The following is a 72,089-nucleotide window of genomic DNA, read 5'->3' as shown; positions in this document are numbered from 1 at the left end:
CTCCCCACACTTCAGTGCACTTTGACATTATTTCTTGATTGATGGATTCGCTGCCCTCCCCACCATCCTCTGAGGAGGAAGGAGTGGCTTTCTTCCAGGGTGCTAGACCAGGATGTAAGGCTGACACATGACTGTCGCTGTTACATTCAGTGCAGTATAATTCAGCTTTGCAGTTTTTGTATATGATCTGTTGAAGAGCAGCACCTGAAGCATACTGAATATTCCTTGAGAATCTGCTTACGGTCTTCAAAGCTCTTCTCTCTAAATCCTCTACACCTTTTCAAAGGGTGAGGTTTGCAGTGGATTAAGCAGTACCAACTAGGATCTGCTGATTTTTTTCTGTCAACCATATCTTTTTCCTCAGACATGCTTACTTGGGTTTTGTGAACTGCTATAGAAGCTTGCCTGTATCTGTCTGGTCTGTCTCTCTTGTCATGTGATGCTAGAGAAAAGTAGTTAAAGCTGAGATCTATCTTGCCTTAGCTTCTGTATGAGTGAAGTCAGCAAACACAGAGAATGGTGGGAAAGCCACAGAAAACTTACGTTTGTACTTGGATACATAAGATATCCATTTCTTCTGGATATTGTGAGGAACTTTTTCAACAGTGGGGCTTACTCCACGAGTGGTGTCAAAACAGGACAACCCTGGTAGATAGTCATCTAGCTTGGCTGCCTGTATCTCTGTAAGTATGTCTCTTAGGTCACGCAGCCTAAATGGATCTTTACTCATTATTTTAGGCAAGCTCTCCAATTTGGTGAAAAGAGCTCATTCAATGGCTTCTAGCAAGCCATATGTTTCCTGTTGTCTCTCCCAAGACATGTGTAAGCCCTCCACTTGGTGCCTAATGTTTACTGCTTTCATCCTTTGAGCCTGTTCGGAGTATTCTTTTCCAAGATATTTGATAAGCAAATATATTTCTTCCTCTGGCTTGAGGTCGAGGTCTGCAATAGCACTTCTGAAAGATGATTTCCAAGCCCAATAATTCATAGACTTGTCATCCAAGGAATTCAACCCAGAAGTCACTACCTGACTACATGCAAGGAATTTAGCAAGGTCAAAAGTATTCTTTTTATGCTCAGGACTGCTTTGAGGGCATCTGCTAGGCACTTCAGCAGCTCGGAGAATAAGGGTCTCCCGAGGCAAACAGGTCTGGAGTGAAGATCCAGACTAACACAATCCAAAAAAACCCCTATGGAAAATGGGAACAAAAGATCATTTACCCTGCCCGGAATAGGGTCACCGGGACCTACCCCTGGAACCAGGCCTGGAGGGCGGGGTGGCACATGGCGTCACGGCCCTTCACGACAGTAACTGGCTTTTAGCACATGGAATGTTACCTCACTGGGGAGGGAGGAGCTGGAATTGGTGCGGGAGGTTGAGAAATACCAACTAGATTTAGTTGGGCTCACCTCCACTCATAATGTTGGCTCTGGAACCAAACTCCTCGATAGGGGGTGGTCCCTCTCCTACTTAGGAGTTGCACGGGGTGAGAGACGCCGGGCGGGTGTGGGGATACTCACAAGCCCCTGGCTGGCTGCCATACAGTTCGAGTTTATCCCGATGGACCAGCGGGTTGCTTCAATGTGACTTAGGGTCGCAGAGAAGAAAACTCTGTCTGTTGTGTGTGCTTATGCACCAAACAGCAGTTCAGAGTATTCACCCTTCTTGGAGAAGGTAGGAGGGGTTCTGGACAGGACCCCACCTACAGACTCCATAGTCCTGCTGGGGTACTTCAATGCTCACGTTGGCAATGACTGGGAAATCTGGCGGGGGGTGATTGGGAAGAACAGCTTGCCCGATCTGAACCCGAATGGTGAAATGTTATTGGACTTCTGTGCTAGTCATAGCTTGTCCATAACAAACACCATGTTCAAACACAAGGTTGCTTGGTACCAGTGCTCCTTGGGCCAAAGGTCAATGTAACAAAGGAGGCCGAGACGGTCATGTGCAGTGTTCGTGAGCAGGGGTTTTATTGAAGGGAAGGTGTGTCACCAGACAGAGGGACGGGGGAAAAGGAGGCATAGGGAACTGGTGTCTGGGGGGTGCTCGGGACGAGGGTTTGTGGTCAGGGAGGTTTTTTGCCTCATGTTTCCTGACGTCTCGGCGTCGTCTCCGGCAACGAGGTCACACGCGATCTTTTTCTCTTACTGGTCCAACCGAGGGAAGAAATAGAAGTCTTGATTAGACTTAGGTGCCGTTGCTCCACCCCATGCTCCACCCGGCCTTCAGTCGGCCCTAGCGTGCTACAGTCAATGATCCACTTTGTAGTCGTTTCATCTGACTTGAGGCCACATGTTCTGGACACTCGGATGAAGAGAGCTGCTGAGCTGTCAACCGATCATCATCTGGTGGTGAGTTGGAACAGATGGCGGGGGAAACTGATGAACAGACCTGGTAGGCCCAGACATTTAATGAGGTTGTTCTGGGAAGGACTGTTGGAGGACCTTGTCCGGAATGATTTTAACTCGCACCTCTGGGAGAGCTTTGCCCATATTCCAGAGGAGGTAGGGGACATGAAGTCTGAATGGACCCTGTTAAAAACCTCCATTGTGGAACCAGCCAGGCACAGCTGTGGCCAAAAGCTTGTTGGTGCCAGCCAGGGAGGCAACCCGAGATCCCGCTGGTGGACACTGGTGGTGAGGGAAGCCGTCAAGCTGAAGAAGGAGGCCTTTAGGGCCTGGTTGGCTCTGGGGACTCCTGACTCAGCAGACAGGTACCGGCAGGCGAAAAAGGCAGCAGCGGCAACGGTTGCGGTTGCGGTTGCAGAAGCAAAATCCAGAGCATGGGAGGAGTTTGGAGAGGCCATGGAAAACGACTATCGGTCGGCTTCAAAGGGGTTCTGGAGAACCATCCGGCAGCTCAGAAGGGGTCGGAGGAGCTTTGCTTAGGCTGTGTTCAGCAAGAAACTCTGAGCAGTTTGAGGAACTCTTAAACTCGAGCGATATGCCTCCAATCCAGGACTCTGGGCCAGAGGCTTCCAGGCTGTCAGAGTCCATTTCCCTGGTGAAAGTCACTGAGGTAGTTGGTAAGCTCCACGGTGGCAAAGCACCGGTTTTGGATGAGATCTGCCCTGAACTGCTTAAGGCTCTGGATGCTGCAGGGCTGTCATGGCTGACACACCTCTGCAATGTTGCATGGACCTCGGGGACAGCGCCTTTAGATTCGCAAACTGGGGTGGTGGTCCCTATCTTTAAGAAAGGGGACCGGAGAGTGTGTGCCAACTATCAGGATATCACACTTCTCAGTCTCCCTGGGAAAGTCTATGCCAGGATGCTGGAAAGGAGGCTCTGACCGATAGTTGAACCTTGGATTGAAGAGAAACAATGCGGATTCCATCCTGGCCATGGAACAGTAGACCAGCTTTTTACCCTCTCACAGATAATTGAAGGGGCATGGGAGTTTGCTAATTCAGTCTACATGTCTTTTGTGGACTTGGAGAAGGCCTATGACCGTGTTTCCCCAGAAATTCTGTGGGAGGTGCTTAGGGAGTATAGGGTTCTGGTGCCACTACTGCGGGCCATTCGGTCCTTGTACATACGGAGTGAAAGCTGTGTCCACATACTAAGTATTAAGTCAAGCCTGTTTAATGTTGGTGTTGGACTCTGCCAAGGTTGTGCCTTGTCTCCACTCCTGTTTGTGGTCTTCATGGACAGGATATCAAAGCACAGTTGAGGCTAGGAGGGCATTCTGTGTGGGAGTTGGCAGGTGACATCTCTGCTTTTTGGGGATGATGATGTCCTTTTGGCACCGTCACATGGTTGCCTCTAACACGCACTGGAATGGTTTGCAGCCGAGTGTGAAGTGGTTGGGATGAGAATCAGCACCTCAAAGTCTGAGTCCATGGTTCTCTCATGGAAAAGGATGGTATGCCCCCTCCCAGTAAGGGGAGAGAATTTGCCCCAGGTGGAGGAGTTTAAGTATCTTGGGGCCTTGTTCACGAGTGAGGGGAGAAGGGAGCATGAGATCGGCCGCAGACTGGGAGTAGCGGCAGCAGTAATACGATCACTGTACCGGACTGTAGTGGTGAAGGGGAGCTGAGTCATAAGGCGAAGCTCTCCATTTACTGGTCGATCTACGTCCCTACCCTCACTTATGGTCGTGAACTTTGGGTGATGACCGAAAGAATAAGATTGCAGATACAAGCAACTGAAATTAGTTTTCTCCACAGGGTGTTGCGACTCACTCTCCGTGATAGGGTGAGGAGTTCGGACATCTGGGAGGAACTCAGAGTAGAGCCGCTACTCCTCCACATTGAGAGGAGCCAGTTGAGGTGGTTCGGGAACCTGATAAGGATGCCCCCTGGGCACCTCCAGGTATACCAGGGACGGCCAACTGGGACGAGGCCTCAAGGTCAGCCCAGCACCTGCTGAAGGGATTATATCTCATAGTTGGCCTGGAAACAGCTGGGGATCCCCCAGGCTGAGCTGGAGGAAGTTAAGGGGGACTGGGGTGGCTGGGCCTCTCTGCTCTCCCTACTGCCACCGTGACCCTATTAGGACAAGCGGGATAGAAAATGGATGGATGGATGCAGCTTGGTTTTTGTAACAGTGATTAATAGTCCTGTGCACTGCTATAACTGTCTGGTTTGGCTCGGCTACCAAATCGTACTGAATGAGGCTGCAAAGAAAGGTCAAGACAGCTGAGAGGATCATTGGTGGACTCCTGTCTACCCTTCAGGTCTTGTATGAGACCAGAAAGAGGATGCAGGCAGGCAAAATCATCACTGATTCTATTCACCCTGGGCACAAACTCTTCATACTTCTCCCCTCTGGCAGGCCTTACAGGGCACTGTATGCCAGAACAACAAGACACAAGTTTTTTCCCTCAGGCACTCACCCTCATGAACAGTTACACTCCCCTATAGGTCTCCTATCAGTACAGTATATCCCATCCCTTTTGTAATTAACTTTTTCTTTGTATTTATTCATTTTACTCAGTAAATATGCTATTTATTTATTTATTTATTTATTTATTTATTTTTTATTCATTCATTCTGTGTTTGTGTCAGCTGTCTGTCTTGTCTATTGTCTGTAATACTGTAGCAATAAGCACCAAAGCAAATTCCTTCTATGCATCAGCTGTAGCGTCCGGACGGGAGTCCGACACGGACGCACGTTGCTATTACGTCCAAACACAGACGAAATATATAATGACTTCACGTGCAGTGTGAGGTTAGACGTGTACGGTGAGTATTGTAAGACACTCAGTGGAAGTGAAACAAGGAACACGAGACCAGGAAACACACACGGTGTTGGAACTACGGTGAACAGTGAAATGCTAATCTGTGAGTCTGACCGCAACCCTGAGACGTGACGAAATACCGGACAGGAACGATGGACCAGGACTGAAGAACAAGAGGCAGGAACTGACGGGACGGGCACTCGGGACTGGAACATGCACACCTAGGAAACAGACTGAGGGAACAAGAGACTACCAATCGCCAAAGAAGCACAAGAGAACTGCTGATTAAGAATCCGCGACTAGTTCTGCTCCGCTGGCTCCTTTTATACCTCCATGTCCTACGAGACTGTGAGGTGATAGGTAAGCGTTAGCTAGCGGCACTGAGTGGCGCCGCCTCTGACCAGGAGGGGCAGTGACCCCGTGGGATGTGACAGTACCCCCCCCCTCCAGGGGCGGCTCCAGCCGCAGAACGCCGGCGGGTAGGCGGTCGCCCCCGCCGTCGCGGAGCAGGCCGATCTGGATGACACTCATGGAAGTCCTCAATAAGAGCTGGGTCCAAGATGTCCCGTGCTGGTACCCAAGACTGCTCCTCCGGCCCATAGCCCTCCCAGTCGACCAGATAGTACAGCGTACCCCGTCTCCGTTTGGAGTCCAGGAGGGCCCTGACGGAGTAGGCAGGAGAACCATCCACATCCAACGGTGGAGGTGGAGAGACTGCTGGGCTCTGCAGGGCGGAAACACAATGGGGCTTGAGGCGCGAAACATGAAACGTGGGACAGATACGATAATGTGAGGGCAACTGAAGACGGTAAGAAACCGGGTTGATCCTCTTCAGGATCTTGAATGGGCCGATGAAACGGGGGGCAAGCTTCCTCGAGGGCAAATGTAGTTTGAGATCCTGGGTGGACAACCATACTCTCTGCCCTGGCTGGTACAATACAGTCCTACGCCTTTTGTCGGCCTTCTCCTTTTGGCTGGATACCACCTCCTGGAGACGGACATGTGCGGATTCCCACACCGACTCACTCCTCTTGTACCAGTCGTCCACAGCTGGCAACCCACTGGTCTCCATCGTCCACGGGAACAGCGGAGGCTGGTAACCGAGCACACACTGGAAAGGAGTTAAGTTTGTGGACGAATGGACCAGGGAGTTCTGGGCGTACTCTGCCCAGGGGAGGTATCTGCTCCAATCCGCTTGATTCTGAGCACAGTAACTCCGCAGGTAACGTCCAACCTCCTGGTTGAGGCGTTCCACTTGCCCATTAGACTGTGGATGATAACCAGAGGAGAGGCTGACTGAGACTCCTAAGCGGGCAAAGAAGGCCTTCCAGACCCTTGAGGTGAACTGGGGTCCCCTGTCCGAGACGACATCCTCTGGCAGGCCATACAGCCGGAAGACATGTTGGAACAGCAGTTCCGCGGTCTCCAGGGCTGCAGGTAGACCTTTCAGAGGAATCAGTCGACAGGCCTTGGAAAAGCGATCTATGACGACCAATATGGTGGTGTTTCCATCAGAACACGGAAGATCAGTAAGGAAGTCCACCGCTATATGGGACCATGGACGGTTGGGAATCGGGAGTGGTTCTAAAAGCCCTGCTGGCAGCTGCCGTGGGACCTTGGCCTGGGCACATGTGGTGCAGGCAAGGACGAAGTCTCGTACGTCCTGTCTCATGGATGGCCACCAGAAGCGTTCAGAGAGAAGCTTCAAGGTTCGGTTGACCCCTGGGTGTCCTGTACTTGGACCATCATGGGCCCAGTGTAGGAGCTCGGACCGAACAGTGGACGGGACGTATTCTTTGTCTTGGGGCTGCTCGTTGGGACCGGGTTCTTGACGTTGGGCTGCTTGGATATCGTCCAATAAAGCCCAACGGATAGGAGCCACAAACTGCGTCGGGGACAAGATGGTGTCTGGTGGGGAGAGCTGAGGCGATACCTCGAACAAACGGGACAGGGCATCGGCCTTGCCGTTCTTGGAGCCAGGACGATAGGTCACCGTGAAACGGAACCTGGTGAAGAACATGGCCCACCGCGCCTGTCTGGAATTGAGCCTCTTTGCCTTCTGCAGATACTCCAGGTTCCGGTGATCAGTTAACACTAAGAATGGGTGCGTAGCCCCCTCTAACCAATGTCTCCACTCTTCCAAGGCCATCTTTATGGCTAAGAGCTCCCTGTTTCCTACATCATAATTCTGTTCAGTAGGCGACATCTTGTGTGAAAAATACGCACATGGATAGAGCTTCAGGGGACTTCCCTGGCGCTGTGAGAGCACTGCCCCTACCCCGGCCTCAGAAGCATCAACCTCCACAATAAAGGGCAGTTTGGGATCAGGGTGCTTCAGGATTGGGGCAGAAGTAAAACGCTTCTTTAGGTCTTCAAAGGCCTGACTAGCCTCAGGAGTCCAGGTCAGGCGCCTAGGGGCTCCTTTTAACAGAGCAGTCAACGGGGCTGCAACGGAACTGAAGTTCCTTATGAAGCGCCTATAGAAATTCGCAAAACCTAGGAACCGTTGCAGGTCCTTTACTGTCTTTGGCTGGGGCCATGACAGAACTGCCGAGACCTTCTGTGGATCCATCGTGACCCCGTTGGGTGTTAGGATGTACCCCAGGAAATCCACAGAGTGCACATGGAACTGGCACTTCTCCCCTTTCACGTACAGCTTATGTGCTGCCAGCTTTTGCAACACCTCCCTGACATGTCCAATATGCTCCTCACGGGACCGAGAAAAGATCAGGATATCATCCAGATACACTAATACTGAGCGATTAATTAGCTCTCTGAGTACTTCATTAACAAAAGCCTGGAATACGGAAGGTGCATTCGCCAGGCCAAAAGGCATGACCAGGTACTCATAATGGCCGAGGGCGGTGCTAAAAGCGGTCTTCCACTCATCCCCTTCCCTAACGCGAATCAGGTTATATGCGCTCCTAAGGTCCAGTTTCGTAAAGATGGTAGCACCGGAAACCTGTTCGAGGGCCGACGTGATAAGAGGCAAGGGGTGCGGGTACTTCACAGTAATGGCATTTAGCCCCCGATAATCAATACACGGGCGCAAACCCCCGTCCTTTTTCTCAACAAAGAAAAAGCCAGCGGAAGCTGGAGAGGTAGACGGCCGGATGAGTCCGGCTTCTAGTGCCTCCGTTATATAAGCCTCCATTGCCTGATGTTCAGGTTGAGAAAGAGGGTATACCCGCCCCCTAGGGGGTGTAGCGCCAGAAAAAAGATCTATAGCACAATCCCAAGGCCTATGAGGAGGCAGTTCTGCAGCCTTGTGTTTGCTAAACACCGCCACTAGATCTGCATACTCCCTTGGCAGCTGCAGGGGCAGATCTGCATTAGGGCTCTCTATGGATGTGGAGTTACAAGACGTCTCCAGGTGTTTGGGACACTGCTTTCCCCACGACAGCAGTTTCCCCTCACTCCAAGAGATAATAGGGTCATGGGTGCATAACCATGGATATCCCAAAATAATGGGGTTATCAGGGGACTTAATCAGATAGAACCATATCTGTTCCTTATGGAGTGGCCCTACCTGCATAGTAACGGGCTCTGTGCGCTGCTCTACACGCCCCGACCCGATTGGAGCGCCATCAATAGCTTTAATAGCCAGGGGTTTAGGGCATCGGGCACAGGGCAAGCCCCAGGACGCGGCCATATCATGATCCATGAAATTCCCTGCAGCGCCACTGTCTACCATAGCTTTTGTCTGCTGCTGCTGGAAACCCCAGGATACTGTAACTGGTAATGTCAACAGGGAGATATGGAGAGATACATCACTCACCAGCAAGTCGGTCCGTTGGGATCCACGGGGTGGCCGCACTGGACAGGAAACCTGAACGTGATCCGCAGCCCCACAGTAAAAGCACAAGCGTTGCAGAAAACGGCGCCTCCTTTCCTCCTCTGTCAAACGCCCGTTACTGAGTCGTATTATTCCCTGCCTGACACACTGTTCTTCGAGCCCTGCACAGCTGACAAGGTTGCGTGCTTTAGCCGGCTCATTGTCCACAGGGCTGTAGGGCACCTGCTGCCCTGGCGGCGTCGGGGTCCGGCTGGACCCGGAGTTGCTTCGGTAATCCGGCGAGAACTCCTGAGAGAGTGGTCTTGACAATCGGGGGCTGGATGTCTTCTCCACTGGAGACCAGGAACGCACCTGAAAACTCTTGGTGCTGGGGAAGAACTGTCTCTCTGTCTTTCTGTCTGGGCTAGAGGGTGACTCAGGAGAGTAGGGCCCTGGGAACAGAGAGGCTGGACTGGAGATTGAGTATTCTGTGTAATTCTGGTTCTCATCTCTGCTACCTTGCAAAGCCTCCTGGAAGGGAACGGACAGCTGCTCAGTAGCGCTGATCCCATTGGTCTGCACAGGGCTCGTGGGCTCCGCGCGAGGACCCGAGGAAGCATAAAGACGATCAAAAAGACATGTCCGCCAATCATCATGCGTTTGTGAACCGGTCGGATCGGCGCCCCGCCCACCGTGACTGAGGAGTCGTGTCAACCGCTCCAATTGATCTGTGATGCGGCTAGCGGCGTTTGTGCAAACCAGGAGTTGTTCTTGGTTCGCCTCTGTCAGATCCGCCAGCTCACGCCATTCCGCTGAAGTCATATTAGCAGGCGGATTCTTCTGTAGCGTCCGGACGGGAGTCCGACACGGACGCGCGTTGCTATTACGTCCAAACACAGACGAAATATATAATGACTTCACGTGCAGTGTGAGGTTAGACGTGTACGGTGAGTATTGTAAGACACTCAGTGGAAGTGAAACAAGGAACACGAGACCAGGAAACACACACGGTGTTGGAACTACGGTGAACAGTGAAATGCTAATCTGTGAGTCTGACCGCAACCCTGAGACGTGACGAAATACCGGACAGGAACGATGGACCAGGACTGAAGAACAAGAGGCAGGAACTGACGGGACGGGCACTCGGGACTGGAACATGCACACCTAGGAAACAGACTGAGGGAACAAGAGACTACCAATCGCCAAAGAAGCACAAGAGAACTGCTGATTAAGAATCCGCGACTAGTTCTGCTCCGCTGGCTCCTTTTATACCTCCATGTCCTACGAGACTGTGAGGTGATAGGTAAGCGTTAGCTAGCGGCACTGAGTGGCGCCGCCTCTGACCAGGAGGGGCAGTGACCCCGTGGGATGTGACATCAGCACCCTTGACAAATAAAACCTCATTCTGATTCTGATTCTGATTCTCATACATTCAAGAGAAACACTGATACTGCTGTACACTAACACCAACAGGGTAACAAAATATCATGTTTACAGTTTTACTGTATTTTTTCTGTCATTTTCTCAAATTAAAGAAAATTATGTCCATGGACACATGAAAGCAGCAGTTTGTAGCTTAAATTAATGCCTCACCAATAAAAGCATTTGGCAAGAAGCCCAGGTCATGGAGGACTTTGCCATACTTGTAAACCAATTGTAATTAATGGAAATAATTGGTAGAAAGAGAAAAAGATATCAAGACACAAAAAATAAGAAAAATTAATAAACCATTTGAATATCCAAATTTTTTTTGATGAAATCTCATTGTGTTCTAGACGACCACAGAAATGTTCATAAATCTGAACCAGTGAATTGAACCAGTGAATGCTTTTTTCATGCTTATGATGCTGTCCAAAGAAGACAGCAAATTTGGCAGCCGTTTTTTTCTTAAATGCAAGAGCCCTGACTAATATTTTTAGCACTGGCATACAGTACAGTTAATTACATACAACACAATGAGATGGTTTGTCATGTGTACTGAGTGTACTTGTTGGCAGTGGCAACAGTTTTTCATACTGCACAGCTATGGGAAATGTCATTAGTGCTAATGCATCCCCCAGGGAAAATTACAAGGACAAAAAAATGTATTCATTTGTATTTTTAAGCATATATTAACAGCTACACTTGATATGTGTGTGTTGGGGGGATACTTTTAATGAGAAACACAAGGTTTCAACCTTTGGCAGTGTATTTCTGTTCCATAGTTACTATTAAAAATTTGTGAAACAAGGGTAAAAAGACACAGCCAGAAAGAAGTAGACTAAGAAATTACAGCATTATCATTATCATTAGGTTTGCAATTTGGAAAAAATGTCTAAAATCTTGTTTTCGCTTTGTCATTATGGGATATTGAGTGTAGATGGATGTGGGCAAAAATTAATATAAACTATTTTAGCATAAAGCTGAAATATAAAAAAAAATATAAAAGTGAAGGGATGAATGAACTGTGTGTGTGTGTGTGTGTGTGTGTGTGTGTGCGTGTGTGTATCCAACATCAGTTTTATTTGTGTAATACCTATATACCTATACTCACAGTTGTGAGTGCTGCCAAATATATACTTTATTACTATTATCCTCTCCCAATTAGTATTGTGTCTCACATAACTGTTTGGTTAAATGTTTTGAATTAATTAATTCTCAATGTATTCTCTTAAAGAACTGTATATTTATTAGACACCTTCCACTGAAACAAGAGCCCAGTTACTCTCTTTGTGGGACTTAAGCAACGTTCAGGTTGCAAATCAGGCTCTCCAACTATTGCGACAAAGACATTCTGTTTTTATCTTGGACAGTTGGTTCAAGAACCTTTCTGAGCTATTTTTACAGCACTAAGGTTGGAGAAGACATTAAACCAAGAGAATTTGCTCATTTGGATGGTTTGATGCCAAACCTCCTTGATGTGCTCTGGACTATAACTTAAGAGTTTCTTATCAAAACTCTTACTGCAGATAGACAATTTGATGCCTGTGTGTACTCCCTGAATGGTATTCCTCCAGGTGAGTCTCTGACCGCAGGAGTCTCCTGTGTGATTCGAGTGACACTGTTGGAGGTTCTATTCAGTGTGCTCTCATCTTGGTGAAGTATCGATCACATGACCTTTGTACGTGATGTGTTCTGATGAAGCACGTATGTAAATAAATGTTCTTCTCTTCCGGTTTAAGAAAACCGACGGTGTGAGCGTGTACTTTATTACCTCCGTTAAGTATAATTAATTTACCACTTCTCTAACGCAGAGATGGCTGTGCCAACAGACACCATACCATTCTTTTCAAAGGCATCTGTATATAAAGGGTTAATGGTGTGTAGGAGGTTTTGTGAACATCCCCCAGACAGACATAGACAACTATGATGCGGCTTAAGTCCAGTCTTTGCATAAAGGCGCTGTTGTGAGGGCCATTTCTTTGCTGTCGCACCTTGTGGACTCTTACAATGTCCCTCCCAGGGAGAAGCAGATTTTAAGCAAGTTTCAAGTTCAAGAATTTTCTGGGCTATGACCCATAAGTGAGGGTGGTGAAGTGCAGCTTTACGTGTTGGGATCTAAAATTGTATTAATTTATTTTTTGCTCACAGGGTAGAAAACTGCTGACTGACAATTTGCAACCACTAGGCTGATGTTAGTAAACCAATTGCCTGCATTCCACATGCCTCAAGAGCGCTATAGTAAAAAAAAATTACTAATATAAGCCAGAAATAATACTGCACAGCAGGCGCTTAAAAATGCACTTACACTGTATACTGTATATTGTCACGCCCTCCATCAGCGGCCAACCAGCGACACCTGCAGCCACCCCGGGAAACAACACATAAAAGGACGCCCCAGAAGCACCTCGTCGTGAAACCTCCCTGATGAGCAGCTGCAGCGCTTTCCCCTCATTACTTCCTGTCTGTCTTTCCTGGTTCTGTTCTTTGGCCTGTCGTTGGATTATGAGTATTGTCTCTCCCCTTGACCAACATTTGCTGATCACATGACCCTTCTTGTGCCTAACCTTGACAATAAAAACCAAGAGCCTGCGCTTGTGTCCATTGCTTGTTCCAGGTCCTACCGTGACATATATAGCTACTCCATTTAGCATGGAAGCTAAGGCCTTGTAAGCAAAATGCAGTTAAAATGTAGGCCCTGTTATACTTTTGAGAAGGTTCAATGCAGGTGTGATGTAATTGAAGTAACAACTTGTAATACTGTCTGTATACTAATGGATTCTAATTGTCTCAAGAGATAAATGAACAGGAAGAAATTCCTTCACATTACTGTGTGCTGAGTGTAGAGTACAGTGAGTCTTATAAAATTCAAATGTTTTTGTGAACAGCTAGCCAGTAATATGTTTTTAGATGTGTCATAACTGAACAAAAGAGAGAGCTGTAAAAAACATGCATTTAAAAGCTTTTCATGGTTTTTAACAGCAAATACCAAGATTATGGCTTTTGCTGTTCTTACAAACTGAATGTTATTAGGATATCCTCTGTTTACATTTATTCATTTAGCTGATGCTTTTCTCCAAAGTAACTTACAATGTTAAGGTTACATTATTTACCCATTTATACAGCTAGGTAATTATACTAGAGAAATTTAGTGTAAATACCTTGCTGAAAGGTATTACAGTCAGAGGTGGGGATCAGGCCTGTAACCTTCGGATCCAAAGGCAGTAGCTCTAACCACTGTGCTACCAGCTCTCCCCCCCCTGGAGGGGAAAAAAAAAAAAAAAAAAAAAAAAACATTAAAAAGTGTCTTTATGAATATCTTGCCATGACACACTCATCTTCGGAAGTCCCTAGAGCAGTTTTTTTTTTTTTTCTTTCCAGACAGCATTCTCTGATCAGGACTAAAAAAGCCAGGCCATGGTACTGAGAGCACTAAATCCCGACCACTAGACCACTAGGGATGTTACTGCTCGACAGACAACCATTGGGTAACGGCAGAGTGGAGTCCTGAATGAAGCTGTTAAAAATACAAGTCGGGGTGTGCCACGTGGAGGACCTTGTGTTTTTTCTTATCAGTTCCCCAAATACACCCGTTATCCTAGGGTTTACCTGGTTCCCAGAACATGACTCGATTTTTTCGAGGCACACCAGTGAACTAGTCGCGTGAGGGCCACACTGTGCTGAAACTTCTTTGTCTCTTCTGTGCCGAGCCACCTCTATAGAGAGCCCCAACACAGCTCAGCCCTTTGTGATCCTGAAGGAGTACTAAGACCTTGCTGAAGTCATAAGTAAAAGCAGGACTGCTGCTCTACCCCCAGATAGGCCCTGGGATTGTGCAATCAATCTCTTGCCCGGCACCTCTTCCCGATGAGTGTAAGACTGCGGCACCTCTTTGGGCCACTATGAATATATAATGATGCTGTTTGGTCTTTCAAGCACGCCCTTGGTGTTCCAGGCTTTTGTTAACCCTGCGCTGGGGATATGATAAACTAAGGGGTGCTTGTGTATTTGGATGGCATCCAGATATACTCCTGGTACATGGAGCAACACGTCTGGCAGGTGCGATGAGTCTTACAATGGTTATTGGAGAATCACCTCTTTGTGAGGGAAGGCAGGTGCCTTTTCCACCAATGACAGGTCTCCTTCCTTGAGTTTATTCTGAGCACAGAAGGAGTGGCCTTGGATTCCAAGAAGGTCCAAGCAGTACTGGATTGGCCCTGGCCCACCTCTGTGAAATCCCTGCAAGCATTTTATGGGTTTGTCAACTTTTATCGCAGTTTCATTGGGGATTTCAGCTCAGTGGCTGCCCCCTCACTGCTCTGCTGCAAGAGAAGGGGACTCATCTAATATGCATCTTTGACGTGCTGGAAGCCTTCCAATCCCTTAAGGAGAGGATCACTGTGGCGCCGATACTCCCACACCCAGACCCCATGCCCCCTTTCGTCATAGAGGTAGATGCCTCCGAGGTAGGTGAAATTAGACCCCTGTGCGTATTTTTCACGTAACATGTCTCCAGCTGAGAGCAACTAGGGAACCGGGAATTGTTAGCCATCAAGTTAGATCTGGAGAAGTGGAGACACTGGATAAAGGGAGACGCATACCTGTTCACTGGCAGTTTTTGCAGGAACTCCATTCAGCACAGGAGAGTGAACCTGGGTCAGTGAAAAAACCAGCAGATAAGGAGTATGTCCTAGTCAGCATGAGACCATCCCTACTCCAGTGGGCACACGACTCCCATGCCGCCAGGCACCCCAGCCACCAACGGACTCTCTCTCTCCTAAAAAGGCAGTTCTGGTGGTCCTCCATCCAAGGCGATGTCCAAGAGTATGCGGAAGCTTGTAAGACCTGTGCACAGGCCCAGACCCCAAACAGAAACCCACAGGATTGCTTGAGTCTCTACCTGTCCTGGTGTGGCCCTGGTCCCACATAGTAGTTGACTTCTTGGTGGATCTTCCCCAGTCTGAAGGTAACACCATCATCATGAAAATCATAAACCATTTCTCAAAAACATGTTGCCTAGTCCTCCTACCACGACTCCCTATGGCACTTGAAACCACAGAGGCCATATTCTATGTCTTTTGCTTCTAGGGTCTTACAGAGGACATTGTGTCAGATCAAGGTCCCCAGTTCACATCATGGATGTGGAAGGCATTCTGGTGTAAGTTAGAGGTGTCAGTGAGCCTGATCTCTGGGTACCACCCTCGGGTAAATGGCCAGGTGGAGAGACTGCACCAGGACATAGGCCAGTTTCTTTGCAGCTACTGCAGCCAAAACCAACACTAATGGACCCAGTTTCTGCCCTGGGTGGAATACACCCAAAACTCTATTTCACACACACCTACTGGCTTCTCTCCCTTCCAGTGTATCTTAGACTATCAACCACCCCTGTTCCCATGGCATCCAGGGCCCAACAACATGCCACCTGTCAATGCTTGGTTCAAGGACAGCGAAGAGGCTTGGTGTGAGGTGAAGGACCACCTCCACCAGAGTGCCCACCGGTACAAACAATAGGCTGATAGTCACTGCCGCACCCTTGCCATCCTACCAGGTCAACGGGTATGGTTATCGACCAGGGACCTCAAGTTGTGGCTCCCATCAAGGAAGCTCAGTCTGTGCTATATAGGCTCCTTCAAAATTCTGGCTCCCGCAAATATTGTCCTTGCACCTACACGTATGTCCAACCTTCTGTGTGTCTTTCATCAAAGCATTCAAGACTTCCCTGTTCCAGGCTCCATGAGACACAGCACCTTCCCCTCTGGTGCAGGTAGATGGGACTCCAGCGTACTCGGTCCGCGCACTCCTAGACTCCTGGAGGCAGCACGGGAGCATGCGGTACCTGGTGGATTGGGAGGGAATGACCCAGAGGAGAGATGCTTGGTGCCCATGAGGGACATTCTGGACCCAACCCTGATCTCAGAATTCCACAAGGACCGTCCGGACTGGCTGATGCCCAGGCCCAGGAGAATCCATAGGGCAGCAGGGGCCACCCGTGGGAGGGGGATATCTGTCACGCCCACACCCTTGTGCCAGTCGACCGCACCTGCCCTGAATTAGAGCAGCAGGGTAAAAAGGAAGCTGTACTGGTTCACCTGGTTGTGAAAGCTCATTGATTAAATCTGCTTCTCCTGCAACAGTGAAGAAACCCTATTTACCTTCTTGTCCTTTGCCCTTCCTTCCCTGTGTGCTGCCTTCCTGGTTTCAGATCTCCTGTTTTGTCTGACCTACTTAGATTCCTCTCTTGTCCCAAGAACAACGTCTGCACCTTGAACGACCAACACCAGTCCCCAAGTACAGTCCCTGCTTACTCATTGTTTTGGTTCACATAATAATTGAACCCACATTTGGGTCCACACCAACTCCTCTGTCTCCTGCCCTTGTCCGTGACAGTATTGTTCTTTTTAATAGCAGGTTCTAATTTCAAAGCAAATTGCTTTATTTCAGAGTAACTGTCAAAAAGCCTTTTCCAAAATGCATCTGAATGTAGATTTGCTGATTCAGTGAAACAATGTTCATGTTCATTAGGCAGGATTCTCACAGCAGCATTTTGTACCAACTGTAGCCTGGATACAGTCTGGTATGGACAACCCGACAATAAAGCAATACAGTTTCTCAGCATCCCATCTACATAGGAATCGCTGCAATTTAGCTATGTTTCTTAATTGAAGGGAGCACGACTTAGTCAAAGCATTTACATAAGACACAAATGACATCTTTCCATCCAGCCGCTCTCCACCCAAATCCTTGACACAATCTCTACGTTTGAAGCTAACACCATTTGTTGTAAAGATTGATGTGATTATGTTGAGAGTTTTGGCATCACCACCCACCACAAGTACTTCTGTTTTACTGGCATTTAGAGATAAAAATTTTTACTCGTCCATAATTTTCTACTGGTAAAACAATTAGCTAAAAACACCACATGTGATGCATCATCAGGCTTTAAACAATACATAAAGCTGTGTGTCATCAGCATACGAATGGAAATTCACATTGTGTTTGCGAATAATGTCACCCAATGGTAACATATAGAGTGAGAACAGTAATGGCCCCAACACAGAGCCCTGTGGCACACCATACTGAACCGTAGTTGAGATGGAGGGGGTACAGTCATCAGATTTCAGTACAAATTGTTCACGGTTAGCTAGATACGATTCAAACCACTTCAGAACGATACCGCTTAGTCCAACCAGGTTTCCAAGTCTACTCAGTAGGATACTTTGGTCAACAGGATTGAATGCAGCACTCAAGCCCAGTAACATAAGATCAGAGATCTGGCCAGCATCAGAAGAGATAAGAATATCATTAACAACATGTATGAGCACCGTCTCATTGCTGCGACCACTGTGGAAACCCAACTGAAACTTACATTTATTCACTTACCAGACACTTTTCTCCAAAGCAACTTACAACGGATACCGTGTAGTGCTACTAGCCCACACACCTTGTTCACGAAGGTGACTAACACTGCTAGATACACTACTTACAACGGGTCACTCATCCATACATCAGTGAACACACTCTCTTTGTTGCACTCACACACTATGAGGGAACCTGAACAGCATGTCTTTGGACTGTGGGAGGAAACCAGAGCACCCAGAGGAAACCCACACAGACACAGGGAGAACACGCAAACTCCCCATAGACTGAGCAGGGATCAAACCCACATACTCTCACACCACCCAGAGGCTATGAGCCAGCAGCGCTACCTGCTGTGCCACCGTGCCACCAGTAGATTTTTCAAGTATATTATGATGATTAAGATATTTTACAATTTGGGAAGCTACAATTTTTTCTAGAATTTTGGATAAAAACAGTAGATTGGAGATGGGTCTATAATTACATGGGTTGTTACAATCCAGATCCGATTTCTTTGGTAGGGGTCTAATAACAGGGATTTTAAAAGCTTTTGGAACACAGCCATTTAGTAACGACGTATTAACGATTTTTTTTTTTTTAAACTTTATTTATTAATTTTTTATCAAATATATCAAAACATCACAACACATAAACCAACACATCCACAACCATGTACAAAATAATCTCACACACAAAAAAAAAAAAACCCTCTCCTTGTACATAGTAGTGTCTGCATCCCTCCTTCCTGAACCTGTTCTTTATTCAATAGAAACAGCTAAATTTATCAGAGTAGCCTGCATAATTGACAATCTATGAGAAAGCAATTTATATTGCAAAATCCGTAAACTTTCCTGATATTAGTCACCTTTACAGGTTAAAAAAATGTCCAAGGAGGAAGGAAAAAAAAAAACAAAAGAAATACACACACATTCTCAGAACCGCTTGTCCCGTACGGGGTCACGGGGAACCGGAGCCTACCCGGCAACACAGGGCGTAAGGCCTGAGGGGGAAGGGGACACACCCAGGACGGGACGCCAGTCCGTCGCAAGGTACCCCAAGCGGGACTCGAACCCCAGACCCACCGGACAGCAGGACTGCGGCCCAACCCACTGCGCCACCGCACCCCCTACAAAAGAAATAAATAAAAAATAATCATAATAATAAAAATAGTAATGAATAGCAGGGGGCATTAGGCTATTAAATACCTCATATTCATTAAATTCACTTCTTACTTTGATCACTGTATATTAAGGGGTTGTATTGTTTAGCTGTCACCTGTAGAATTAATCTCCTTGAAATAATCTATGAAGGGTGGCCAAATTCTATAAAATTTTTCTTCTTTCTTTTTCAAGGAGAACCTAATTTTCTCTAGCTCCAAATACTTCATAACCTCTCTCATTAAATTTATATGTGTAGAAAAACAGCGTCAGAAAAACACCTTTCCAGAATGCTGACAATTTAGGGCAGCTCCGAAACATATGGGCCAATGAAGCTGGCGCAAGCCCACAATGGTCACATGAAGGGTCTGTATCTGGAAATATCCTGTTCAGTTTTTGTTTAGACCAGTGTAAACGATGTATTATTTTGAATTGTAAGAGACCATGTCCATCACAGACCGATGAGCTATGAATCTGTTTAAGGGCTGCCTCCCACTGCTCTTCTGCAATTTCTACACCTAAATCTTCCTCCCAGGAAGACTTTAAGTGTTCTAAAGTTGATATACTTGTCAACTGGAATAGCGCTTCATATATATATATGAAACACCCCCTTTCTTGTGAGGATCACGTGTCAGTATCAATTCCATTACAGATTGATTTGGCAAGTTGGGGTATAATGGATTATTTTCTTTAATAAAATTTCGTGCCTGTAAATATTTTAAAACATTTGACCGAGATATATTGTATTTGCTTTGTAGCTGTTCAAATGATCTAAATACTTTGTCAATAAACATGTCAGAAAAGCTATAAATTCCTTTTCCAACCCAATCATCAAATATAGTATTTTTAAATGAGTGAGCAAATAAATGATTTTTAGTAATAGGGCTTTGGAGAGAACCAGCTTGCCAACCGAAAAACACTCGAATCTGAGACCAAATCCTGAGTGTGTGCAAAACCACTGGATTATCCAATGGATCAAGACGCGTAGTAGGTAAAGGCAAAAACAGTAGAGCTGAAAGTGAAGAAGGATAACAGCATGCTCCTTCTAAGTTTACCCATAATTGGGGTTGTTTTTGTAGCAAGTAGGCCATCATTCTTATATTACTCGCCCAGTAATAAAACTGAAAATTTGGCAATCCCATTCCTCCTTTTGATTTGGGCCTCTGCAAAAAAAACTTCCTTATTCTAGGAATCTTTCTATTCCAAATAAATTCTGAAATGATTTTATCTAGGTCATTAAAAAAACATTTCTTTAAATATATTGGTATTCATTGAAATAAAAATAAAAACTTAGGGAGGATGGTCATTTTTATTATATTAATTCTTCCTACTAACGAGATAGGAATATGAGACCACTTCACAAATCCCGTATTGTTTGATCCAGTAATTTTGAAAAATTTTCTTTGTATAAATCTGCAAAGACCTTAGTGACATTGATCCCTAAGTATTTAAACTGAGCTGAAGTTTTAAAGGGCAAGGTTTCAAAAGAATTTTGGTCAGCCAAGTTGTTAATTGGAAATAATACACTTTTTCCCATATTAAGTTTGTACCCTGATATTTGTCCAAATGTTTTTAAAGCAGAGACTATCCCAGGAATAGACTTGGACGGGTCAGAAATATATAATAATAAGTCGTCCGCGTATAAAGATACCTTGTGCTCCCCCCCACCTCAAGAGACCCCACTTTAAACAGTGGAGCTTCGCAGACAGATTGTCAGAGGCTCAATTGCTAACGCGAAAAGCATCGGAGATAATGGGCAACCTTGTCTAGTAGAGCGAGTTAACACAAATTAATCTGACCTAACATTATTTGTCTGTACTGACGACATAGGTGATACATACAGAAGCTTTATCCATGAAATAAATGTTGGGCCAAAGCCAAACCTTGACAGGGCCAAGAAAAGATAATCCCACTCGACCCTGTCAAAGGCCTTTTCTGCGTCCAAAGAAATAAGTATCTCAGAATGACATCTTGAATGAGAGGAATATATTATATAAAATAATCTACGGATATTATGAACCATTTGTTGATTTTTAATGAAGTCTGTCTGATCTTCATGAATTATTGTTGGGAGAACTTTTTCTAACCTAATAGCCATTATTTTAGCTAATATTTTGTTGTCTGTGTTTAGCAGACTTACCGGTCTGTATGAGACTGGATCAAGTGGGTCCTTTCCTTGTTTATGTAATAAAGAAATTGACGCTTGGTAAAATGTAGCTGGAAGAAGACCCTTCTCTAAAGATTCATTAAACACATCTAGAAGGAGAGAGGCAATATCTGCAAGAAACATATTGTAAAATTCAGGTGTATACCCATCTGGACCAGGTGCCTTTGAGGACTGTAAACTACCTATAGCAAATTTAACCTTGTCCAGAGTAATAGGTTCCTCCAATAACTTCCTATCTCCTTCACAAATGGAAGGGATATCTAAATTATTAAAGAAGTCATCCAAGAGTTTGACATCTTTTGTTGACTCAGTTGAATATACACACACACATATTTTCTGAACCGCTTATCCCATACGGGGTCGTGGGGAACCGGAGCCTACCCGGCAACTCAGGGCGTAAGGCCGGAGGGGGAGGGGACACACCCAGGATGGGACGCCAGTCCGCCACAAGGCACCCCAAGCGGGACTTGAACCCCAGACCCACCAGAGAGCAGGACCTGGTCCAACCCACTGCGCCATCACGCCCCGGGCAGTTGAATATAGTTTAACATAAAATTGCTTAAATACTTGATTAATTTCTAATTGGTCTTTTGTTATACAACCAGAATCAGTGCGGATTTCCCTTATTAATTTTGATGTCTCAGAAATTCTTATCTGATGGGCCAAATATTTTCCTATTTTGTCCCCATATTCATAATATTTATGTCTGGAGCGATTTATTAATTTAACAGTCTCAGGCGATGATAAAAGATTAAATTCCGTTTGCAATGTTATCTTTTTTGTCAGAAGTTCAGTAGTAGGGAACATTGCACACTGGTGATCGATTTCTGAAATTATTAATTTTTACTATTAATTTTTGTCTTTCTTCTTTCTGTATCTTAGTCCGATAAGCAAGAAGAGAAATAATTTGACCACATAAGTAGGCTTTCAGAGCTTCCCACAACGTGCTTTTAGAAACTCCTGGAGTTCTATTAATTTGCAAGTATAACTCTATTTGGGACCTTATAAACTCAGCATGTGCTTCATTTGATAATATACTATTATCCATTCGCCAGGTTCTGGAAGTATATCTATAAGAGAAGGATAGTAGTAATTTTAATGGGGTATGATCCGATAAAACAAAAGCATCATAATTAATATAATTCACTGACGAAAGCAATTTAGAATCCAAAAAAAAAATAATCAATCCTAGAATAAGAATTGTGTGCCTATGAGAAGAAGGAATATTTTTCTGAATTGGGTGTGAATGTCTCCAAATGTCTATTATATTTGCTGATTTCAAAAAGTTCTGGATCAATTTGGCTGATTTAGACACATGTTGTTGCCTACTCGATGATCTGTCCAATACTGGGTCCATCACCAAATTAAAATCTCCTGCTAGAATTAGGTTATGGCTATGAAGGTTAGGAAGGATTGCTAATATTGACCTTATAAAGTTCTCATCATCGTAGTTGGGGGCATAGATATTTTCCAAAGTTATAGGAGTATTATAAAGTTTTCCAGTTGCGATAATGTATCTACCATTCGGGTCCGAAATTATATCTGAAGTCATAAAAGGGATTTTTTTTTTTATTATGATAACTACTCCACGTGACTTGGAATTAAAGTTTGAATGAAACACTTGGCCAACCCAATTTCTATATAGTTGTTTATGTGCTTGATTTTTAAGGTGTGTCTCTTGTAAAAAGGCAACATTCGCCCCCAGCTTCTTGAGATGAGCCAGTATACTGCCTCTCTTCACAGCCCCATTCAGGCCTTTACAATTCCAGGTGACAAACTGCACATTCGTCTTATCGAGTGTCTTCAAAGTTCCTGATCCCCTCATGTTTCTAACAACATTCTATAATGATAGAGGGTAGAATAAATGAATGAATATCCTTGTGTCCCCCCAAAAAAGAAGTAAAAAAAGAAAAGAAAAAAAGAAACCTGATAAATACATACACATACAATAACATTCAACCCTATAAGAACTCTACACTCTTTAACATTAACATTTACCCACCCTACCCCCTGCCACCTCCCAAACAAGTAGCAGGGGAATAACGTGTTTACCAAAAAACACATTGCTATTCTCTACAGCTTAAGGAGAGAGAGTAAACTAAACAACAGCCAAATAAAATTCTCTCCGCTCCTCTTTGACATTTATGAAGTTTAGACATCTGAACCTCAATCAGCCATTAAATTTAGCCATAAAGCAAGAGCAAATAACCACAAAGGAAACTAAAAATAATATTTTTCATCCGTGTCAGTTTAACATAATTATAAACCTGAGCTCCTACAGTTTAGTAATGTTCACTTGTATTCGTTCAGTTCTCGATACATAATAATATCTTACATCAACAAATACTTCTTATCAAAATATACCCAAATCTATCAGACTATAAATATGAGTGACATTCATGTTACTTGCATGGAGTTCAGCTCGTTTTAGTAAACTTCTGGTTGAAGAATTCTTCGGCCGCTTGCGGAGAATCAAAGGAGTGCCTAATTTGGATGACAAGTCTGGCTGGGTAGAATAGGCTGTAAATGACATTGGCATCGCGGAGTTTCCTTTTCACCGGATTAAAAGCCACGCGCATCTTGCTGACTTCCGGGCTCATGTCAGGAAAAATATGTACCTGGGCCCCTCTGTATGTGAGTTTGCCTCTTGCCTTTCCGAGATCCAGTATATTGAGTTTGTCTGCGTAGTAATGCAGGCGAACAAGTATAGTATGGGGTCTCCCCTCTCCGGTCGGCCTCGGAGCTAGAGTACGATGCGCTCTGTCTATTATCACCGGAGAGTCAAAGTTCTCAGCACCAAGCACCTCAGGGAAGAAATCTGTCAGGAATCTGATCTTGTTTCCACCTTCAACTCCCTCTTTGATACCCACGAGACGCAGGTTTTGTCTCCAGCTTCTGTTTTCTAGATCCAGGCATTTATCCTGTAACTTCTTACATTCTTTAGCGATTGATTGTTGTGGTTGTTCCAATGCCGTTACTCTATCCATCGTTTCACTGACTGTTTGCCATTTCTTCGACATTACTAACTATCTCTGCATGTGCCGAGCGAAGATGTGCTAGCTCACCGGCTAGTTCATCACATATAGCACGAATGTCTGCTTTCATTTCCTCATGCAGAGAAGAGATGTTTGCCTTAACATCAAGAAACGATGTCGCCATTTTGGCTTTTAATTGCGCCAGCACAGCTTTCCTAAATACCTGTAATTCCTCTCTTAAAGTCTGAAGAGAGAGTGTTTTCTCCGGTGTGGTATCCTGAGAGGTCTCCGCCACGTTATCCGCCATCTTTGAACTGCTGACCGCGAAAGGAGTTAGCGTTTTTTGAGTTTGTTTCATGTTCCCCTTCCGTAGATTTTTCTTCATATCAGAATGTTGATGTTAAGCCTTAAGGTAGTTATATTACACTTAGTCCCTACTTAATTAACTTTTGAAGGTTCAGATGACCATATTAATGTAATGTATCAGCAGAGCTCCTCACTTCCACCATACTCCATCACATGCCAGGAGGCCATCTTCCTTTTCCTCCGTCTTGCCGTATTAACGATATTAACAAGAGGTTCTGCAAGCACTGAAACTGTAGCTTTCAGTAATTTAGTGGAGATTGGTCTAAAGGACCAGTAGTACTTTTCATAGAGCGAATTAGCACGGTAATTTCCTCTACAGTTATTACGTTAAAGCTACTGAGATGGTGCAGAAAGTAATATTATCATCGTTAGAAGCGCTTATGCTGGCTAAAACCAGACTAGAGGGCACTATGGATTTACAGATATTCTTTAATTTATTATTGAAAAATGACATAAATTCATTATTAGTAATGGTAGCAGAAATACATTGTTTGTCTTTGTGTTTACCAGTTAAGTAAGCAATGGTATTAAGCAGGAAGCGAGGGTTATTCTGATTTTCATCAATTAACTTTGTGTAGTATTCGGATCTGGCATGAAAAAGTGCTTTTCAATATTTTTTTAGACAATCGGACCAAGCTACATAATAAACGTTGAGTTTAGTTGAACGCCATTTACGCTCTAATTTACGACATTCTAACCTTATTGCACAAGTTGATACGTTGAACCATGGCGAGTTTTTTACAGCTCGAATAAGTTTAGGTTTTGGTGGAGCCACAGAGTCTAGGGCAAATTTTACCACCGAATTATAATCTAAAGCCATTTGATCAATATCTATGCTCGTCCCAAAATTTGAGCTTCTGATATAATCAACAATTTTAGCAGTAGTATTTTCATCAATATGCCGCGCGATTTTGGTCTTACTGTGGTTGGATGGCACCAGCAGGTATAGATCAAAGGTTAATAAGTAATATCAGAAATAGCCTCATTTAAAAGAATAATATCAACATGATGAACGTATACACCGTAGGTTATGACGAAATTGAGCGTATGGTTACGAGGATGAGTAGAACCATTAACAACTTCAGTAAAACCGATGGCGTTTAAGAGAGACCTAAAACTATTAGTGAGAGTATCTGATGACACGTCTATAAGGAAAGCCAGCTCCATCACAGGACTAACCATGGGCCCCCTAGAGGTAGTGTCAGAGAGGTGGATGGTGGCGAAGTTGGAGGCCATTATGACCAATTTTGCCCATCTCCTTCACAGAGAAATATCTTGGCGTTCTTTTATCTACCGGCCCATTCCAACAAAGTGTGTCTTATCTATCTATCTATCTATCTATCTATCTATCTATCTATCTATCTATCTATCCATCTATCGTTATCAGGATGGGAGTGCATGTGTCAGAGGCTAGTGCATGAGGTGAATCAGCTTTTTTCTGTTTCTTCTTTCTTTTTTTTTTTTTTTTGTCCTAAACTGTTCTCTTTGTATTTCTTGATACCGTGTTTCCGGGAGCGTTTGTACTTCTCTCGCCATCATGGTGTTAAGTTTATGTCTGATTACTTTATCCCGCTGGAGAAAGGAGTTTTAATGGTAGGAGCATTGGATGTGGTAATATTAAATCAGCCTCGTGGATGAGTGGATCAATAATGGGGTTTTCGAGTTTGGTAGATTTAGTGACAGAGGGTGTGGAAAAGTGAGTCGTTGTGGCAAACCTTTGTTTGTTCAGATATTAGTGATGGCATTTCCCATGAAGAAGGTTAACCTGTCTAATGTTCCTCTGTTTCTAAGGACTGAGATGTTGGAAAGAAACCAATAAAACACAACAAAAACAGTAATCTGCAGGTGAGGACAAAGGAACACATAGTCACAGAGGAGAGGTTTGCAGTGTTGTCAGCAGTCAAGGAAGAAATTTCAGTGGGAGAATGTGAAGAGGATGAGCAAGAGGAGGATGAGGGGAGTAGCCTCACTGATTCTACCACGATTCCCAAGTCAAAGGATTCAAAGAATCTGAAAGTAAGAGGAGGTTATAGTTCTCAGAGTATTCAGAAATATTTACTTAAAACAGGTGATAAAATAAAAGTTAAGGAGAAAAAATTTTTCCTGTTTATGTCGTCCATCTGTGTTTTGAAGACTGATAAATTATGTGTAGGTTTGTTTTCTACCCAAGAGCTGGTACGACTCAGAAATACAATGAGCAAACTGAGGGGTGGGTCCCTCTCTAAGAATTAGGATATGTAGTCTCATAAAGTGTATTATGCATGTGTGTTTCTAAGTCCCTTCTCATTCATGCCAGCTGTAGTAAATGTAATCAATCTGAGTCTTAACATTAATGAGGACAGGAGTACCAGGAAAAGAGCTGCTATTCTTACGTTTGTTGAGCAGAGGAATTTATTCATTTGTCTCTTACAGCAACACTGAGAATGAGTAGGAATGGAGCAGAGACTGGACAGGGCAGGTAGTTTACAGATGTCATGGTTTCCACACGGAGAGAGGCCCATCCATCCATCCATCTTCCTCCGCTTATCCGGGACCGGGTCGCGGGGGCAGTAGTCCAAGCAGAGCCCCCCAGATTTCCCTCTTCCCACACACCTCCTCCAGCTCCTCTGGGGGAACCCCAGGGCGTTCCCAGTCCAGCTGGGAGACATAGTCTCTCCAACGTGTCCTGGGTCTGCCCCGAGGCCTCCTCCCAAGTGGGACATGCCCGGAACACCTCACCAGGGAGGCGTCCAGGAGACATCCGGAACAGGTGCCCAAGCCACCTCAACTGGCTCCTCTCGATGCGGAGGAGCAGTGGCTCTACTCCAAGCTCCTCCCGGGTGAATGAGCTCCTCACCCTATCCCTAAGGGTGCGCCCAGCCACTCCGCGGAGGAAACTCATTTCCGCGATCTCATTCTTTCGGTCATGATCCAGAGTTCATGACCATAGGTGAGGGTAGGAACGTAGATCGACCGGTAAATTGAGAGCGTCGCCTTACGACTCAGCTCCTTCTTCACCACAACAGACCGGTGCAATGACCGCATTACTGCGGACGCCACCCCGATCCGTCCGTCAACCTGCCGCTCCATTTTTCCCTCACTCGTGAACAAGACCCCGAGATACTTAAACTCCTCCACTTGAGGGAGCAACTCCCCCCTAACCCGGAGGGGGCAATCCACCTTTTTCTGACTGAGAACCATGGCCTCGGATTTGGAGATGCCGATTCTCATCCCCGCCGCTTCGCACTCGGCTGCAAACCCCTCCCGTGCATGCTGCAAGTCTTGATTCGATGAAGCCAACAGGACCACATTGTCCGCAGAAAGCAGAGACGAGATCCTGCGGCCACCAAAACAGACACCCTCCGTTCCCTGGCTGCATCTAGAAATTCTGTCCATGAAGATAATGAACAGAATCGGTGACAAAGGGCAGCCCTGGCGGAGTCCAACATGCACCAGGAACAAGTCTGACTTACTGCCGGCAATGCAAACTAAGCTCCTGCTCCGGTCATACAGGGAACAAACATCCCGTAGCAATGAGCCCTGAACCCCATAATCCCGAAATACCTCCCACAGGATGCCATGAGGGACATGGTCGAATGCCTTCTCCAGGTCCACAAAACACATATGAACTGGTTGGTCAAACTCCCATGAACCCTTCAACACCCTAGTGAGGGTACAGAGCTGGTCCAGTGTTCCACGGCCAGGGCAAAAACCGCATTGCTCCTCCTGAATCCGAGTTCGACTATCGGTCGGATTCTCCTCTCCAGTACCCCAGCATAGACTTTCCCAGGGAGGCTAAGGAAAGTGATCCCCCTATAGTTGGAACACAATCTCCAGTCCCCCTTCTTCAAAAGAGGGACCACCACCCCGGTCTGTCAGTCCAGAGGCACCGTTCCCGAGCTCTACACAATGCTGCAGAGGCGTGTCAGCTAAGACAGCCCCACAACATCCAGAGACTTGAGAAACTCGGGGCGGATCTCATCCACCCCTGGAGCCTTGCCACCGAGGAGTTTTTTGACTACCTCAGCAACTTCAGCCAGGATAATGGACGAGTTCCCCTCTGAGTCCCCAGCCTCAGCTTCCTCTACGGAAGGCGTGTCGGAGGGATTGAAGAGATCCTCAAAGTACTCCTTCCACCGCCCGAGGACATCCTCAGTTGAGGTCAGCAGCACACCACTTCCACTGTAAACAGTGTTGGCGGAACACTGCTTCCCCCTTCCGAGTCACCAGACGGTTTGCCAGAATCTCTTTGAGGCCGACCGAAAGTCATCCTCCATGGCCTCACCGAACTCCTCCCAGGCCCGAGTTTTTGCCGCAGCGGCTGCCAGAGCCGCGTTCCATCTGGCCTGCCGGTACCCGTCAGCTGCTTCAGGAGTCCCATGAGCCAGCCAGGCCCGATAGAACTCCTTCTTCAGCTTGACGGCATCCCTTACCTCCGGTTTCCACCACCATGTTCGGGGATTGCCGCTGCAACAGGCGCCGGAGACTTTATGGCCGCAGCTCTGAACTGCCGCCCCGACAATGGAGGTATGGAACATAGTCCATTCAGACTCGATGTCCGCAGTCTCCCTCGGGACCTGGTTGAAGCTCTGTTGGAGGTGGGAGTTGAAGACATCTCTGACAGGGCCCTCCGCCAAACGTTCCCAACAGACCCTCACTATGCGTTTGGGTCTGCCAGGTCTGTCCAGCTTTTTCCCCCGCCATCGAATCCAGCTCACCACCAGGTGGTGATCAGTTGACAGCTCAGCCCCTCTCTTCACCCGAGTGTCCAAGACATATGGCCGAAGATCAGAAGAAACGACTACAAAGTTGATCATCGACCTCCAACCTAGGGTGTCCTGGTGCCCAGTGCACTGATGGACACCCTTATGCATGAACATGGTGTTTGTTATGGACAAACTGTGACTAGCACAGAAATCCAATAACAACTCACCACTCGGGTTCAGATCAGGGAGGCCGTTCCTCCCAATCACGCCCCTCCAGGTGTCACTGTCGCTGCCCACGTGGGTGTTAAAGTCCCCCAGTAGAACGACAGAGTCCCCAGTGGGTGCGCTTTCCAGCACGCCCCCCAGGGACTCTAAAAAGGCCGGGTACTCTGCACTGCCACTAGGCACATAAGCACAGATGACAGTGAGAGACCGTTCCCTGACCCGAAGGCACAGGGAGATGACCCTCTCATTCACCGGGGTAGACTCCAACACATGGCGGCTGAACTGGGGGGCTATTAATAAGCCGACACCAGCCCGCCGCCTCTCACCCTGGGCAACGCCAGAATAGTGGAGAGTCCACCCTTGGTTGAGAAGAGTGGTTCCAGAACCCAAGCTGTGAGTGGAAGTGAGCTCGACTATATCTAGACGGTATCGCTCCATCTCCTGCACTAGCTCAGGCTCCTTCCCCGCCAGAGAGGTGACATTCCAAGTCCCAAAAGCCAGAGTTGGCGCCCGAGGTTTGGGTCGGCCGGGCACTCGGCCCCAACCACCACCCAAATCACAACGCACTGGCTCCTTATGGCTTCTCTGGCAGGTGGTGAGCCCACCGAAGAGCAGCTCCACGTCTTGGCTTCGGGCTGAGCCCAGCCAGGCCCCGTGGGCATAGACCTGGCCACCAGGCGCTCACTTGTGAGCCCCTCCCAGGCCTGGCTTCAGGGTGGGGACCAGGTGACCCCATACCCGGCGGGGTAAACGAGAACCTCGATTTAACGGTCATCATAAGGGGGTTTTGAACCGCACTTTGTCTCGTCTGTCACCCAGGACCTGTTTGCCATGGGAGACCCTACCAGGGGCATATTGCCCCAGGCAACATAGCTCCTGAGGTCATTCAGGTACTCAAACCCCTCCACCATGTTAAGGTGGCGGTTCGAGGAGGGGACGGAGGTTACACGGAGAGAGGCGATGGACCCAATTGCAGGTGGTCAGTGCTTTATTCAAAGGGGCAGGACAAATCTTGTGGTCGAAAAACAGGCAATGGGTCACCGAGGAGCAAAAGTGGTTACAGGGAGAATCCAAAAATCGAAGTCCAAAAACGAGCCATGAGTCAGGAAAATCGGGGAGACGATGAGATGGAGGCAGACAAACAGGAAACACAGAGGGAGTCGAGGAAAACAGATTTTAATGCCGTGGTCATAGTAGGCTGAGTGGAGGTTCTCTGACCTGTTGCATCCAGAGCAGCCCTTTATACTCCCGTTCCTTGATCAGCTGCAAGTGTCTCTGGTTGCGTAGGAGTGGGGGGTGTGACAACGGTCACGAGATGGATGTCAGTACTGGGGTGGTCGTTATTTTGTCAGTGAGTTTTAATGCTGACAGTTATTCAGTGGGAGAGATAATTTGGGGGAGGTTACTAAGGGTGTGAGCAGAAGTTCCGGGGAAGCGCATCAATTTTGTAAATGTATATGCGCCTAGAGGGGGTGCGGTGGCGCAGTGGGTTGGACCACAGTCCTGCTCTCCAGTGGGTCTGGGGTTCGAGTCCCGCTTGGGGTGCCTTGCGACGGACTGGCGTCCCGTCCTGGGTGTGTCCCCTCCCCCTCCAGCCTTACGCCCTGAGTTGCGGGTTAGGCTCTGGTTCCCCGTGACCCCGTATGGGACAAGCGGTTCTGAAAATGTGTGTGTGTGTGTGTGTGTATATGCGCCTAATGATGGGAAAAATAGAGTTTAGTTTTTTCAACAGCTGGAGAGTATGCTTGAGAACTGTGATTCAGATTAATTTGTGATGGTAGGAGGGGATTTTAACTGTACAACAAATAATCTATTGGGTAGGAATAACAGTTTAGAACCACACCTAGGGTCTTCAGGGGAACTGCAATGGCTTATGACTGGGTTGAAATCGGTCGATGTATGTAGGTTATTGAAAAGCATGAGTAGACTATGCTTAGGCTAAAACATATAGAGATATGTGTGATGTCCAGTGTCAAAAGCTCTATCAAGCAGGCTGCAGAAATTGTTGGGTGGTTTGGTGCATCCTGATCAGAGCTTTTGTATTCCCGACAGGACTATTTTTAATAATATTTCTGTAATCAAAGATATTCTGGTAGGCTCCAAACGTTTTAACTTTGTTTGCCTAATTTCCCTGGATCAATAAAAAGCTTTTCACTGGGTTTCACTTTTTTTATGGAAGATGCTGAGTGCTAGTAGTTTTGAAGTTAAATTTATTAGTTTTATTTATCTTTTTCACAATGATGTTTCTAGTGTGCTTAAAATCAGTGGTGGTTGGTGTGTACCCTTCACAGTTCAGAAGGGAGTTGTCAAGGTTGCTCGCTATCATAGATGCTCTACACCCTGGCAATTGAGCCTTTTCCAGTATAGCTGAGGAGGACTTAAGGAGGGCTTTCTGTCCCATAGTGCTTGCTAGTCCCTGTCAAGATAACTGTATATGCAGATAACATAGTAGTTATGGTATTCAATCAAGATAATATGAACAGAATGGCCAGTGTTCTGAAACATTATGAGAAAGTGTCGTCTACAAAAGTGAACTGGTCCAAAAGCTGTGCTCAACTGGTGGGAGACTTGGCAATCTCACTCACCATACTTTTCGGTGGGGTTCAATGGACAATGGATGTATGTATCTGGGGTCGTGGTGGCACAGTGGGTTGGACTGGGTCCTGCTCTCTGGTGGGTCTGGGGTTTGAGTCCCACTTGGGGTGCCTTGCGACAGATTGGCATCCTGTCCTGGGTGTGTCCCCCTCCCCCTCCAGCATTATGCCTTGAGTTGCCGGGTTGGGCTCTGGTTCCCCGCGACCCCGTATGGGACAGGCAGTTCAGAAAGTGTGTGTGTGTATGTATGTGTGTATGTATGTATCTGGGTATGTACCTCTGGAGCCAGCAGTTCACAAATAAGAACTGAAAAGCATGGTGGGCAAAGTTCAGGCTAGATGTCACAGATGGTGATGGATTCTCCCTCAGCTGTTGAATAGGAAAAGGCTGCTGGTAATAACTTAGTGGAATCCAGTCCAGTCCAGCTGCATTAGCGAGCGTTTCTATCACTGTCTTAACTAATTAACCATTGAGGACTCCTTCACAAAAGTTTGATTATTGTGTCCCATGAGGGGGTGCGGTGGTGCGGTGGTGCAGTGGGTTGGACCGCAGTCCCACTCTCCAGTGGGTCTGGGGTTCGAATCCTGCTTGGGGTGCCTTGCGGCGGACTGGCGTCCCGTCCTGGCTGTGTCCCCTCCCCTTCCGGCCTTACGCCCTGTGTTGCCGGGTTAGGCTCCGGTTCCCCGTGACCCTGTAAGGGACAAGCGGTTCTGAAAATGTGTGTGTGTGTGTGTGTGTGTGTGTGTGTGTGTGTGTGTGTATTGTGTCCCAAATATTCAGTTATTTTAACAATTTTACATATATTACAAAAGCAGGAGCATTTTTGAGTATTTATCTAATTTGAGACTGTGGCTACTTTACTTTTTTTTTACTAGGTGTAGTAAGTAAGTAAATGACCATTTTTGCATAAAAAAAATTAAATCAACTTGCTGTAAGTGTAACGCACACACATTTTCAGAACCGCTTGTGCCATACGGGGTCGCGGGGAACCGGAGCCTACCCAGCAACAGAGGGCATAAGGGGACACACCCAGGACGGGACACCAGTCCATTACAAGGCACCCCAAGCGGGACTCGAACCGCAGACTCACTGGAGAGCAGGACCGTGGTCCAACCCACTGCGCCACCGCGCCCCCAAGTGTAACATTATTAATTAATTTATTATTTATGCAGACCTTCAGGCATTCAGGTTACTCATTCAACTGATGTACATGCTGTGTACAAGAGGAAGAGGAGGACACAGTTGGGTACTTGGCCTGGATGGCAAGACTCACTCCTCCTGGGGACATGAACTCGGCATGATGCTCCTCCAAGGGGCTCCTTCAGGCCGAAGGTGTTGAGAAAACAGGGACCAGTTACTGCACCTGATGAGTCGCTGTTTATCAGTTGGCCTCTTTGCTCTTTGGCATGGAGCTCATACCGAGCAAGAAGCTCTGATCATTTTAATATAATTCTGTATAGTACAGCGATTAACAGTAAAAGAATACTGAACTCCTTTCTAGATATTCATTTCAGCATTATTTTGTGTCACTGGAATTGTGATAAGGACAGCTCTGAGATTTTCAAAGATAGATGGATTAATTAATTAATTCATTCATTCATTTGTTTGTATGTTTGGGTGTGGTGGGTCTGGGGTTCAAGCCCTGCTTGGGGTGCCTTGCGATGGACTGGCGTACCGTCTAGGGTGTATCCTCCTCCTCCCTCAGCCTTGCACCCTGTGTTGCTGGGTTAGGCTCTGGTTTGCTGTGACCCTACTTGAGACAAGGTGGGTGGGTGGGTGTGTGGGTGGGTGTGTTTCACCAAATGTACGGCTTTATGTCACGCCCTCCACATCCGCACAACAGGGAGCACCTGCTACTGATCACCAGACGCGCATATAAAAGGGGAGCTTGGAGTGCAGCAAGATGCTGAACCTCTGCTCAGCCTTGCTACTCGTGTTTCTCTCATTGCCTTGATTACCTCTCCTGATTTCCCTTTCCTTGTTTCTGTTCCCCGACCTGTCTCCTGAACCTTCGCCTCCTCCTCGTGTCCCTTGACCCACTGCGTGTTCTTTGACTTACGGCTCTTGGATTCTCCCTGTACGACGTTTGCTCCTCGGTGACCCTTGCCCGTTCCTTTGACAACGATTTTCGGATTCCCCTCAGTGAAGTACGCCTACGCTCTGCACTTGGGTCTGACGTTTCACTTCTCGGAAGGAATCATGACACTTTAGTATTGCATGTGGTATTACAGTCCTTTGTGTTACATAATATTTCCTCAATAGGAACTGGGAACATATACCAGTAAAATGTTGGCAAAAACAACATGCTTTTGCACCTCTCTGCTACCTGCTACACTGACACTTGTAATAATCAGTAATTATATGGGTATTTCCGGGGGGGGGCGTGGTGGTGTGGTGACGCAGTTCAGAAAATGTGTGTGTGTGTGTGTGTGTGTGTGTATATGGGTATTTCCACCATATAAGGATGTAAACATAATGGAATGCAGGAAAAACACACACACACACACACACACACACACACTGACTGAAATCACCTGTCCCTAGTAGGGTTGTGGCAAACCGAAGCTTAACTTGGCAACACAAGGTACAAGGCTGGAGGAGGAGGGGACACACCCAGCACAGGACACCAGTCTGCCATAAGGCATCCCAACCAGGAGTTGAACCTCAGACGCAGCAGATAACAGACCCTGGCCAAAGCTGTGGCACCACCATGCCCCCCTTACAGAAAAATGTGAAAGGCAAAAATGAGCGGTGAAAACTTAGAAGAGTGTTAGAAAGCTAATGTAATTTCCAGTGAAAAACAAATTTTGCCCCTGGATGTTACTGTACTGTGAAGTAATAAAAAGCAAATGACTCTAGGAAAGGAAAACTCAGCCATTTGGGGATGACATGTTAGTCTTTTTTTGAGTTTTTCATACTTTGCGCATAGGTATCTAATTACCACTGAAAGCTCTCTAATTATTGCTTCTTTAAAAACATGCATCTGAAAAAAATACAAAACATTAATGCTTTTTCAGTTTAATTTTATTTGTAAGCAACATAACAGAATCCTTGATATGCATATGTCATGACATGTTTTATATCAAAAGGTGATTCCAGGAAATGTAACTTGAATTACTTTGTGGTACTGCAGCTGGGTAGAAAATGCAGTCTGTGCCCAGAATTATTACTATTACAGAATTTTTGTCACTAGCTTACTTCAGACATTCAATTCTTCAACTTTGAAAGACACACAATGAGCAAGACATTCAGGAACAATTCCAATTCATTCAAATCACAGATGTAAGTTCTGATACTCTATTTCTTATAACCTCTTATAGCTCTATAACCAATCAAATTACATTTTTACTGGAGTTCACCTTTGACAAAATTACTATTTCAACGTAGATGCTTTAGCAGAAGCTACTGAGGACTGCTGCATCAATTTCTGCTGGACAACCATGTACAGTCCTGTGCAAATACACATATCAGAGAGAATTCACAAAAAGTGATACTACTGCTCCATTAAACTCTTTTCAAGCATTATAAATGTTGGTGTTTTTTTAGATGACAAAAACATCAATGAATCTAAGCAATACAGCAATATAGTATACTTATATAGGTTGCAAGAAGAGAATAAATCTGAAGTATTAAAAATAAAGAAAAACAAGGCAAGGAGAAAGTGTCACAAACCCTTTTCCATTGCTGATAACACCGGAAAATAGGACAAAGAAAGGCGAGAATAAGGCATTAGCAGGGAGCATTTCCCACCATTTATCTGTACAAAAGAGTTTGAGCCTTAGTCTCAAAACACACATTCAAGAAGACTTTTTATAATTTCACTGTCCACAGGTCAGATACTCCTTATTGTTATGGTTGTATCATTCACATTCAGGACTGCAGGAAATGCGTCTGACAAAGTTCCCAATCACAATGCACTTTGAGCAGCAACTTATTTTATTTCTTCAGTATTTAGAATAAACTTTTACAGCTCAATTTTCTACAAAATGCTCAAAAGAAGGATTGTTTTAAAACACTGAAATTCAAACAAACATAAATCAAAATTTTAGATCTTGCAAAAGGCAACATCGTCTATGGAGTCTTTTTTTCTCAGTTGAGAAACTGATTTTATTTTACATCTTATATAAAAATAGCTATATACTGTGCTTTTAATTTAGTTTAAAGGCTTTTGTTTGCTCATTTTTTGTCATTTTTCACAGTTGGTCATATTGTTATTTATGAGTTTTTCGACTGTTTGTGTCTGTCATGTTCCCCATTAGAAGCAATACACTGGTCATTTAATCAGTATTAATTTAAACCATCACTGCATTTCCTGTGTTAACAAACCCTATAATGGAAGCACTTACCTTTGCAAGTGATTTAACGAGAATTGTCTTGGAAGGAAAAGTACACTGGAACTAATATGGGCACCAGCCCAAGAACAGGTTAGGGTGGGGGATTGGTCAAGGGCAGTAAACCCTAGTCAGTTGTTCAGTTCTTCAAAGGAAAATTGTTTTTGTTTACTTTCACATCAGTTTACTAGCTGATGTGACAGTAAACAAGCCTTAAAGGTAGAAATTAAATAGTCGGTTTACAGAAAGTGTTGATAAACATGTAAATGTTTACGTTTAATAACTTTGTGATTTGAAATTATTGAACTAGGGATAAACCTTTATACAGCAACTTGTATGATGTAAATGTTTATTTTTAATATTTCTGTGTTTCGAATGGTAGAATAATGGCTAAACCTTTTTGCAGGCCTTTTTGCATGTAATCTATACTGATTCATATAGTTGCATGTAACAAATTATCTGTACTTTATAATCATGTGTCTGCATCTCAGTCTCTTCTGTTGATGCAATGCACTCATTGTATTTTTCTCTGATATGTAGGTTGCTTTGGAGAAAAGTGTCTGCTAAATGAATAATAAATGTAAATGTAGCAATGCTTCAGAATGCCAGTCTATGCTTTTTTGCCCTAAAGCCTACTGTACATCTTAAGAAAATGTGTGAAAAAGAACAAATACACCTTTCTAATATAGACAGCCGTTAGGAACGGAGGCAAGAGAACAAAACAAATTAAAATCTGTATATTATAAATTGTCTATTTAAGTATATTGGCCTTTTCTAATATCTGTAAAGAAAATTACATCAAAATTTTAGACTAGATCCCTTGTACCACTAAAAATAATATTTTTTATTTACAACAAAATGAGTGGATTCATGTAAACAGACATTTTGGCACTTTGCCCGATACATTAACATAACAGTGCTGTTTACGTACGCTGTCTTCCCGTGTCTACAGTTCAGAAAGCAGTTTTCATCTGAGACATCAAGTTAGACATCCATTTACACTGTGGGATTAATATGTTGACTAGTGCTGCTCCCCAAGGTATCAACATCTCTGATTACATACAGACGAAAACCTGAAGCTGTATTTTAAACAACTGAATTAGTGAAAAATGGATGTTAGCAGCACCTATCCACACAGAATATATTTGGGTTATATCTCTGTATATTAATCAGTCTTAGAACAATCAGATGAAGGTGATACTAAATGGCAAACATTACCACTGTTTCTCATGTTTGGCTTGAGTTTAACTTCAGGCTTGTCATAGCATGATTACAAGTCATCCCATGAAAAGTAATTTCGATTTTTCAGAAACCTGAAAATTCATCTGAGGGCAAACAGTGGATACAACCCACGCACAAGGATAACTCAAAGTCTACATTTGGTGTAATTGGAAAAACCCGTTCTTGTGTTTATGTAGGTTATGCATGGCCTTTTTCTGTATTCTTGGACATTTTTACATTCCTCTAAAATTTGACAATTGTCCATTTTCCCTATATATCAGAGATTTCAGGTAAGACATCGTCAGTTCACTTTCATCATGATAGTAGCATCACTCCATGGCACCATGCTCTGCGAAGCTCATCCTTTTGTTAAGGAAAGTAAAAGTTTCTTCTACTGAGCAGTCATGGATGATATAGGTGAGATGATCTCCAAAGCATTGCTGTACTGTTCTGCATTGTAAGTTGTCAGTGTTCACAATGCCTGTTTCATTTTGAAAAGAATAATGCATACTGTCAGGACTGAGTATCTTAACTTGTAACTTACCACCCCCTTTTCCATAGAAAATAGGAATCCTGGGACTGCAAAACAGATTTGTATTCAGTTTCTGGTCAGAGACCATCATCATTTGCTATATGAATGTCAGTCTCTTTGTCAATGCTTTTAAAGGAAAACAGTATTTCTGGCTGTTCTGACAGAGTCTTGTATTGAAAATAAAACAATGATGACCTTTAGCTTTTGTTAGCCAGATAACGGTCAAGAAGCAAGGCAGTAACTGCTCAGCATTTCAGATAATCACACACGCTGATAATTACAATTTCATTGCCTGGATGTGGCCTGAAGTTTTTGTTTCATTTAAACTTTTCCTTTTCTTCTTTGTTCTGCTTGAAAGGAAATGTCCATCTTTTTTCATATAGTAAAGTTCCGGAAAATTAGTTGTCTGTTATGCCATTCATATGTTATTAGACCTGTGGATTACGCCTTGAGTTGGACTGACATCTCAAAAATTGGAAAACTTTTCTTCCAGAGTTTCAAGGACTATTTTTCTGCTAGCACATCTCTTGCTCCAAATGTCCAGAGATGGATTTCATTAGTCAAGATGGTCTGGACAAAAGAAACCAGAAGGATCTGGCACTCATCCCCAAGAAGGTGTCCATTAGCTGTCCACTGCCTTAATTTATCATGCTCCATCAAGCAATGAGAACTCCTGCTTGTTTATAAGTATTTAATCTTTTACCCTGTTTATAATTTTCCATATTCACATTCACATATCTTTAAAGTAAAGACATTGTGTGGATTCATTTTCTGTATGGTATTCAAATGTATATTATCCAAATGTACCCAAATGATTAACAGTCTGTCTAGACCATTTGCCCTATTAATCCATTTCAGTTCTCCCACATCTACACATTAACTAAAAATGCCTGCATGTGACATCAAAACGTTGATCAAATTGAGTATATTCTGCAATTAAGTGTTTTCTAGAGGTTTCAAACCTCCAGAAATGCAAGATGCCAACGTGCTTAGCAATTATCAGATTAGTATAGTAGACAGTGATGGTAAATCATCCTTCAGCAAAATCCTACTGCAGTCATCAACCATTACCGTGTAGAGTGTCAGAACTCGGTGGTGGAGATCTGGGTAACTTCAGACTGTAGGTCTTGCTGAACCCTCATAGAACGGGATCCATGGGGCATCTGGTCCATGTCTAGTCATACAGGTTTCTTCCCTGCTTCTGAAGGAGCACAGACAGATACAGGCTCTCGGGTCATGTTCCTTGCCCTGGAGAAGCTGTTCTGCTCTATACGAGACCGGAAAGGCAGACAGAAGTCACGGAAGCACCGCTTGAAATTCTCATCCAGGAAGGCATAGAGGACAGGATTGAGGCTGCTATTGGTATAGCCCAGAGCAATACACAGGTGCCAGCTGGCGATCACAAAGGGGTTCTTTTGGTCAACCTCAACTAGGGTCTTCACAATAATGAAGATGTGGATGGGTGTCCAACAGACGATAAAGGCTGCCACTACTACCAGCACCATGCGGGTGATTCGGCGTAAGTTCTTGTCCTTTTCCTTGGATCCCGAGAGTAGCCGAACACTCTTCAAACGCAGGATCATTAAACCATAGCAGATGGTGATGACAAGAACGGGAACCACAAAAGCAAAGATGAAAACACAGATTTTCGTGACAGTGTCCCAGTACCAGTCTGGATCTGGGAACTTCAATGTGCAAACAGTTTTACCTAAAAAAAATCAGACAATAAGATGAAGCATATGAAACAGAACATTCAATCTCATTCTTGAAGTACCTGATTAGTTATATAGCTAAGATGCACATTTTCTAGATAAGAAAAAAAACACAAAGAATTTATTCATTTCTAGATAGAACTGAAAAAAAAAATATGGCTTTGAATTCTACTATGGATGATTTCACATACCTTTATCATTCACCTTGGTGATTGCCATGATCATGATGGGCACACCAACAGCAGAAGAGAGAATCCATACACAAACATTGATGATTTTGGCCTTAATGGGTGTGCGGAAGTCGAGAGCACGCACAGGGTGGCAGACAGCAATGTAGCGGTCCACGCTCATCATGGTGAGTGTGAAAATGCTTGTAAACATGTTGTAGTAGTCAATAGCGATAACCACTTTGCAGATGAGCTCTCCAAATGGCCAGGTGTTCATCAAGTACTTGGCACTCTGGAAGGGCAGCGTACTGGTTGCCAGGGCATCTGCCAGAGCAAGGTTGAAAATGTAGATGTTGGTGGCTGTCTTCATCTTGGTATACCTGTTCAGGTCAAGATGAGGTAGACATTCATTAGTGAAGTTTTTAAACTCTAGCACCCTCCTCTCAATATGTCTAGCTTGTTGCTAAGCCACTGAGTTTAGCAGAATATAAACAGGTATGACATGGTCATTTTTATAGGAAAATGCTATTGTCACAGCTACCACAAGCACCTCCCGGAGGTAAGGCCAGCACACCTGAACAATGTTTAAATTAAGTTTAGATAGGAGGAAGCCACCACTGGGAAGTTGTGGAAACTCACCAGAGACTTAACCTACGCTTTGTGCTGACAAACATTTCAAAGACCTAGGGATAGACCTCACTTCATCCTGGACCATGGTTTCATGCTGATCCAGAGAACTCCTGCCTGGCTTCAACCCAGTTTGTCCATGACCATGGATCACCGGACCTTGAACTTCCAATCTCACTTTTGACCCTGTTTGTCCCAAGACAACGGTTTAAGTCAGATCCCACAATCCCTACCCAGGCTTCTACCCTGCATGTACCCTGCATTTCCCTTTGCCCTTGCTTCGACTCTGTATCACCCTGCATTTTTATCTTTTGCCTTTGTTCAGTGCTCTGCGTCACTGTGTGAGAAGAATGTTCTATAAAAATAAATTGAATTAAATGTACCCAACGTCGATCCAGACCATGCCAACAAAAACTTCTGTGGTCCTGACCTGTTTCTATCCAAGGACACTGATCTTGATTTGCCTGTCTGACATTAAAACTCGGCCTTGGATCCATTCTCTGTGCTGCCGCTGAGTTTGTGTGACATCTGCAGCACCAGACATAATCAACAGTTGCTCCTATGGTGATTCAGTCTGGAGACCTGTGCATGGCGAATGACCCTGTGCATCAGAATGGAACTGATATACAAAGGAGGAGACGTGAAAAGTTGCTGGAGAACACATTGGACATCTACCTGTAGCGTAGTCATTGTTTACTCCAGACACAGAACCCCTGAACCAGGGCAGGTGGGTAAAGGATGTCTCAGCCCCCCAAAAGGCAACAGCAGCTTCAGGAACGGTTATGTCTATACTGTGGGAGCCAGAACCACTTCTGTGCTTCATGCTTCTTGAGATCCGTACTCAAAGGCCACAAGGTGACTGACCCTCTAGAGCCTGCCTAAGCATTTTGTGCAGGGATTTTATCGGGGATAGAGGGCACAGTGGATTTGGCCAGTGCGCGCTGTGTAGCAGGTCTGGGGTTTGAGCCCTGCTTGGGGTGTCCTACAGCAAATTGGCGTCCCGTCCAGGGTGTGTCCCATCTCCCTTTGGCCTTGTTCCCTGTGTTGCCAGGTAGGCTCCAGCTCACTGTGACCCCCGCTCAGGGCAAGCAATTGTAGACATTGGTTGGTGATCCCTTTGACAAGCATGTTATGGGAGCTCTGAAAAGACTAGTCTGTTCAGTTGAGGTGTTTTGAATCTGAAGGACTGGTCCATGACCACCCTGATTCAACCCAACTGTTTGTTTTAGAAGTTGATGTGTCAAGGGTGTCGCTTGCTGCTGCTGCTGTCACAACATCAGGGGTACCCAAAGAAACTCTGCCCCTGTCCTTTTCTCTGTTGTAAACTCTCCCCAGCAGAGAATAACTCCAATGTCAGCAAGAGAAAGTTGCTTGCTATTAAATTAGCATTCGAAAAGTGGTGACACCGACTGGAGAGGGACACTCCCCCTTTTGTGGCGTTTAAAGATCATTGGAACCTCTAGTATTTCCGAAAGGCCGAATAACTTAATCCTCACCAAACAAGGTGGGCATTATTCTTTATACAGCTTAGGTTCACTGTGGCCTACCATCCTGGCTCCAAAAATGGCAAAGCTGACACCCTTTCTCTTATACATGAGCAGAATTCAGTTTCAGACCATCCAAAGCCCATCCTTCCTACTTCCTGCTTCTGTGGCCCCAATGCAGAAGGGGTTTATGAAGGAACTGGCGACAGCGCAGGCCCAAGATCCTGGACCAGAGGACAGGCTGAGGGACATACAATAATTTTCACAAATCCATTTTACCCACAATTCAACTATTTACAACAAACCCACTTCCTGCTCAAACGCCCGGTAATTCGAGTCGTTACAATACAATTTGGCTGAGAATCAGCCAAATGTTATTATATGTCATTCTACCATACCTTTTGGTTTCTGAGTTGGTGCAGCTCTACTAGCTAATTTTTATTAGCGAATCCATATTAAATGCTATTTTTATTTTTGGTTGTACAGGTTTTTCTGAGAGATTAAAATATTTCTCACATTTCGCTATTTAACAGTTTTCACTTTTTCTGAGTTTGTGGTATTGAGCTACAAGGAACCAATTGTGATAATTTCTAGCTAAACCTCAGAAAAATGGGAAAGTGACTGACGCCTGCCTGCACTGAACATAAACATTCTTATGAATTATTCAAAAGGGAGGTCATCCTTCATTAATTGTGTATCTAAATATGAATTCATGTTGCATGCTAGGAGATAGCTAACACATATTGATGAGGAGATGCCACAGCTTGTCTTACCTGCTCCTAATAAAGTTAAACATATGAAACACATCAGCTCCGAAAGCATAATTTGGTTTCTGAAACTCAAACTAAAAAACAATGTCATGGTGACAGGCTGACTGGAGACAGGCAGGTAAGTAGTGTACCCAGTTGCGGGTTGGTTTTACTCTTTTCACCAGGTTCAAAGGGCAGGACACGATCAAGGTCCGGGACAGGCGAATGTCTTTCAGGTGTAAATGTTTCAACACAGGCAAGCCAAAACTAGGTAGTCAGAGGAAACAGGTGAGGGTCAATAACCAGGAACATGAAAATCAAGCAGGACGCGAAGAACACGACGAAGATGCTGCTACTGCAAGACCACAAGGGCGATTCCAAGAATCCGAGTCATAATGCGGTCACGGAGCTCCTTTTATTCTGAGTTTCATCAATTAGCTGCAAGTGCTGCTGCTCTGCTTGTTCCTGGGGGCGTGACAGTACCCTCCCTTCCGCACGCGGAGGCCGAGGGGGATGCCCCGGGGCCATGGCGCCGGGCGATCTGGGTGGGCTTTGTGAAAGGCAGCAATCAGGTCAGGATCCAAGATGTCTTTTGCCGGTACCCAGATGCGCTCCTTTGGGCTGTACCCTTCCCGATCGACCAAATACTGTAAGTGGCCGCAACATTGTCGTTAGTCAAGGAGCTCTTTATCCTGATATGCCGGAGTTCCATCTACCTGTACCAGCGGGGGCGGCTCCATAGCCTGTGGGACTTGGAGGTGCACCACTTTGTATGGCTTGAGAAGGAAGACATGGAAAGTCGGATGGACTCAGAGGGACTGAGGCAGATGCAGGTGGTAAGTTACCGGGGTAACCTGGAGGACGATCTGATAGGGGCCTGTATAGAGAGGGCTGAGTTTTCGGTACGGGAGGCATACTTTCAGGTTCCTGGCAGACAGCCAGACGCCCTGGCGGGGATGGAAGGAGATGGGACGGCGGCAGTGGTCGGCTTGGTGTTTGTACTGGTGCGCGCTGCGGCGTAGCCGGGTTGTGACCGCTCTCCAGGTCTCCTTGCTGTTCTGGTACCAACTGTCGACTGCTGGGATCTCTGTGCGGTCTGGATGCCAAGGGAAAAGGGGAGAATGGTACCTTAAGACACACTGGAATGGCGTGAGTGCGAGGAATGTGGGAGGGAGTTGTGGGAGTACTCCGCCCAGGGCAGATATCGAGCCCATTGAAGCTGCTTCCAGCTGCAATATGACCTTAGGTATCGTCCTAGGTCCTGGTGGAGTCTCTCGACCTGTCCGTTCGCCTGTGGATGATACCCCGATGTTAAGCTTACCGCGACCCCCAGTTTTCGCCAGAAGGCCTTCCAGAGCTTCGAGGTGAACTGTGGGCCTCGATCGGAGACAACGTCTTCTGGAAGGCCATACAGACGAAAGACATGTTGAAACAAGGCCTCTGCAGTTTCTAAAGCGGAGGGTAGCTGCGGCAGAGGTATCAGGCGACAGGACTTCGAGAATGGGTTGAGGACTGTGAGAATGATGGTGTTACCTTGGGACAGGGGCAAGTCCACCAAGAAATCTATGGAAACATGCGACCAGGACCCAGCTGGGACAAGTAGAGGCTCCAACAGACCAGTAGGCTTCTGAGTGGGGGTCTTGGCTTGAGCACACGTCTCACAGGCTTCGACATACTCCTGCACATCCTCCCTCATGGACGGTCACCAATAGCAACCTTGAGGGAAAGGATCCGTCGGGTGCCCGGGTGTCCTGCCGCTGGGGAGTCGTGTGCCCACTGCAGGAGGGAAGGTCTGGTAGTCCGGGATCCTCTTCTCAGGCTGCCTGGAGCTCTTGTTGGAGGTGCCATCGAAACGGAGCCATGATCCATTGTTTCGGCAAGATCGGGGCAGGTTCTGCTGAGTCCAGGTCCCTGCCATGTACCCTCGACAGGGCATCAGCCTTGGCATTCTTCCATCCCAGTCAGTAGGTCACAGTGAATCTGAACCAGGTGAAGAACAAAGCCCAGCGTGCCTACCAAGGGTTCAGACACCACGCTTTCTGCAGGTATTCTAGATTCCTATGCTCTGTCATAACCAGGAATGGGTGAGGCCGCTACCTCAAGCCAGTGCAGCCATTTCTCCAAAGCTAACTTGATCACCAGGAGCTTGCGATTCCCTATATCGTAATTCCGCTCAGCTGGTGTCAACTTCCTCAAAAAGTACGCGCATGGATGGAGCTTTGGGAGATTGCCCTGTCTTTGGGACAGGATAGCCCCCACCCCGACCTCCAAGGCGCCCACCTCCACCACAAACGGGAGCGAAGGATCAGGGTGTTGTAAAATCGGGGCGGTGGTGAACCATTCCTTCGGTGTCTGGAAGGCTTTCTGGGCCTCCGCGATCCACTCTTGTTTCTTACCCTCACCCCGCAAGAGGGATGTGAGTGGAGCGGCCACTGAGCTGAACCCCCTTATAAATCGCTGATAGAAGTTAGCGAATCCAAGGAACCTTTGCAGGGCCTTGACAGACATGGGTGGAGGCCAGTCAAGCACCGCCTGCACCTTCCTTGGGTCCATTGCCACCCTGTCTACTCTCAGAATAAAGCCAAGGAAGGAGACCTGCTTCTGGTGGAACAAACATTTCCTCCCTTGACATATAAAGGATTCTCCAACAATCATCGCAAAAGTTGTTGGACCATACTGAGGTGTTGATACATGGTGTGGGAATAGATCAGGATATCGTCAAGGTATATTATGACTCCCTGGTTCACGAGGTCTCCCAATAATGATTCACAAAGGCCTGAAAATGGATGGGGCATTGGTCAGGCCGAACGGCATGACTAAGTACTCATAATGACCGAAGGAAGTACTGAATGCGGTCTTCCACTCATCACCCTCCTGGATCCGGATGAAATTGTAAGCACTGCACAGGTCCATCTTAGTAAATATTCGAGGCCCGTGGACCTGCTCCAGCGTCGCGGTGAAGAGTGGCAAAGGATGTGGGTATTTGACTGTGACCGCAATTAGTCCATAATAGTCGATGCAAGGACGTAGCCCTCCGTCCTTTATTTCTATGAAGAAGAACCTGGCGGATGCTGGGGAGATGGACAGCTGAATAATCCTGGAGCCTAAGGCCTTCTTGACGTACTCTTGGAGCGTCTGCTGTTCAGGCAGAGACAGGGGATAGATCCGACCCTTAGGTGGAGACGCGCCCGGCAGTAGATCTGTAGCACAATCCCATGGCCTATGCAGCGGCAGGACGGCTGCCTTGCTCCTACTGAAGAGCCAGGTCCTGAAATTCATCTGGGATGACAAAGGTCTGGGGAACGTCCGGGCTCTCCACGGAAGTAACTTGACAGGGTAGGGCTAAGCAAGTGGTGGCACACTGCAGTCCCCATACTACTAATCCCTCTTTGCTCCACAAGAAAACGGAGTCTTGTTTAGTCAACTCCGTGAACACCAATATTACCAGCATCTCTGGTGACCTGATCAGATAAAATGAGAGGTCCTCAGTGTGGCAAGCCCTGACTTGGACCAGCAACTGCATGGTCTGCTTTTCCAACACACCTGTGCCCAGCGGCTGCCCGTCCAGGGCCTTGATTCGGCAGGTGACTTCGCCTTTGCGCATCGGTATGCCATGGCGCTGGGCGAATGTTGCATCCATAAAATAACTAGCAACCCCTGAATCAAGCGCGTGGGTCTGTACCCAGGAGTAACCCCAGTTCGCCTCTAGTGCAACTCGGTACAGAGGGCAGCACTCACCTTGGTTCCATGTCGGGGCTCGCTGGGTGGATTCATAGGACAGGCGGCTTGGTAATGCCCCGACCTCCCACAATACAGGTACTGCTGACCCTGGAGCTGCTGCTGTCACTCCTCAGGAGAGAGGTGCCCCTGTCCCAGCTGCATCGGTTCTGAGGCCTCCGATGGTGTCACCATCTCCAATGAGGGCAGCCATGGACGGGGCAGATGTCCCTGAGCGAGGTTGTCCACCATGATAGCGTGCTCAATGAAGCAGTCCAGGGTCCAGTCCTCCCCGTGGTATGCCAATTCGGCTTGAATTCGCAGACACAGCCTGCGGTGGAAGGAGGCCAGGAGGGCCGCCTGGTTCCAGCCGCTATTCTCGGCCAGGGTCCAGAACTCGAGGGAGTAGGTGACCACGGTACGATTCCCCTGCTGAATAATCATCAAACAGTCACTGGCCATGCACATCGACAGCGAGTGGTCAAACGCAGCCTGAAACTGCTCAAGGAAGCGCACGTAGGTGGTAGTCTCCCTCTTGTATCATACCGTCATAGCCCAGTCTAGTGCGGGTCCCGTCAGCAAAGAAATCACATAGGTGATTTGGCCCATCTCTGATTGGTACAGTTGAAGCTGGCTTGCGAACACCAGCTGGCATTGCAATATAAACCCCCAGAATTTTTTGGGAGACCCATCATACCTCTTGGGCGGGGCCAGTTGGGGGTTTGTTTTTGGCAGGAGCGGGACGACTGCTGATAACGCAGGTGGTGCGGCGGAAGCGGCTGCAGGAATATTCCCGGTGATCGGTTCCAGTGTCATGGCATGTTCGGCAACCGGTGGCTTCTGTACCAGATTTCGGAGCTTCTCAAGGATCTGCTTCAGGCACTGCTTGTGTGCGTCCAACAGGGCTTCTTGCGTGGACACCGCTTCCTGCAGACGCTCCAACTCCACTGGGTCCATGGTAAAGGCAGATTCTTCTGTCATGGTGACAGGCTGACTGGAGACAGGCAGGTAAGTAGTGGACCCAATTGCGGGTTGGTTTTATTCTTTTCACCAGGTTCGAAGGGCAGGACACGATCAAGGTCATGGACAGGCAAAGGTCTTTCAGACATAGACGTTTCAACACAGGCAAGCCAAAACTCCAGGAACGTGAGAATCAAGCAGGATGTGAAGACCACGATGAAGCCGCTAATACTGCAAGACCACAAGGGCAATTGCAAGAATTTGCGTCGTGACACGGTCACGGAGCTCCTTTTGTCTCGGGTTTCATCAATTAGCTGCAGGTGTTGCCACTCTGCTTGTTCCCGGGGACGTGACAAATAAGAACACGAGATTCTACCTTTATTGCAAATAAAAGAAATGATCTCAATGAGGAATGAAGATGAGAGATTTGCCCAGGTGGTGTTTAGCTTAATACTGGCTGGCAATGTGGATGTGTGGACTATTGCTCTCATTTTGACCACTTCCACATTCAGGCAATAGCCGCACATGAAGGCCCTACTGAATACTGTGCTGGGGACTGATTTAAGCTCTAGAAGTTACCAGAGAAGAAAAGGAATACTTCTAAAATAAAAAACAAAGGTATTTCTCAAAGCAGACAAGTCTGTCTCCTTACCTTTCGCCCATCACTCAGTTCAGTGTCATGCTCAGTTAATAGGAATTTGCAGCTTATGTTGGGAGGCAATCTGAGGAAATATGGCCTGCAATCAGAACCTTTTGAGCTTCTGTGCACTCTCACCCATCCAGAAAATTCCGTGGCTATTAATGCCTTGGTCATGGTAAGCCACGCTGTATTTCACATTGGCCAGTGACGACAGCCAATGACATTTTTTCTACAGCCTACAATGGAGACCGAATTTTTTAAGGCAGAAAAAAGGAAACTATGAAAAAAGGCAATGAAATAGAAATTTATTGCAAATATGACTTCAAAACTACATTTGAAAAACATCATTCCAAAAATTATAGGGATTTCCTAAGAAAGTTTCTTTCTTTTACGGACCATTGTGGAATCCATACCATTACGGATTACAAGCCCCCACTACAGGCCTGCGACATCAACAACTTCTCTGGTGTTTCTACCAATTCCTTTCTGGGCCCCACTCATGTATTGAGTCATATGCCTGTTCATCTTAGCCGCTATGATACCTGAGAGCAGCTTCCATGTTGTGCAGAGGCAGGTTATCGGGCAATAGTTGGATGGGACTGCTCCTTTCTGGGGGTCCTTCAGGATCATCAACTTTTCCCTCTGCAGGAGGGAGAGCATACAATGAGCACCAGGGTGTCCTACCTTGTGGGAGTCGTGAGCCCAGTGCAGGACGATCCCTTGCATACTGATGGGAAAGTATTCCTTTCCCAGAGGCTTGTTGCCGAGCTTCGGTTCATTGCCTGAGCGGCCTAGGGCTCTTGGAAGAACTGCCATCGTACAGGTGTCACAATCCAGTTCTGGGGTAAAATGGGTCAGTTGAGGCGGAAATGTTGTCCGAAGGGGGTGTGACAAGAATCAAAGCCGAAGAATTGAGAGCAATGGGTCAAGGAGCCGAGGGAGACGTCGAGGGGGACGGGAATAGGGATCAGGGAGAAAACAATGAATGTAGAGTGCAGATCTCAAGACAAAGAGAGCAGGGTCCGAATAGGTTCTGCGGTCTGTCCTCTATCGGGTTGCTCCTCTTACAGTCTGCCGCTGATGGTCGCTAGCAAGTGCAGAGGAGGAGCGTGCAGCTTGGGGCATGACAGAGATAAGCTGAATGGGTGTAGGGTGCCTGTTGTACAATGTGCCTACCTTACTTTTGTCTATAGGAAAGGTAGTAGATAAGTAAGTAACAAATTAGAAGTAAACACGGACTGAGCACACACAAACAGAAAGCAAATGAGAAATGTTACCATATATCTAGCATGTGTTTCTAGAACTATATGTGTGCAGTGGATGCTCAGAGAGACTCCCTAGACTCTGACACAAGGGACAGGGGTCTCTCCCTCTAGATGGGGGGAAATATAGTAGGATACTTGCTCCTGTTTTGGGTCCTTTCTTTGAGTATGTCAAATTTCTTCCACAACCCACCAGAGGTTTTTTTTTTTTTCCCTTGATTTTTAGTTGACAGTTTCGTGGCAAGTAAGCATACTTATAGCTTTAATAAATGAACTGATGATATATTACAGCAGTCTGTAGTCAACTGTCATCTTTGTTTCTTTGCCATATGCCTTTGTCCAACGCTCTGTGTAACTATGTGAGAAGAGCGCTCTATAAAGATGAATTGAATTGAACTGAAGGACATTAGAAGGGCGACGGGTCTTTTATTAAAAAAAAAAAAAAAAAAATCATCGATATTCACTATAATTTCCAGTGAAAACAATATCTCTCTTTTATATATATTAGCCCAATGTCAGCACAAACCATACATACACACACAATGTTTACAGCTGCTTGTCCCGAGGTGAGCCGGAGCCTAGCAGCGCGGGGGGACGCACACCCTGGATGGGATGCCAGTCTGCCGCAGGGCATCCCAAGCAGGACTCAAAACCCAGACCTACCACAGAGCAGGCCCCAGCCAAACCCGCTGTGCCAACATGCCCCCCCCCGCAGCACAAACCTTAAATTGGCAAAAACTGCCACTGAACCCTGGATACTTTTGTCTGAGCCAATTAGACCTACACTTTATGCAGACCTTGGGTGACCTGTAAGGTGCTGTGATCATAAAACCTCAAAATAGGAGGTACAGTTAAATATGTAATGAACAATTTTCCAACAGTCTTAGTTTTCCATGTAACTGAAACTGACTGCATGTATAACAAAATATCCATGTGCTCTGTGTTCATAAAGCTCCTTAATACACAGGAAATGATAAATTTTGGAGTTTTATGTCAAATGAAAAGGTGGCTCTTTTCCAGGTGTGACCAGTCTGGTGCACAGACTGCACTTGGGAGAAATTCTTGGGTTTCCTTTCCTGAACCAGATATGAAAACAGAAAGACGGTAATTGAAACAGCATTAAAACAAAAGACAACCCGTGATGCCAGAGGTGAAAGACATCTGTTCACCATCCCCATTTAGAAAGTTGCTCTGGGTTATACTCTTGGTCTGTGTACCATTATTCATTGCCTTACAGTTGAGGTGACCAGCCATTGCACAGATAACAAAATAAATGTGCTTTCCAGACAAACACAAAAAAAATCTAGCAAATACCATCTGCAAAATACAGAAGCAATTAAAATTTAGACACACACTTTCAAAAGGGGTGAAAATGGGTGAAGTGAATATCTTTACAAACTGTGGGAAAATCAGGTTCAGGCACAGACACAGGAGATGGTCTGGCATTTCCCAAAGGTGTGTGGGGCCTGGCAAATGTCTTGACCATAAACAACAAGACAGGCAGCACTGTAAATACTTGCAGCACCTTTAGAGGGAATTTCAGTGCTTTGAAGGGACCTCTCAACTGGCCAATAGATCTGAGAAACTATCAGCTTCACACAGGTGAATGTCCTTGAGAACAAGGCTATGGATTTTAAAACTCGTTATTTGAGTGTTGTGTGCCCGATTCTACACTATTTGCAACCAATTGTTATCAAATCCACATCTCACCTTTCTTTTAAGCATCAGAAATCCTACTAGAACTGAAGCCAAAGTAACCTTTTTTTTCTGACAGAATAGCTGACATGCAAAGCAGCAGTAAAATTAAACTATTAGTGATACTTGAAACAATGTGCTTTGAGGAAGCAAAATGTCACAAAGACACTTCATTATACAAGAAGGAAACTAATAATGTCTAATCACCATGTTCATTAGCATTCGTACATATGTTACTGTGGTGTTCTATTGTTCTTGTGACTAACATAGTGCATTTGAAAATGTCATTAACTCCCAGCTACTCAAAGCATGTGTGTCAGAATTTAGCATTTGTTTGTCTTCAACGGTATACCAGTGACTGATCATGAAAGAATTTGCATAAACGGCCATTGAACCTGCTTACTTTTGTCTGACTAAACTAGAGCTCCACTTTATGCAGACCTTGAAATGGGAGGTGCTGCGATCATAAAACCAAAATAGGGGGTATAACTAAATATGTGATGAAGGAGTGATGATGAAAAGGAGGCTTTATGAGGCAGAATGGAGATGTAATATATTTACCTCCAAAAAGGAGCAATTTCTTTAAGAAGTCACTAAATACTCAAACCCATAATGATTTTACTAGATAAAAATGCCTTGAGCATCTATGTGAAAATTACATCAGTTAAAGCTTTATTTAAGAGACAAAGTAAAATTGTTCAGCGAAACAATTTTATTTATTTTTTGTATTTAAATTAGTATTTCACTTTTTTGGGAAACTTTTCATGAAAGAGGTCACAGCTTTCTTTAAAAAAATTATTTGAATCATATTCTTCAAAATGAGCCATAGTTGCTAGCAAAATAGGAACATTAAAATCTTAAGGCAATTCTTTGCTGTGTGCTGTGCTCCATGCTTTGAAATGAACCCTTAATAAGAAGACACCGCAAATTGTCCATTATTTATATACTTCTCGCAAATTTCATACCTTTAAAATGAATTTTAATCAAAGTTATAGGTAATGTAAGAATACTGCTCTCATTGAAATTATTTAGTAATATGCAGATCTAAACATTTCTCTGTTCCTCTTTTATCACCATATAGCAAATGAGGAAACTGAATTTATATACATATATACACACACACAAACACACAGACATTTTCAGAACCGCTTGTCCCATACGGGGTCGCGGGGAACCGGAGCCTACTCGGCAACACAGGGCGTAGGGCCGGAGAGGGAGGGGACACACCCAGGATGGGACACCAGTCCGTCGCAAGGCACCCCAAGCAGGACTCGAACCCCAGACCCACCAGAGAGCAGGACCCGGTCCAACCCACCGCACCCCATATATATATATATATGTAATTATATATATATGTTAAGCGGCTGGATAGTGTAGTGGTAAGATTGTTGCCTTTCACCTCGGAAACTGGGGTTTGAATCCTGGTCATGGCCTACCTCCAGTAAGGGGTCCTTAGGCAAGACCTCCTTATGCTTAGCTCTGCCTAACTTGGATATGAGAGTGAAACAAACAAAGAGAGTCATGCATTCAGTCATGCAGAGTCAGACATTGCCTGGATTAACAAGGTCTGTGCCAGATGTTGGGGAACCAGGACATACTGACAATAAGTAGGCTACTGGAACTAGAACAAGGCATGCATGGACAAGAGATGAGAATAGGGACCTACTGGAATGCTACTACACAAGTAACCCCAGTGAAAGGTGTTACATGAAGAGGATGTGGGACCTATGGATACTTCAAAACCCAACATCAAGACTAATGCCTCAACAACTGATAGCTCAGTGTTCCAACATCTACAAGAAACAACTGCTATCATAACTAGAGATTGATGAGGTACAACACAAATGCTATGGCAAGGGGGAGCCAGGACAACAGGTCAAGAGGGAGATATCATCATCTCCACACTTTGAGATTGGGTACCAAGCCCCAAGAACAATGAGCCCTTGTAAGCTGAATGCAAGAGCAGCTGACCTAAGAGATAAGATCATGGCTAAGAAGGACACCTGGAGCCCCTGTGGCTGATTACCAAGACCAAGTGAAGTACCTATTGAAAGTCTACTAGAAGATGTGAATGCAGCACTATGAACAATCCCTACTGAGACCAACCATCTGATGTACAACACAGCAATAGTGATGCTTGGATACAAGATGAATACCAAGCATAAGAAGCAGTATCCTCTATGGAAAAGAAGGCTAGAGGCCAAGATCAAGGCAGCACAAAGGGAAGTTAGCCAGCTATTGGAACTGCAGAAAGGTGTGATGAAGATGAAGACCCTGCCTAAGAAGTATACCTGTCTATACCTGAGGCCTTAGAAACTGCCAAGCAAAGACTCATAGCCTTGGATAACTGCCTGAAGAGGTACACAAGAATCAGAATCAGAACGAGCTTTATTGCCAAGTATGTTCGCACATACAAGGAATTTGTCTTGGTGACAGGAACTACCACAGCACAGACAGAATGACAGTGACAAGACACAGATGAGAAGATAGACTATGTGAGCAAAGAATAAAAAATATTTAAAAAATATAAAGTACCCAATATACAAAAAATAGTACAAAAATAGTCGCTAGATACAAATGCAAGGGAGTGTAAGAGAAATGTGATAAATAGTTATAAATATAAATAGCATTATGTATTGCACGGTTTACTCTCTAGGGGAGAGATTTAGGTGTTCATGAGGTAGATGGCCTGAGGAAAGAAACTTTTCTTATGCCTGGCTGTCCTGGTGCTCAGTGCTCTGTAGCGCCGGCCAGATGGCAAGGGTTCGAAGAGGAAGTGTCCTGGATGCGAGGGGTCTAGAATGATTTTGCTCGCCCTTTTACTGACTCTGGACGAGTGCAGTTCTTGGAGAGCTGGGGGGGATGTGCCGATGATTCTTCCAGCAGTCCGAACTATCCGCTGCAGTCTTCTGATGTCAGACTTCGTAGCTGAGCCGAACCAGACAGTTATAGAGGTGCAGAGGACGGACTCAATGACTGCAGAGTAGAATTGCAGCAGTAGCTCCTGTGGCAGGTTGAACTTCCTCAGCTGACGAAGGAAGTACAACCTCTGCTGGGCCTTCTTCACAATGGAGTCTATGTGGGGCTCCCACTTCAGGTCCTGTGAGATGGTGGTGCCCAGGAACCTGAATGACTCCACTGTTGCCACAGTGCTGTTCATGATGGTGAGTGGGGATAATGCTGAGGTGTTTCTCCTGAAGTCTACGATCATCTCCACTGTTTTGAGCGTGTTCAGCTCCAGGTTGTTATGACTGCACCAGACAGCCAGCTCTTGGACCTCCTGTCTATAGGCAGACTCGTCGCCATTCCGGATGAGGCCGATGAGTGTGGTGTCGTCTGCAAACTTCAGGAGTTTGACAGAGGGGTCCTTCGCGGTGCAGTCGTTGGTGTACAGGGAGAAGAGCAGTGGGGAGAGCACACATCCCTGGGGGGCTCCAGTACTGATTGTGCGAGTTTCGGATGAGAATTTTCCCAGCCTCACTATCTGCTGCCTGTCTGTCAGAAAGTTGGTGATCCACTGACAGATGGAGGTGGGCACAGAGAGTTGGGTTAATTTGGACAGGAGGAGGTGTGGGATGATGGTGTTGAAGGCTGAGCTGAAGTCCACGAACAGGATTCTCGCATAAGTCCCTGGTTTGTCCAGATGTTGCAGAATGTAGTGAAGTCCCATGTTGACTGCATCATCCACAGACCTGTTTGCTCGGTAAGCAAACTGCAGGGGGTCCAGTGATGTCTTTCAGGTAGTCCAACACCAGTTTTTCAAGTGACTTCATGACCACAGATGTTAAGGCGACAGGTCTGTAGTCATTAAGTCCTGTGATCTTGGGTTTCTTTGGGATGGGGATGATGGTGGAGCGTTTGAAGCAGGAAGGAACTTCGCACATCTCCAGTGATCTGTTGAAGATCTTTGTGAAGATAGGGGCCAGCTGGTCAGCACAGGTTTTTAGGCAGGCCGGTGAGACACCGTCTGGGCCTGGTGCTTTCCTTGTCTTCTGTTTGATGAAGACCCGACGCACCTCCTCTTCGCAGATCAAAGGTACAGGAGGGGGGGAGGTGGGGGTTACTTGAGTTGTTAAGTGATTGGTGGAGAGAGGGTCTGAATGGGTGTAGGGTGTGAGACAGGGTTTATCAAACCTGCAATAAAACTCATTCAAATCGTCGGCTAGTTGTTGAGTTGACACGGTGCCGGGGGGTGGTGTCTTGTAATTTGTGATGTCTTTCATGCCTTTCCACACCGACGTAGGATCGTTGGCTGAAAACTGTTTCTTCAGCTTTTCAGAGTAGTTTCTCTTAGCCACTCTGATCTCCTTTGCCATAGTGTTTTTGGCCTGTTTATACAAGACTCCGTCCCCGTTCTTGTAGGCGTCTTCTTTGGCCTGACGAAGCTGTTTGAGCTTTGCAGTGAACCACGGTTTGTCATTGTTGTATGTTAAACGAGTCCTGGTAGGGATGCACATATCCTCGCAGAAACTGACATATGATGTTACAGAGTCTGTGAGCTCATCCAGATCGCTAGCAGCAGCCTCAAAAACACTCCAGTCAGTGCACTCGAAGCAGGCTTGTAGGTCCTGCTCTGCTTCCCCAGTCCATCTTTTAACAGTCCTTATTACAGGTTTAGCTGATTTCAGTTTCTGCCTGTAGGTCGGTATAAGATGAACCAGGCAGTGATCAGAGAGCCCCAAAGCTGCCCGTGGAACAGAGTGATATGCATCCTTTACTGTGGTGTAGCAGTGGTCCAAAATATTACTGTCTCTGGTGGGACATGTAATATGCTGTCTGTATTTTGGCAGTTCACGGGAGAGATTTGCTTTATTAAAGTCCCCGAGAATGATTATAACAGAGTCCGGGTGTTGTTGCTCTGTGTCAGTGATCTGGTCACCCAGCTGTTGCAGCGCTGCGTTCACGCACGCTTGCGGTGGAATGTAAACACTTACGAGAATGAAGGAGGAAAACTCCCGCGGCGAGTAGAAGGGCTTGCAGTTGATGAAGAGCGCTTCTAGGTCGGGACAGCACATCTTCTTTAACGCTGTCACATCTGTACACCACCTTTCGTTGATGTAGAAGCATGTCCCACCGCCACGTGATTTCCCCGCTGATTCCGCGTCGCGATCCGCTCTGAACAGCTGGAAGCCCTGCAGATGTAGCGCGCTGTCCGGGATGGCTTCATTCAGCCAGGTTTCCGTGAAGCACAGAGCAGCAGAGTTGAAAAAGTCCTTGTTTCTTTGGGACAGGAGGAAAAGTTCGTCCATTTTGTTGGGTAAGGAGCGGAGGTTCGCCAGATGGATACTAGGCAGCGCTGTTCTAAAGCCGCGCTTTCGGAGCTTGACAAGCGCGCCGGCTCGCTTTCCGCGCTTGCGCGTCTTGGAGCGCTTGGAGCGCTTGAGCAGCGCCGCTGCACCTCCGACTATAATGTCCAGCAAAACGTCAGAAAAGTCGAAAACCGGTAAAATGTCGGGTGGTGTGTACTGCCGAATGTTCAGCAGTTCTTCCCTGGTAAAACTGATTGTCGGAGTATAACTAAAGACAGGGCAAACTAACAAAAACAGTAAAACAACTGTGGAGCTCCACACCGAGGCGGCCATCCGCGGCGCCATCATGCGTAAAGAGAGAAGAGGGAGAAATAGAGGGCAGAAGAATAAACCAGATGTTCCCCATAGAACCATCCAAAGTGTACTCTCAGTGGCAGGGTAATAACATGAGAGCAGACCCAACAAGGTTGGAGACTGAGCAATACTGGAAAAATATATGGGAGAAGGAGGCATCACATAACAACAAAGCCCAGTGGCTAGTGGATCTAAGAGCAGACCACAGCAACCTCCCTGAACAGGATCCAGTAACCATCACAGTGGCAGACATCCAAGAAAGAGTCTTAAGTATGAAGAACTGGACAGCACCAGGCCCTGACATGATCCACACCTTCTGGCTAAAGAAGCTAACTGCACTCCATGAGTACCTGGCAACACAAATGAACCAACTAACAGGTTAACAGAAGGCCGGACAGTCCTGATCCTGAAGGACCCCCAGAAAGGAGTAGTCCCATCCAACTATCGCCCGATAACCTGCCTCTGCACAACATGGAAGCTGCTCTCAGGTATCATAGCGGCTAAGATGAACAGGCATATGGCTCAGAAAGGAATTGGTAGAAACACCAGAGGAGCAAAACACCAGCTACTGGTAGACAGAACAGTCACTCGAGACTGCAAGACCAGACAGACCAACCTGTGCACTGCCTGGATTGACTACAAGAAAGCCTATGACTTGATGCCTCACTCATGGATCCTGGAATGCTTAGAACTAACTCAACAGGACACTAAGAGCCTTCATCAGGAACTCGATGGGGCAGTAGAAACAACCCTAGAGGCAAACTCCAAGCAAATTGCGCAAGTCACCATCAAGTGTGGCATCTACCAAGGAGATGCATTGTCCCCACTGCTGTTCTGCATAGGCCTGAACCCCCTCAGCCAGATCATCACCAAGACTGGCTACGGATACCGACTACGGAATGGAGTAAACATCAGTCACCTCCTCTACATGGATGACATCAAGCTGTATGCCAAGAGTGAACGAGACATCGATTCCCTGATCCACACCACCAGGATCTACAGCAATGACATTGGAATGTTATTCGGACTGGATAAGTATAGCCAGATGGTAACAAAGAGAGGGAAGGTAGTCAGAACTTGAGGGGATTGTACTACCAGAAGGCAACATAGCAGATGTTGAGGACAGCTACAAGTACCTTGGAATCCCGCAGGCGCATGGGAATCATGAAGAGGCCGCAAGGAAAGCGGCAACCGCCAAATACCTGCAGAAAGTAAGGCAAGTCCTGAGAAGTCAGCTGAATGGGAAGAACAAGGTCCGGGCTATCAACACCTACGCCCTGCCGGTCATCAGATACCCCGCTGGCATAATAAGCTGGCCAAAAGAGGAGATAGAAGCCACTGACATCAAGACTAGGAAGCTCCTGACAATGCATGGAGGGTTTCACCTCAAATCCAGCACCCTGAGGCTGTACGCTAAGCGGAAAGAAGGAGGCCGAGGACTAGTTAGCGTCAGAGCCACTATCCAGGATGAAACAACAAAGATCCTTGACTACATCAGGAAGATGGCCCCAACTGATGAGATACTTAATGAATACCTCAGGCAGCAGAAACCCGAGAAGGAGGACGAGGAAGAACAGGAACCGTCATGGAAGGACAAACCCCTACACGGTATGTACCACCGGCAGATTGAAGAAGTGGCTGATATCGAAAAATCATACCAGTGGCTGGACAAAGCTGGACTGAAAGACAGCACAGAGGCACTAATCATAGCAGCACAGGAACAAGCTCTAAGTACAAGATCAATAGAGGCCGGGATCTACCACACCAGGCAGGACCCCCAGGTGCAGGCTGTGCAAAGATGCCCCTGATACAATCCAGCACATACCTGCAGGGTGTAAGATGCTAGCAGGCAAGGCATACATGGAACGCCGTAACCAAGTGGCTGGCATAGTGTACAGGAACATCTGTGCCGAGTATGGGCTGGAAGTCCCAAGATCAAAGTGGGATACACCCCCAAGGGTGGTCGAGAATGATCAAGCTAAGATCCTGTGGGACTTCCAGATCCAGACTGACAAACTGGTAATGGCTAACCAACCGGACATGGTAGTGGTGGACAAACAGAGGAAGAAAGCCGTAGTGATAGATGTCGCCATCCCAAGCGATGGTAACATCAGAAAGAAAGAACATGAGAAGCTTGAGAAATACCAAGGACTGAGAGAGGAGCTAGAAAAGATGTGGAAGGTGAAGGCAACAGTGGTCCCTGTGGTAATCGGAACACTTGGGGCTGTGACCCCTAAACTGGGAGAGTGGCTCCAGCAGATCCCGGGAACAACATCCGAGATCTCTGTCCAGAAGAGCGCGGTCCTAGGAACAGCTAAGATACTGCGCAGAAACCTCAAGCTCCCAGGCCTCTGGTAGACAACCCGAGCTTGAAGGAGTAAGACCGCCCGCAAAAAAGGGGGCGAGTGGGGATTTTTTTTTTTTTTATAACTATATGCAACAAAACTGAAAAGTGTCACTCGTTAAAAATATAAATGCTGTTAAAATGATATAAATGACCATATATAACAGTTTCAGTTGATTTGAATTTTATTTAATCTAATCAGTGTCCTGGCTTCTTTAGGTTGCTAGATCACTAAGTCAGCTGCCTGCAGTCTGTGCAGCTTCTCAGTTTCAGCCATGTGTCAGGTGGGTAGCCAACAAGCTTGGGACCTTCTCGTGAGTTCGCAAATGGCCTCCCTTCCTGCAGAGAGGCTTCAGTGCCAGTAGGCAATATTTATCCATTTTCCCTGGCAGAGGTTTTCCCTGCGACCAAAATGGTTATCTTTTATTGTGTGTTCCATTGCTGTAAAAACCTTTGAACGTCTGTCCTATGTTGGCACTATGAATGTCTGTCCTATATTAGAGCTTTCCCATTGCCTCACCCTGGAACTGCTGTCTTTTTGGAGCTCTGACAAGCAGACGGGAGCGATGTTTGTAAGAACATTGAGTTGTTCTGGGAACCATTAAAATGAAACACTACATGAAACAGCACCTTAGATGCAGGAGAAACAAATATCAGTCAAAGGAATAAGAGCAGTTGTGATTTCATTAATGGGAAAGAAAAAAATATGAATATCTTGTCCTGAAAATATTTTGCAAAGCTTCTTACAGCCAAGAAACTGTACAAATCTAAAACAACACATTGCTTAAATCACTCAGTTTGTGTACCTGAGAACACACACACACACAGACACACACACACACAAACACACGGCTGAAAATGCTTATCCCAAGTAGGGTCACGGCGAGCCGGAGCCTAACCTGACAGCGCAGGGCGTAAGGCAGGAGGGGGAGGGGACACACCCAGGATGGGATGCCAGTCTATCACAAGGCACCCCAAACAGGACTTGAACCTCAAACTCACCACAGAGCAGAACCTGGCCAAGCCCACTGCACCACCACGCCCCCCCACTGTAGAACAGTTGAGCAAAATTTAATATTTTCCTGTTGCTACAAATAAGCTGAATAAGTAAAGCAATTTCATTTATTTCTTTAGCAGACATTTCTCCCCAACGCAACTTCCAGTGAACTCATGGAGTGTTATCAGCCCACACACCTTATTCAACAAGGGGACTTACAATGCTAGATACACAACTTACAAATAGTTACTCATCCATACATAAGCAGAACACACACTATGGATAAACCTAAATAGCACGTCTTTGGACTGTGGGAGGAAACTCACACATACATGGAGAGAACATGCAAACTCCACACAGACTGAGCAGGGGTCAAACCTACGTCTTCTTGCACCGCCGAGGCACTGTGAGACAGCATAGCTACTCGCTGTGCCATCATACTGCCCCAATTCCAAACTCATTTAACAAAAAAATAAATGTACTAAATGTTTTTTTTTGGGATTAATTAAAAAAAAAGACTTAAGTGATTTTGATTCCCCCTGTTCAGTTGAATGAACATAGAAGAAATGAATTGAAATTTCTGTTAATTTTAAACATAAAAGCATTTGCTAAGCCTGAACAAGACTTTTAAACCACAATGGATCTCACAGATATCTAATAAAGCTGTATTTTTTTTCATTCTGTTGCTCCAGTTGCTTTAGTTACAGACTTTTAATAAACATTTCCATATTCCTTTGTTCATGCGCTGAGGAGTCCAGCATATTTCCCATTTTTAACCAATTGCTTTGTTCTTACTAAGTGAAGAGCTCTCTTTGTCTTGCAAGATTTTTCCAGGCACTTAGCCTTCATTTAAATTTATTGAAGGGTTTTTCTTTTTCTTTGAAATAAAGAATTTCATATCCATAATTATGATATTACATTCACAGATTGAACAGAAGAAATGCATAATGTTCTGGTTCATGAAAAATTAAACTAAATTCTGTGTTGAAGCAAAATGGAGATTTTTTGTTTGAGCATGTAAATTTGGAATCAGACTCCTTAAGCAGCTGTCATCTGGCAGTCTCAATGTTATGTACAACCTTCTCTCACAGTATGCAATTTTGAGCTTATGGATTTTGAAAATTAAATCAAGTATCATTCTCTGCTGCCTGTTCTGTAAAATAATGAGATCTGTTCTGCTACCATCTAATCTTACAGAACATCTTGGGGTTCTTACCATTTTCTAGATATATCTCTAACTTTAAAGGGTTAAATGCATTAATCAATGAACCACTGGTGGTCCAACTGTGGAAAATCTTTGGAAGCATCTAAGATGGCCTAAGAATCCCTGGTATGCTTGGCTTTCTCTCTGAGTGGGCCTGAATAATACCCTCACAACATTGAGAAAGCAGTAAAAATGCTTAACTCCTGGACAGCACCTCATTTTACCATGGCCAGTTCCAGTTGTAAAAGTTGACACCCTGTTTTATGACAGCAATTCCTGTTTGTATAAGAACTGGTTTAGGTAGAATGCATCACGACCCACAGGGATAATAACCCTATGGGCCAAAGGAAGCGCTAGTCAGTGCCACTAGCCCAAACCTATGCACCTGTCCACAATCTGGTGGTTAGCAGGGTACAAAAGGAGCAAGCGGCCATGGATAGATCACAGATTATTTATCAGCGATTCATTGTGCTCTCTTGACGATCGGTAGTTACCTGTTTCACAAGTTTTGGGATCTTATGGCAAAATCTCATGGCAATTTTTTGCTGTGAGCTGTGCTCCATGCTTTTAAATGAACCCTTAATAATAAGGCACCACATATTGTCCGTTACTTAAATACCTCTCGCAAATTTCATACCTTTAAAATGAATTTTCATCAAAGTTATAGGTAATGTAAGAATACTGCTCTCATTGAAATTATTTAGTAAGATGCAGATCTAAATGTTTTTTCTGTTCCTCTTTTTCTCTTTTATCACCATATAGCAAATGAGGAAACTGAATTCATGTATATATACATACATATATATATAAATATATATACATATGTATACCTGTTTCCCAAGTTTTATTCCATACGTGTTTATGTTCCGGTCCCGAGTCCTGTCTACTCCTGCCTTTTGTGCTCCAGTCCTGGTCCTATGTTCCAGTCCAGTATTTTGTCACACCTCCATGTCTGAGTCTTACTCACAGATTCAAGCTTCATTTTTAATCTTAAGAATACACTGTGTGTCTTTGTCCCGTGTTCATTGTTTCACCTCTGCACTGTACTTTACCATTTGCACTGTGCACTTTTAAATACACTCTGCACGTGGGGTCATTGTACTTTTCGTCCGTGTTCGGACGTTACAGCAACAAGCGTCCGTGTCGAACTTTTGTCCGGATGCTACAGAATGTTGATGTATGCAGTGAATTTCTAAAAGTATTGCTGAAAGGAGCTTGGTCTCCAGTTTGGTTTTGAGCTCTATCACACCATGACTCAACCACCAACACATCCATAGCACTCTCGAACCCTGTAGCACATCAGCACTACTCTAAGAATTCTGGCCTTGAAGGTATACTGGAGAACACAGTAGCTTTACTGCTCACTAGGAATTTCAGAGACATTTGATTTCATAGCCACGTCCAACTGCTTCAGCCCTTTCTGTCCGGCTCCAAACACATCACCCGCTGTGGCTCCAGCCAAAAACTGGAGGCGTGGATTGAGATGTGGAGCTGAAGAGACAGCAATGTGAAAAAAGAAGGCAATAAAGTCAACCTTTCAAGCATTGTCTACCACCTCTGCCACAAACACAGCAGTAAGTCTGGCCCAACTGGACTCAGGGGAGAGGGAGCTTAGCGAGGATGGAAGGAGTACTGCAAATATAAGGACTTACAGAGAGCTGTTTCTTGACCTACACACATATCAGGGGCATATAAATTTTCTCCTTGGTACAACAGCCCTGAATCAGTGCCACAGGTTAATAAAGTCTGTCTGCTTAAGCCCTCCCACACCACTCTAGCCATCACTACATGGTATTACATCACAAATGCATTGTTGGTCAAAAGTTTGAGTACACTTGGGCATCCTAGGCAATACTTGTATGCGACAAAGCAGAGAAAGGGCTCAAAGCAAGGCAACTGCAGGGTCCCTACATCTCTGGGAATTGCTGCAGAACAGCTGGGAATACATGAACGTGTGTGTATACATTAATTATAGCTTTTATACATTTATTTATTTAGCAGACGCTTTTCTCCAAAGCAACTTCCAAATGAACTCTATGCAGTTATCAGACCACACACCTTATTCACCAAGGTGACTTACACTGCTATACACTACTTACAATGGGTCACTCGTCTATACATCAGTGAAACACACTCTGTCACTCACACGCTATGGGGGAACCTGAACAGCATGTCTTTGGACTGTGGCAGGAAACCGGAGCACCCACTGGAAACCCACACAGACACAGGGAGAGCATGTAAAGTCTACCCAGACTGAGTGGGGATCAATCTCATGTCCTCTCGCACCATGCAGACACTGCAGCGCTATTCGCTGTGCCACCCTGCATCCAGCTAGATGCTAGTGAAAGTGATGGTAAAACAGTAGTTTCCTGTCTTGAATCTGAATTTATAATCATTTGTTCACCTAACAATAAATTCTCATTATGGTAATATCTGAACCCGTACCAAACCACTTATGTTTAAAATAGTCACACACATTTATTTAAACTCCTGGTCCAAAGCTCCTCTAAGAATAATATAATTTTTTTCAGAATGTAACAGAACAGAAAAAAAAACAATCAAAATGATGCTATATGAAAATGTATGCTGACAGCTCTCTAATGGTGATGTTGACATGTTTCGTAGCTGTTTCTCCAATTTGCTTTTGGACATTACAACCTTTTCCGATAAAGAACAGATCTCACAAACACAGGACTGAGGGCTCCTTTTGGAGAACTTCATTTGGTGTATGACTTTGAAGAGTTTTGTTAATCTCCACTAATGGAACAGCCAGTCTAAGCAGTGTACTCACTGACATACTTGTGTTGCCACTCATGTAATATTTCCCCAATTTTTATGAAATGTTGCTTTTTTCCTTTCCCAGCAGTAAAATAGAAGAGAACAGTGTGCTGCTTTCAGAAATCCAGAAGTACTCCAAAATTCAGAAATATTTCAAAAAGGTTTGACGGGCATCTTTTACTCTTTGCAATACTAATTATACTTATTTATATTTAGGGCTTTGCCAGATTTGTGCTCCTTGATTTCTTGAACTCTATGAAATCTATTTTAATTGGATTATTTAGTTGTATTATGTTTTATCTGAACAATTTACTTACATCAGGAGCAGTGATTAATCTATGGATGACCTCCAGTTTTAACTGTCATTTTTACTCTTCATATTATCCTTCCATATGTGGACACAAATATGAAAAGAACACTGTTTTAAAAGATTACAAATTTATTTCAAGGTGAAGTCACCAAAATACAGAATGCTCCATTCTGAATTATTTGTGTTGGCAATGAGTGTTCCAAAATGCAAGTAGGTAAAATCATGGAGATAAAACGTTCACCAGTCACCAGAGACCAAAGACGACAATTTCGTTGCTGTAAGAGCAACTCATGTCAGACTGACACACACTCCCTGTTTCATTTTGAGTTTTTCAGAAATCCACTATTTTCTCTGAGTTGTTTTTCAGTTTTCCTTCAGTGACTGGTTCTATTATTATATAATGCACCGAAAATCTCACCCCTCCATTTGTACTGCAAACTCTTAAAGCAATTACAAAGAAAGCAATTCAGCATCACAAGTCACTGTACCACAATTCATATTGGTGCTTAGTTTTGCCTTTTTTTAATCAAGTCAATGTGGTACATTCACTTTGCTTATTATTTTGAAAGGGTTAAGAAAAGACATTCAAAAACATAGAAAACTTTTAGCTGAGCCTTATTGTTACAGACTGAAGAAGAAATGAGCTATGGCAAATGTAACAGTAATCACAAGCATAAAAAGCTGTACTGAAAGCATGCCAGCATCAAAACAGCTTTTAATATTTTCTATGACAGATCAGTGTGTGGCTTGTATTAATTAGAAGCAGAAAAGTCTATGCCACTGCCATGCCTCATTCTAATGCTCTTATAACTGAGAAAGCACATCAGTATGTCTTTTACTAATTATGTATGTCTTTTATGTGGTTCTTGTTCATTAGTAGTTTATTTATTAATGGATTTTGAGCTTCTTAGGTAAGAGATAATTTTGTACCTCTCTGGGAAAACAGTGAACAGTGAAATTATTGTAAATCGCCATGTTTTCTGTGTTCTGGGTGGCTCTTTCTACACAATTTGTGTAGCCATAACACTAAGTCATAACAGGATAATACAGACATACCCTTTTAAAATCTGTTGTGGTTATAAAAACACAGAAAATGGTACATATTGATATATTTCAAAACTGCATTGCCCTCTGTAATAAAGCAGAGCTGTTAATGGATGCGTTAATGGATTTAAGTGGAATAACAAGATACCCTCTACACCTATTTCCTGAGAATGGCAGGCGGTTTCCACCAATTAGCCCAGATTCCATCTATTTATTACTTTGATCTCAGTGGGAGACCACTGCTGCTACCTAATGGCATTGCTAAGGGCCCAGTGTTTGCTTCCAGAACCACTTACAGACAAGTAATCACAGGGAATCACTGTAAAATAGAATTAAATCCAGCTGATTGAGGTTTAACATGTGTGTTTAACATCACAGAGGTGGAATTAAAGTATTGAGTTTGGCTGAGTCATTAACACCTGTGTCAGGTTGTTTGCATCACAGTTTACAGGAATAATTCATCCACAGCAATGCAGCATTGAGGTGTATTTTGCATGTATTTTTATTGCAGAGAACTGAACTGACCCCAGCAGAAACAGAAATGCATTTTCAGCACTCTGTTTTCCTGCTGGCTTTGCTCCATCGGTACAAACACTCATTCTGGCATATAAGGGCCAAGTGGGAAGTAAGCATGTGAGAGTGGCTAGCCAACACTCTAAACATGGAGGCACAGCAAAGGAGGGCTGCCTACCAGCTGAACGCACGCACGCACGCACGCACGCACGCACGCACGCACGCACGCACGCACGCACGCGGTGACTTGGAGAAAATGGAAATTCTTGCTGCAGCGTGCTCTGGCTCCATGAGTCTGTTTCTCCGACACACCCCCTCCAAGTTTCAGTCTTGCTTCACAGTCAGCTCCTGTTGATGTTTCGACCTTATCCCTGGCCCAAGTTGCCAAGAGTTACCTCTAAACTGTTTTTGCTCACCAGTGCAGTAAAAATGGCAGGGAGACACATCTAATATCCCAATATAATTCCAATATAATCCAAATATAATTATATTCCTTATCTACTGTCCACCTGGACTGTATTCCTCTTTTCTTGAGGAATTTAGTAACTTTATAACCGATTTAGTCATTACTCATGACAAAATTATCTTTATGGGTGATTTCAATACGCATATAGACATGTCGTCAGATACTCGCTAATAGTTTAATGTCTCTGTTAAACTCCATCAGTTTTACTCAAGTTGTTAATGGTCCTACTCATTCCCGTAACCATATGCTCGATCTTATCATAACCTATGGAACAGATATTCATCATGTAAATGTTATTCCTTTAGATGACACTATTCGCAATCACTACTTATTAACCTTTGATCTACACCTGCTGGTGCCATCTGACAACAGAAAAACCAAAATCGTGCGAGATATATTGATGAAAATACTACTGCTAAAATTATTGATTATATTAGAAGCTCTGCTTTTGGAATGAGGGCAGATATTGATCAAATGGCTTTTGAGTATAATTCAGTGGTAAATTTCATCTTAGATTGGATCAAAGATGAAGATGATGACTAACTGCCATGATGGACGAAACGTACCATGCTGGGCTGGGAATTCTAGCTACTATACAGTAACAATATAATTATTATTTGTAAACTGGCTTAGAATTGTTAATCTAGAATTCCCAGAGGGGTGGGCAACCACTGACTTGTTTTTCTTGCCTTATGCCTGTTTAAAATGGCTCTGTGCCACTGAATGAGAAGAGTACTCTATAAAAATAAATTGAATTGAATTGAATCCCTTATAAAGGGGGTGTGGTGGCGCAGTGGGTTGGACCACGGTCCTGCTCTCCGGTGGGTTTGGGGTTCGAGTCCCACTTGGGGTGCCTTGTGATGGACTGGAGTTCCATCCTGGGTGTGTCCCCTCCCCCTCCGGCCTTACGCCCTGTGTTGCCGGGTAGGCTCCGGTTCCCCGCGACCCCGTATGGGACAAGCGGTTCCGAAAATGTGTGTGTGTATGTATGTATGTATGTATGTATCTGTTATAGCCTGGAATGGAAGGGTTGTTGCCCATGGTATCCAGCAGTCCTTTGTTTCCTGGATAATACTGAGAAGATTCTGCCTTTAATGGGCTAAACTTATTAAAAAATAATCTCTGTCTCTGATCAAAATATTATTTTGAACACTAATATACTACTGATCACCCTTCCTGTCATATGAATCAATATGTCAATAATTTTATCAAATTTTTTTTTTTTCTCTAGGTAAGTTTTTTCTGACATAACCAGACCATGACTGAAGAATCTGGATTTTTCTTTGGGACAGGAAGTAATGAACGTGTTTGTAACATCTCAATGTTACCAGTGATGTAATTAAAAGTGGTATTATGGAAAGGCTATGCATGTGATATTAAAGGACATGCTTATGTGTGACTGTGTGTTACTGCCATGCCATTGTGGGATAACCTATGAGGACCACTTAGAAATTAGGACCTTGCTCCAGAATTAACAAAGCAAATCAGTAATTCAATGTATTCCATTCCTAGGATTGTTTCCAATAATGGTTTCAGCAGTATCTGTCTACTTGTGAAGAAGGTCAAGTGATTCTGCACCAATATTCAGATGATCTACTGCACAACAGTTTGCTGGAAACAGCAGCAGCTGCACATTGTTACTACAGTATTTGTTTCCAGTAGTTTTATTCTAAAGTAACAAGACCACAACTAAACACTGAATGTTTATGGGTACTGTGGACATTTCATGGAGCAGAGACACTGACTATAATGCACTGATCTTAGCGCCGATATCACTAAGCTGTAGCCAAAGTGGAGTCATGTCAAGAGCATGGACAGTGCTTATGACTCTGTAAAGGAAATTCATGAGATACCAGTATGGTAACTTTCCAGGTCCCTTAAGGAAACCTGTGTGGAAGATTTAAAAAACAGGATCCTACAAGAATGACACGTAAAAAATCAATACTTAAATATCCTATACCTGGTATCCATAATGGTTTGGTCACTCTTATGGAGGTCAGGTGCTTTTGCAGACTATGTACTGAAGGAAAGGTTGCTGAAAACAGCAGCTGCTGCACATTCACTGTTAGTGTTTGAGGGTGAAGAATCACCAAGCTGTATAAATGGGTATATCACTGCAAGCAGTTTAGCACTGTAGTCCAAGTAATTTGGAGAAAAGCATCAGCTAAATATACACACACACACACACACACACACACTTTCCGAACCACTTGTCCCATACAGGGTCACAGGGAACCGGAGCCTACCCAGCAACGCAGGGCGTAAGACCGGAGGGGGAGGGAACACACCCAGGACAGGACACCAGTCCGTCACAAGGCACCCCAAGCAGGACTTGAACCCCAGACCCACCGGAGAGCAGAACCCGGTCCAACCCACTGCGCCACCACGCCCCCCTCTAAATACATACCCGTAAATGTAAATGCAAGAAACAGTTGCTTCACTGCAAAGAAAGAAATAGGAGTGGAGGCATCTCAAAATGTCCAAAAAGCCAATTTGCTCCCCTCCCCCACCTTAACCAAAGGTAGAATACACTTACCCTATATTGTTCCAGTAAAAATAAATAAATAAATAAAGAAATATTGTTCTAGTGTTCTTCCCCCCAACATCTTAGCAACGGTTATGACACTAAAACAAACCACTCGTGACCAAACATCCTTGAAGTAGTGCTTCTTGCATTCCACTTGTACTACCAGTACTTATGGTTATGATTACTTTTTACTATTATTATTGACCTTGAATTCAGGGGTTAAGCATTATTTAAGTTCCAAATGCCGATTGGTATCACTTTTCTACTGCTTGGTTTGCAGAGACCAGCGCTGGTGGAGCTGTTTCAGCTCTTCCTTAGTTTACGTATATGAGATTAAAGCTCTACAGATAGACAGGTGCAAAAAAGCCAGTGGTCCTACCTCACCACCCCGTACATGACCAGTATGTTTCCCAGTAGCCCCACCACGCAGATCACCGAGTATAGAGCCGTTACTGAGATGGCAATAATGATGCCTGTGGCGCTCCTCGCCGTGCTCTGCTCCGTGTAGTTGCTCCCGTTGGACATGTTGCTCTGGGCGTCCTCATCATGGAAAGTCACATTGAGAGGGATGACTGAATAATAGAACTCCGCCGTGGAAACCGTGGATGGCTCCATCATGGCTTGCCTAGCCACCACGACGCGCGCTCACAGAAGAAGACGGGAGGAAAAGAACACCTGCAGTGCAGAGGGGTCCGCGCGCGATGCTGGTCGCACTAGGTCCGCGACCCAACGTTCCAGTCAATCTGGAGGGGTGCAAGGGAAGGGTGAAGAAAAGGGAAGAGAGACAGGGATGGTGGAGGAGGAGAGTAACGTTTGGTCTCTCACTGACTGTGTGTCCTCGGCACGGAGTGTTTTTTGTTGAGGAGGGCTGCGAGGCGAAATGAAGTCAAACAATCCGAGCTGTTTCGAGGAGAGTGCCGCAGATGGTGTGAGGAGTGTTCACAATCCGACTAGTGAAACCGACGTAAAACACTCCGGTTAGTGATGAACGCCTCGATGAAGTTTCTCCAGCCCTCCGAACGGATCTGCTGTGAAAACCCACAGCCCACTGACGTCAAAGCCGCGCAGTTGGTTGAAAAAAATATGAATGCCAGTCACATGATGGGAGAGAAAAACAATTAAACTTTCACTCAGTCGGGTGAAAATGAACAAAATAAGATTAAATGTTAAGGTTGCCGGCTGTCCGTCAGGACAAACGAACCGTGTCTCCGAAACACCCCCTTTATTTTTTCATATAGGTTCGCCTTTGGTACTAAAGAATGTTACGTCATTTCGTCACCAGCGTTCGATACCTGTGTTATTGAGAAACGCTATGATTCCATCATACCAATAAATTAGTAATTTCAATGTACAATAAATCTACAACTTTATTGGAGATTTATTGTACATTGAAATCCAAATTTTTAAAGTAAGGACAGGATAAGCTGGATAAGACGTACGTCATGGGTAATATATCTATAGCACACACAGAAACATGTAAAAAAAAAATCATTCTTACTATCATAATATTGTTTGGCTTTAAGTTTAAGTTATATTTAGAAAATATGACGATGCAACTTAATATTTATGTTGCGGGGCTAATTACTTCAGAAAGGAATATATCTGGAATGTAAGAATATTCATACATAGATATTATTATGAGTATGTTTTACAGTCGTTGTCCAGTTCTATATTCTTCCGTTGTTGTGTGGCCCCGTCTGGTTACACCTAATTTTTGACTGGGAGGACATGTTCGACAGCATTTATGATGGCAGAATTTGATATAATAATTTTTCCACATAGAACAGCAGGTAGCTTTTGTACTCTTCATATTTCCCACGTGCACATGATATATCGAGCTATATATATTATATATATATCAAAGTGTTTATGGGGTTCAGCGCTCACTTGGCATTTCGAGAACCATGGGAACGATGTTTAGTCGGGGGACCCGTTTTCGTACATCTCCGCGTTCTCATCCGTGTTTGTTCGTCTGCGCGCTCAGGAGGGTGTTGGTGCGTTCCCACACCACTTTAGTTTTGTGAATGATGGTGTCTTCACCCTGCCCTCTAGTGTTTTGTGGTTATTGGAAGGCTATGAATTTCTGCGTGGAAATTGACGTTATGAATACTTTGTTAAATATTTTGAGTTATAGCCAAGATTAGATTTCGATTGTCTGTGGAGTATGTTGACGAACTGGAAGGAATAAATGAGAGACTGCAATACTGCTCATGTTGAAATAAGAACGAATAACATTCAATTCCATGTACTTTTTTTTTTTTACTCCACTCACAATCCACAATATTAAAATATGCTTTAACAGCACTTTGAGCTAATAGTGTTTCAAAGCTGAGTTCGAGTACATTCAGCAGCATTTCTTGAATACTCTGGCGGTGTGAGAAAATTTTTATTGTGTTGTTCATATACAATTTTATCTCATAAAAATATCGCCCAGTTCTTGTTTATCGACCGAGATGTTACCGGAAAGAACGAGCGGAAACAAACAAAAACGGGACCACCAATAATCATTATCATAATATGATAATGAGAAAGCGGCAATCGTGTCGGAAAAGTATGTTTTGGGTACATATTTTCATCAATAATATTGTTTGTGGATTACATACATCATGCAAGACTGCGAGTCATATTTGAAGATAGAGTTGACTAATCCTTAAATATGGAACAATAAAATACCTGTGCTACAGTAAACGTACCAGCAGTACTTGTTGTAAAATATATAATTAAAGTAGAGTTAAAAGTACTTATTGAAAAGAAGAAAATCATGCTCAAGTATCCCATTAATTTGATTTAAATGGATTTAATGTTTGGAAGTAGTAATACTGTTAACAGCTAGTTAACAGTTTTTATTTATTTATTTATTTTTATTTTTATAGAGCGCTCTTTTCACACAGTGACACAGAGCACTTTAACACAGGCATACAGTTAACATACATTTTAACTCATGTAAAAGATATAGCTATATATATCTCCTCAGTAAATTGAAGTGTAAATGACCCCACATGAGACATGTGTATTTAGGGTATACAGTCAAGAAATGTATTTTTTCCAGCTTTATTTATTTAAACTTATCCCTTAGAATGAACAAGTGGAGTCTTCTTTGACCTTAATATTAACTTATGACTGTTAGTGGATGGTCAAACCCTGACAGTGTGTGCAGTACAGCACTCATTAAATTCAACTTTCACAATATGCAAAAAACTCAACCGTCCAGAACTCATCCTTATCCTACAAAAAACATTTACTGTATTTAAGCTTTCATTCTGCTGTTACTTCCCCTGCATATGAATAAACTTGGGTGTCAAGA

General features: G+C 44.9%; 1 protein-coding gene across 1 annotated transcript; it reads right to left on the bottom strand.

Moving 5' to 3' along the window:
* Positions 1-36,779: 36,779 nt before the first annotated feature.
* Positions 36,780-69,819, bottom strand: oprd1b (opioid receptor, delta 1b). The gene is made up of 3 exons (XM_018754805.2): positions 69,165-69,819; positions 39,890-40,245; positions 36,780-39,694 (listed from the first exon to the last, which is right to left on the bottom strand). The coding sequence occupies exons 1-3, from the start codon at positions 69,401-69,403 to the stop codon at positions 39,165-39,167; spliced, it is 1,125 nt and encodes a 374-aa protein (XP_018610321.1). The 5' UTR covers positions 69,404-69,819; the 3' UTR covers positions 36,780-39,164.
* Positions 69,820-72,089: the final 2,270 nt, after the last annotated feature.

The sequence above is a fragment of the Scleropages formosus genome, chromosome 8 (assembly GCF_900964775.1).
Source record: "Scleropages formosus chromosome 8, fSclFor1.1, whole genome shotgun sequence".
In the NCBI taxonomy this organism is placed as follows: Eukaryota; Metazoa; Chordata; class Actinopteri; order Osteoglossiformes; family Osteoglossidae; genus Scleropages; species Scleropages formosus.
This window is presented reverse-complemented; position numbering and strand designations above follow the sequence as displayed.

Excerpts from the sequence above, each read along its gene's own strand:
- oprd1b (XM_018754805.2), bottom strand. The coding sequence starts at position 69,403 with ATGATGGAGCCATCCACGGTTTCCACGGCGGAGTTCTATTATTCAGTC. Across the intron at positions 40,246-69,164 it reads GTCATGTACGGGGTGGTGAG|GTATACCAAGATGAAGACAG; the intron begins GTAGGACCACTG and ends TGACCTGAACAG. Across the intron at positions 39,695-39,889 it reads CACCAAGGTGAATGATAAAG|GTAAAACTGTTTGCACATTG; the intron begins GTATGTGAAATC and ends GATTTTTTTTAG.